The sequence below is a fragment of the Numida meleagris genome, chromosome 5, assembly GCF_002078875.1.
Source record: "Numida meleagris isolate 19003 breed g44 Domestic line chromosome 5, NumMel1.0, whole genome shotgun sequence".
Taxonomy (NCBI): Eukaryota; Metazoa; Chordata; class Aves; order Galliformes; family Numididae; genus Numida; species Numida meleagris.
In genome coordinates this window covers 881865-953953 of record NC_034413.1, presented here as the reverse complement: position 1 = coordinate 953953, position 72089 = coordinate 881865, and the positions used below count along the sequence as shown (strand labels likewise).

Sequence of the window (72089 nt, the reverse complement as noted above, 5' to 3'; positions counted from 1 at the left end):
CTTTAAAAGCGAATTCAAGCTGATAATTAGTGAAAGTACAAATCTGGCACGTGGCTGCTCCGTTTGGACCTAAAGCAAATAAAGGCATCTTGAGGATGCACATCGTTCAGGGCGAACAAACCCAGCTGGAATACAGCCTGTGGGATTTCAGCTTTCAGAAAATGTTAGGACGTCTGTAGTACCTCCTCCAGGCAGTGAAACTGTTTCTTCTTTTGTCCTGCAAAAATCACTTTGTGTCTGTATCACCAGGGCAGGGATCCAGAAAGGCCCCAGGGGCTGCGGGTGGGAGCCTGGGTGCCTGGGTCTGCCCTGCTGCCCAGCGTGGGGAGCAGAGCATGGAGCAAACCTCAGCCTTGGCATCATAGCTCCAAGGTGCACCAGAAAGCTCCTGCACAACCAGGGTGTTGCCTCAGATGATCACATTTTAACTAAAACGTGTTTGTTGTGAGAGAGGGTTGTTATTACAGTTACGTTCCTTCTTAGAAAGTGTAATTTTGGGGGGACTTTTTATACGTGATCATTTTTGGTTTTCAGGAGCGTGGTTGTTTCTATCTAATGAAGGAGAGCAAAACAGCAGAAACTGTCTGCTGAAAATAATGATATTTGTTCTGTCCCTCTCCACGTACCGAATGACTGCACAATTAAATGCAAAACAGGCAGAAAGCAGAACCAATTGAGTTATAAAATGACATGCTCTTCCCTTTAGAAAGCAGAAGCTGATCTGCCACGGGTAAAACATCTTGTTTTTCCATCGTAGGCATGAAAGCCCCGTGGAGACTTGAGCACGGACAGTGCTAAGAATCGAGGCAGGGGACAGGGTGCCAGTGCTGGTGGCAAACATGCACCAAACCAGCACTGCACTGACGTCTGTGTGATGCTGAAGAGCCAGAATGTTGCACTTCAGTGATTCTCCAGACCAAGCCTATATTGGGGAATAAATTCAGGTGAGCACGATCTCATTTACTGCTGAAATACTTTGCTGTATTGTAGAGCACCTAATGTCATTTTTGCAGGGATATAATAACTGGCTGGGAAATGTTATTATAAGAGATGGACTTTCTATACTCAGAAATCTGTACTCAGGAGCTTTGAAGGAGATCAGCAGGCATTGCTGGAAGTAGGGAAGGATGACCCGAGGCAGGAGAGCCTTGTGGCCCTGGGCAGGTGTGGAGCTGTGCAGCCTCCCCACGCAAGGACAGGGACACAGGGGCAAATTCCGACATAAAGCAGCATTAGAACTAGTCGGAGAATGGGGAAAGGGGGACGGAGTGCTGGTTTCTTTGTCATTTATTCCGTCTTGATCACCACCTCAGTGGTGGCCTGCGGTCTGTAAAGAAGGGAAGGAAGGATGCGTTATCTCCAAAGCGATGTAAAGAATTTTTGGTGGGGATGATGCATTGCATCAGGGGTTACTCTTGTATCATTGAACCGAGCAGAGGCAAGCAGGGGGTTCCACCTGAGCAGCGGGCACCCAGCACAGCAGTGGCTTAGCTGGAGGTGCCCGTGCTGCCAGCACCCACCTCGGAGCAGGAGGTGCAAGCCTTGACTTCCACCACACGCTTCAGAAAAAGGCGGTGGGAAAAAAAAAAAAAAACCCGGCGTCATTTATTCACTAAGAAACACAGAAATGAAGGGGCAGAGGATGTCGGGCTGCTGCTGTGAGCGCAGACAGCGGGGCCGGGCTGCGCTGCGGGACGGTCCCCGGAACAAAAGGAATGGAGTAAACAAGCAAGAGCCAGCTTCACGCTTCCCCTCCCTGCGCCTTCTGAAGTGCTTTTCATCTCTCCCAACTCATCTTCTAGCACTGTTCTTCTGGTGGAAGGAGGAACGAGCAACGGAGAGAAGAACTCTCCCGCTGACAGCAGGCGGCTGGCACGAAGAGCACGGAAAATCCAGCTCCCGTAAAAAGAATAGAGGGCGATGCGGCCACTGGAACGGCGCTCTGAAGTACTGCTGCACAGTGGAGATAAAACAACGGTGCTCCATTCCTATTATCTAAAGCAGGGGAGTTCTGAGGAGCAGCGCGTGGTTGGCTCTCGCTTTGCTTGTCCCCTGCACACCAGTGCTTCCCTGGGCTTGTGGCAAGCGGAGACGCTGAGATGCTGTGGTTTAAGGCGCAAACAAATAAAATATGGTCTCGCTGTATAGATAAAATCCTAGCAGTGAATTATTCATATTCCACGCTAAAATATTTTTTATGAATTCCAGAGATCTAAAACTATATAATATGTCTCTCTGAAGACATTTTAGAATATTTATGAAAACAATTCATAAAATTAAATCCCATTAGTTCTAGATTAGCACTTGACATTTGTCAGACTAATAACTTTTCTTAGCTAGAGGGGATACCCTGACTTTCAATAACGCTTAATGGATTCTCCTCCTGATATCTAGTTGGCAGTGCTGGGCTTACACTTACTTACATAAATGGCCCTGATCTGACAGGACCACGTTTTTATTTGGGATGCAGCTTTACTCTGTCCCTTTCTGCCATCTGCATATATGCATGCATTCCATTGGTGCAGCCAGCAGGACCTCCTTTCGTGTTTCTTGTGTTCTTTGCAATTAGCTTAAAGAAGACAATTCGCACATCAGGAAGAGTTAAATCATGTGGGTTTTTTTATGTCAGTGCTGACAGAGTTGTTTATGTGATTATCTGCATGTTTGCAAGGAAGATTGTCTTGTTTTGATTAATACATCATAAATGTTCATGAACTGTGTCTGCTCGCTTGTCACATTCTACACCAGGGACAATTTTTATAGAGATTTCTTAAGCTATGTCTCTTACTTCCCCGGGAAAACAAACGAACAAAACTCAGGAAGCAACAAAACCGGATCAAAGAGGCTTGTCTTCTGCCTGATTTGAATGCTGTAATGGAGCAAGTCTCACGCTTTGTACGTAGATGGGAACAACTTTGATGTCTGCGAATGTAAGATCAGTGCAATACATTGTTTCAAATTACACCAGGACAAAGTTGTCCCAGTTAGCTGGAAATGAGAATTTGAGAAAGGCCTACGTACCGCAGCCGTGCACGCAGTGCTTCCATGCTGCAGGTGGCCTGCACCTCCTGCACGGCCCCTGGGCATCGGTGAGCAACTGTCCATAGGAACGGGTATCTCAGGGGACGAGCAGCTGGGCACCAACGTCCATCATCACAAATGAGATGCTGTCTCTGTTCTGCAAACCTCTCCAGATTTTGTGTTGTCACCCTGGTGTGCTGGGCTGTGCCTGGTTTGGTGCATGTTTGCCACCCTGGTGTGCGTACATTCCCTGGTAGGAGCACTGTGTTCTCTGTTGCAGCCTCCCCTGGCAGCCAGAACCAGGGCGTTTTGCAGCCAGCAGGACGGCGCTTCCCCGGCCCTTTGCAAACCACCTCTGCTGCTTCTTTAATCTCTGGGCCACCAATGCTTGATTGCTTTGCTGTGCCACAACGCAGCTTCAAGCAAAGGGGCTGGAAGCATTTTGTGGTGCCAGCAGCTCAGTGGGTGCAGGACATTCCCAGGGACAAAGGGGTCTGCTCGAGCCAGTGGCTGCACTCCCTCCAGGTGGCTGGGAGCTGAGCTGGGATTTAATTGTCTGACCTACAAAACACACAAGTTAGGTTTAATTCAGGACCTAGCCGTGGTAGAGATGCACTAAATATGAATGAATTTGCAGCATTTAAATAAATAGGAAGCTCATGTGGCATGAATTACCTTCAAAACAAAGCAGTTCCCTCTGAACATCTCTTGAATCGTTCCTGCTGGTCTCGAAAAGCATTTGAACGTGAACCTTGAGCTATCTTCTGTCACCTTAATATTTTCATACAGGTGCCGCGAGGAGGAAAACACCAAAAATGTCACGAGAAGAATTTGTGTGAATCCTGGCAAACCCAGATGGGCTCTTTGGGTGTGACCAAGTGTCAGAGCTCCCTGCTGCCAGAGCTGCTGACGGTCACTGTGACCAACTGGCACAGCATCAGGCATCGCCGGTAGAAATGTTTATTTGTTACACAGAACATAAAAGTCTTTTTTTTGAAGAATCAAAAAAGAAATAGTGTCTCATCTCCTACTTCTGTAGCCTCTTTGGGGTCAAGGCTTAGCTCAAAAGCTCTTCTGCTGAGTTATTCCTGTGATTCTGGCAGCATTCTTCTCTTTTCTTTTCTGTCTCCAACTTCAAACCCAGCAGCTTGCACATGTGCTTTCTACTCATCCTTTGTTTTTTGCTGGGAAATTTATGTTTAGATGGGAAAATGTGATCAGCTCCACTACCTTGCTCCACAGAGGGACACAGTGAAGGAAACCAACCAGTCTGAAGGTAAGACAATGGTAGTTCCATGGAGCACAAAGTTCCTTAGTAGATTAGAAGCAAGCATGACAAAAGAACGAAAACGATGCACTGTAACAGAGAAATTAAAATGAAAAAGATCAGCTTTTATACAAAATAATCATTGTGCAGATCAAAAGTGTAAAATATATAGTGCATAGCACTACAAATCTGCTCCCAGCGATAAAAAAAATTTAAAGGCTGTTAAAACCCATAGCTGTGATAAATGCTCTTTTTAAATGCAGAAAAAATGCAGGAATCATTGATAGCGCTTATTACCATTTCTGAAATAATCCTTTAAAGTTTTCAGCAGCTATTTCTTCTACTTCGGGATACTCTTCTAGGAAACTGCCATTCCCTGGGGCAGGGAGGTACCTTGATGGGGGCCCTTCAGTGGGAGGAGGGCATGAGTGGGGCTGAGGGCTCTGCTTGCACCTTCCCCCTCCTGCTGCGGGGGTGTCCCTGTGTCCTTGTGCCCTGGTGTCCTATGTCCTGGTGCCTTGTGTCCCTGTGTCCCCGTGTCCTCGTGTCTTTGTGTCTGTGTATCCTGGTGCCCTGTGTCCTAGTGCCCCTGTGTCCTTGTGCCCCTGTGCCCCTGTGTCCTGGCAACGCTGTGTCCTGGCTCTGCAGAACACGAGGAGTGTCCGTAGAGGAGTGCGTAGGGGATGTCACAGCAACCCATTGCATTCCCTGGCTTCCCACTGGGCTGCACGCTGCTGGTTTGGAGCTCCTGTCCGAGTGCACCTGTGGCTGTGCAATGGGGAACAGCCTTGGCTTCAGGAGCAAGCATGGCTTAATGAGGAGATGGGGTGAGAAGCCATCCAGGAGCTCCCATTAAGAGCAAGGTTTGCTGCTGTCAGCACTGTCACAGTTATTGCCATCCCTGCCACAAGCATTTCACTCCAAACCCCAACATCCACAGGCAGCACTTGTCCAGGTGGGAGCTCTATGGCACCACCTCTATGGTCCCCATCTGTGGCACTAAGTTTGGGGTTGTGCAACGAAATTGGAGCAGGGTTAATGTCAATTCATGTCTGCAGACAATGATCTGAAGGGCCATGAGAACTAATGATCAGCCTCTATGTGTCTGAGGGATCCTGTGGTTGTTGAGAGGGATTGAGGAGGATGGAGGAGGGCATCCCCTGGAGGACACGCCTTTAACCAGAGCTTTTAAAGGAGCTTTAAGTGTGTTTATTGCTCAGCTACTCACTCCTGGGTGATTTAATGCTTTTGTGCATATTCCTCACACTGCACAGGCACACTGCTCTGCTAAACAGAATCAGCCACATCTCAGGAAGAACATCACCTAGGAGCCATTGCAGCTAGATTGATAAATATTGCATGGCTGCTGAATGTTCAGTAGCTGTAATTAAAGCTAATAGGATGCTTGCAATTAGTAATAGGGAGAGGGGAATTGTAAAAAGGATAGCTACTCACATTATTTATTGCAGGCATTTAGACCTTGATCATCCAGAGACTCTCATCTTTAGTAGGTGTGTACCAACTCGATGCTTGGGTTTTAGCTGTGGCCTGCAAAATGTATCCTTCATTTTTTCCTTCTTTTTTTTTTTTTTTTAATGAATAATCTATGGGCAAAAGAGGATTTTTACACTTCATTTGGGGCCTGTATATGAACTTCTGGGTGCAGGCAGTAACTCTTCGTACTCTATTTTACCAGAGCTGCTGCTTGGTAGGAAGATCAAATCCTTGCTAATTATTGCTACATCAAGCAAAATGCGTCTTTTCAGTTTTAATTCAATGGGGTTTTTTTGTTGTTGTTGTTGCTCTGCTCTCTTTTCTTTCATGCATTTAGCAAATGTTCTGCATTTCACTCATGGAAGAGACATCTTTGCACGGAGGAGGTGAGGTGTGTGGGAAAGCAGGTGGGAGCAGTGGGGCAGTGCTGGCCCAGCTGGGGGCTGCTGGCACGCAGGGAATGTGCTGCTTCACCAGCAGCCTGGCTGCTCTGGCAGGGGATAAATGGGACAACTGGGTCAGCTCAGCTCAGCGCCGGCAGATGCTCAAGAGTTGCCATGTGTGGAGGAAACCCATGTGGGGCACGCAGACAGGTGAGTGCTCGGTGAGGGATACAAGGGGCTTTGGGAGATGCCTACTATGTTGCTCCTGGCAGCTTGCAGCCCTAGCAGCTTCAGCAGCCCCTGCAAAGCTCTTGCAGCTGCTCCTCCCAGATGTGGGGCTGCTTTGCAGAGCTACCTGTGCTTCAGGCACTTTTATACTCAGGCCAGTACCACATCCACCTTCAAGCCAGACCCCAAGGCTTGAGCTAGACAGGAAAGCAAAAATAATATCCATTATTACCATTCTGAATTTTAATCTTCTCTAACAAGCATCACACTTCTGTGATATGAATTGAGCTTTATGTTGATATTTAATACACCCATCTGTCACAGTGGTCCAGAAGGAGAAACAATTATATGTGCAGGCGAGAGATCTTGTTATGCATTGGAAAGATGCCATAGCAAATAAAAGGATGTTTTCTTAGTCTTGAGATCTTGGCTTCTGTAACCTGGGAGGCTCTCATGCTTGTTAAGCAACACGAGTTTTCTATCAGTTCTTTTTTCTCACCCAGTGCACATGCCTCAGAATTGCTTGGCAGAAAAACAGCACGGGGTGCTGAGATTTAGTATGGGATTGGATGATTTACAAGAACGAAAGCAGAGGAAGGAAACGTAAATTCACACTGCTATATCCTACTTTTCTTTAGAACAAAAATGGAATTTTTAGATTAGATTGAGTTTAGCCATGGCACAAAGATTCATTCCTTTCCTTGAATTTCACTTTCACTCTGAGATTACCCAGGAGTCCCAGCTTTATTTCAGCAAAATTCGAATTAACACACCGTGACATAAGGGTGGTGTTGAAACTATCACAAAGACGTTTCCAAAGAACTGCTGTCCCCTGCTTTGGATGCATGTGTTCTTCTGGATTCCTTTCTCAAACTCTTCTCAGCAGCTCAGTTCCTCCTACTATCAATGAACACACATTCATACTGGTACAGGAACTGTACATTTGTTATTCTTGTCAGCCTCATGTTAGCGTGTGTTAGTTTGTTACCATAGTTCTGTTATTACTGTTACTTAACCTTGATCTTGATTAACACAGAAACCATTTTACCTACCAGAGCTCTGACAAGGACTTCATGTTTGCCCTTCTAAGAGCCGCCTAAGTTATAAATGATCAAATTGCATTAAGCCAAGTACTTAAGCCTATGTATTCCCTCCTTGCATTTTTGAAAAGCTAAAAAGTATCTTAATAGGGTTGCAAGGAACCTTTCCAACAAGAGATAATTGCACTATGTGGAAAATAACAATTGTTGAGGCAAAGCAAAAATGCCCTGGTGGGGAAGCCCTTGCTTGTTGCTGATTGGGTGACTCAGTCCCAAATTCTCTTTGGGAGACAGCTCCCTGCAGGACGTGGGACCACTGAGGAACCACTCCTGGCCTTCTTTCAACTGATAATTGTGAAAAGAGAAGAAGGAGCACACAATGCTGCCTGTGGCTGTGGGCTGAGGGAGGATCTCTGCTCTGCAGGTGGCTCTGGGCTGATGTGCAAACTTCATTCCTTTCCAAAGAAAAGTATTCTGTGTTGAAAAATCCCCTGTTCAGACCCAGTGTCTGGCAGCAATAATGTGCGCCTTGAATCACACATTGGTTTTGCTTCTCTCTCTTTTTTTTTTTTCTGTAGCAATTAAGTTTCCATTAAATGGAGGAGGAAAAAGCTATGTATAAAATTAAAATAGAACACAAAGTCAAGGGTAGCATCAATTTGCTTACCATCTTCCAGGAACTCTCAGAAATTGCCCGTGTTCTATGGATATCCAGATACTGTCTTATTTCTCTTAGTTTCTAGTAATTTGATGAGGAGAAAAAAATCACGCTGTGGTTTTACGAGAAGCTTTTACAGGGCCGATTTGTACTCCTCATTTGGCTGGGGGAGGGAAGCTTGCAAAACCAGGTAGACAATGTCTCTGAATATCTGATAGTGGAGGTTGCTTTGTGGAGCACGTTCCTGGATGTGGTAACTATTTCATGGCATGTAGGGTGGCTGTAGCTTCATGCTTTTGTCCCGAAGGAAGGGGTTGAGCTCTTCCTTAGGAGGACAGGGTCTCCACCCCTCCTGGCTCCCAGCAGATCCCACAGCCCCAGGGGAAGGGCAAGGGTGCCCCCAGCTTTGGGAATCTCCAAGGACAGAGCCCGCAGTGTCCCTGGGCACCTGCCCCATTGGATTGCCTCCCTGTAGATCTCACCTGCAACTTGCTGAAGCATGGATAGCTCAGGTGCACACGAGCTATTATATGCGCTCATGTGAGTGTGCACGAGTTCAAAAGATACAGAGGAGCAAAGTGTTTAAAATGTCTATAGGAAGGAAGGAAGGCTGGGCAAAGTCTTTGAAAGGGATCAAACTACTTAGAGACATGAGTTGACTTTCAATGAGGCATTGTAACTCATTTTTGAAAATCGAGTCTTGAGTTCCCGTGTCACCTACACGGCTTTGGAAGGGTCATCTGTGACTGCTATCACATTCTGTAGAATTTACAGCCTGGGTGGAAGAATTTACAAAGAAAATGAGATGCAGGCAAAATGAAAGCGAAGGAAATGAACTGTATAGAAATGTCAAGTGAATTGTTTCAGAAATTTCTTCCATTTCGCTGTGTCTTATCTAAAAATTTGTATCAAATGGAACCTTTAAGTATTCGTATTATCTCTACTTTCATCTGACATGAAGCAGATTAGCTAACGGTAGCAAATTTAGGATGCAGGAAAATGGATTTAAATAACAGAAGTACACAAAAACCATCACAGGAAACATGCTGAGCACCATTTTTACAAACTCTGCTCCGAGCCTGACCATCTGATGTGTTTAGAATCGGTCCCAGAGATCTCCCTGCTCACTGATGGTGTATCCTGAGGTGTGGGATACAGCTCCTCACCTGCACCACTGCAGGTTGCTCTCTGCCAGGAGCTGCTTTCACCCCCACCATTGCTGGTGGCCCTTGGGTCTTGTGGTGCCCACAGGGGCTCTGAGAGTCTTTGATGTCTAGAGGTGATAACGCAGACCTAGAAAGTAGGGATTTGTTAAATATTAACTTGGAGGTATGCAGGAATTGGGCCCAAACTCGCAGATGTGCTGAAGATGGGACCTCTCTTCCTCCCAAAGTACCAAAACTGTGTTTCAAAAATGCAACATGGCCATCACTAAGCAAATATGTGCCATAAGCAGGAGGCACAGCTTTCCTGGGCACATACTGTAACCTCATGCCCGCCCCAAGGCCCCACTCACGTTTGCTCTGTGCTGGATTTATTCCTTTTTTCCAGACCATGGCTGTCACTTCGTGCATTTTCCTTCTCTGCATGGCTTGCTTCTCGCAGCAGAACAAGCATGTTTGTGAACACGTGGAGGAGTGATTTGCATTAATTACTCCCGAAGTGGCTGGTTTTCCTGCTGTGAGATGTACACAGATGCATTCTGCATTCCCAGCGATGCTGTGGCACTCTTTGAAGATCTCCTGCTTCCTGTGTCACGTTGGAGGGGAACAGCCTTTCAGAAGCCGCCGTGTCAGAAAGGTAAACAACATATGCTAGAAATGCAAACGTGGCATTGGATTTATTACGAGAGCTGCTGATGAAAATTATATACAGAATCACAGAATCATAGAATGGCTTGGGTTGGAAGGGACCCCAAGGATCATCAAGCTCCAACCCCCCTGCCACAGGCAGGGCCACCAACCTCCAAATCTGGAATGAATCCCTATGTATTACGTGCATGGCAATGTTTATGCATGGGTGTTGAAAATGTGATATTGCCACTTTATTTATTGGTACAGAGATGATGGAAACTACTAAAAAAACAAAGTCTCATTGTTGTTCAGTAGAACTTAACTTGTCATTTTATTTGGATTTTGAAGGGAGAAGGAAAAGAAGATTAAATGTCATCTAAACAGAACAACAGAAAGCTTAAACAGCGAGACCACGATTGCACAGAAAGTATTGTGTGCATGTCCCTGTAGAGGTGCAGAGCTGAATTCTCTTGGAGGAATGAGCTGCGTTTGCATAGAAGCCATCTCATCCCGAGATGATGGTGGCTGCCAGCTGCTGGCCCTGTATCACCACAGCCATGGCTTACACACTGCCACTATTCACCCTGCTGCTTTATTTTGATGGTGATTTTGGACTTTACCTACCAAAGAGGTAGAAATTGCGAAAACAAAACAAAACCAGGCATTCAGTATCATCTTGAAATTTCAAAGAATTAGAAGAGGGAAAATGCTGGTTGTATTGCTGTGATCCTTGCATAGGGATGTGCTGAGCCTTAGGAGCTCGAGGCTGTAGAAGCAGGGAGGGCTATAAAGTAGATTTTCCGACAGGTTTCGCTGTTACCGTTAGCTGTGTTGTTCGATAAATCCATCTGCATAAGGATATCCCTCCTGGCTGTGTATGGCAAGTCAAAAAAACAAATTGAGTAGGAAAGTAATCACCCTCCCTACACCATATCTAGTTCTGCTCTGAACACTCAAGCCCTGAAGGATTAGAGCTGAAGCTCTTGTGCTGCGTTTCTGCACTCATTGGCCCAAAACTGCAGAGTGATGCGCTGAGGGGTCCTGCAAAAAGCCTCTCCTCTGGAAGCAATCTGCTTTGATGGGAGATAATGACCGGCAAAATAGAATTAAATCATTTAGCTTTTGTTTGAATGAAAGAAACCCTCCAGAACAGCCAAATGCCAACAACAAAAAACAACGAACGGGAATAAACAGATTTAAGACAGGATAAAAAGAAAACTCTGCACAAATCCTGACAAAAGCTTCGTGCTTCTGCCTGAAAGTGCATGCAAACAGGTGACAGAGTCCCGTGATATGAAACTCACCGTCAGTGCTCTGAAGCAAAGAGCTGCGTAGTCCTCAAGCTACTCCTTAACTGTTAGTCCTAAAATGTTAGTGCTAAAATCAGTTAGTTAGGCTTAATCTAACTCCAGTCAGTCCAAATATTAGTCATAATGTAGACCTGAGGTCTTATCTCGACCCACCATCACTGCAGTGCAACAGAAATAAATAACATGGACAAATGTTCCTCGCTCACATTTTTTCCCCTAAGTAATACATAACTTAAAACATTGATTTTTCTTTGAAGGGTAATAATTTCCGGGATATTACTGTGACACAAACAGGGTTGCTTTATTGCAGCTGAGAAAATCCGGAAGCTTATAGGATATGTTTGATAGATAGCATACACTGTACACGAAGGGTAGGTGTATAGGACACGGGCTTAGTGCAGGTTGCTCAGGGTAACACAGCTGACTGTTGCCACCTCTTACTGCATCCCATGCATGCAGGCTGAGCCTGGGGCAGCAGAGGATCCCAGCTTATCTGCAGCCCTGACACCTTCCCCAGCCTGGGTATCCCCTACCCTGCCCAGATGGGAAAGGTGAGAGGAGACCAAACTCCTGAGCTTGGTCCCTTCCTGTCCTCTAAGAGCGGTGTACCAAAAGAATCTCTTTTTGCAAGAATTCTCTTTTCCTTGTTGTTCTATCATAAAGGAGCTTTCAGTTGTGCTGGGTTCAGATGGATGTGTTCCTCGGCACAGGTAGGGCTTGGGCATTGCTGTGGTCTGGACATGCATTCCCCTCCATGCTGAGTTAACAGCTTTGTATGCTTTGAGGAGATGTCCAAATGTTATGGGCACAGCTACTGATACTCTGAGGAAAAGTTCTGCTCAGATCACAAAGCAAAATTACTTGGGAGAACTTCACTGCAAGTGAGTTCAGCAGTGCAGTGTGCTGCTATTGTATTATACCTGGTGAGGAGCTGGAAAAATGGCATTGCCGGCTGCCTACTAATAATTATGGAACATATTAACACTTTCCAATGGATGGTTTAATTGCCTTCTCCCTCAGGAAAACAAACTTAACAAACCTCAGCCTATTGTTTTTTATGATACATTTGAAGCTTTTTCAGTAATGTCAGCAGTGAATTATTGTACATGCATGCAACACATGAAAGTTGAACACGCTGCACCCTGGTGTTATGAAGCCCCGTTGAGTATTTGCCCTGTCGTGGCTGTTGCCACAGCTGGTTTTCCCACGGGAACATTAAGAGCTGAGACTGTCTATAGCACTCCTTGAATGACAGAAATGAAGATAATGGCCTTGAAAATGGGATCTCAGTGTAATGAGCTGCGGTAGGAGTGATACTTGAGTGCTTGCTGGTGGTCCAGGAGCACTGCTGAGCAGTGGCACTGTGTGCTGAGCCAGCAGTGCCTCTGTGGGAGGACAATTGGTGAAGAGCTGGGTCAGAATTTGGCTTAGGTGCTGTAGAAACGTGGAATGGTGTTGCTGCAAAGCTGGTGTCCTTGGCATTAACGCATCCACGGGAGGAGCAGGATGTGCGCATGGAGAGTGCAGCTGTGGGGCTGCACAGATCTGCCCTGTCCCAGGAAAACGATTCCTCACAGCCACGAGCAGGGGATGCTTCAGGTGCATGCAAAGGTGTGAGGAAGGGCATGTGCATATTCCCATGCTATGCCCACTCCTGAGGGCTGTCCCCTTCCCTCCTGGCTGCTGGTAGCGTTGCTCTCACTTAACTTCTCTGCCTGAGTGTGTGCAGGGCTGAATTCCACTTATGCAGCTCTCAGGGCAGAAGTGCTGCCTGCTTGGCTGCTACGTGCAGCCTGGCAAATCTGGCCTCCAGGGTAATTAACAGAGTTTTTGACAAGCTGTGCCAACAGGAAGGCTTTTTAGATTGTAGATGCAAGCTCCTTAAGGTCAAATTCACTTTTGTCCCTGCAACCTTAATGCTTCTCCATACATTTCCATCCTGTGCATTGAATGGAAAAGATATCATGTGAGCATGTAATTACAGACTGTATTATAGTGCAGTAATTCCTCTGCGAGACAGCTAAAGACCAACCGAGAGCTAATCAATCCAAAACCAATATAACGGCCCCAGCACAGAACTCTGGCCCGATGGCAGCCGGGAACAGCTTTTGTGACACTGATGAATGCGGCGTAGCTGCTGATGGATGGAGAGCAGACATCCCCTTTTATCCTTCCAGACCACTCCAGCGTTCAGCCCCGTGCCACCGTCCCGCCTGAAGGTAAGGACAACTTGTTCAAGAACACGCTAACACCTTCTGAGCTCCCCACGGCCTTCTCTTTTCCAGGCTGAACACCCCCAGCTCCCTCAGCCTGTCTCCATAGGAGAGGTGCTCCAGCCCTCAGAGCATCCTCATGGCCACCTGCGAGCCCACCCTAGCACCTGACTGCCACCCTCGGGGTGTGAGTGCCCCACCAACTCCATACCCACCACCCAGTCCAGCCTTCAAACCTGTATCTCTCCCACGTAGAGATAAGGATGTGGTGTGGAACCTCAGGCCTTGCACACGTCTGGGTGGATGACACCAGCTGTAGGAGCTTAAAGGAAAGTGCTTAATACGTGATTTTGTGTATTACTTAAAATCTCACGCCATCAAACCGAATTCAAAGCAACTGTGGGAATGTTACGGCACTTTTAATATGAGTGGATGTAGCAGATGTACTTCTGTCTACTGGATCAGCCACGGTGACAGCTGAACAGAAAATCCATTAGAAAATTTATATGGGTACCGTTGTCTGGAGTTGGAAGAAAGCATATTTTGATGTTCAGATACAAGAAGTATGATGTTTGGGGACGGGAATAATCCCCACAGGACGCGGTTCGTTCGCAGTACATCATCCAAGGACAGGCAGCTGCAGGCTCCGCTCTAATTTCCTGGTGAGCTTCCCCGTGATATTTATTGTGCAGACAAAAGAAACCGCATCTAGTGAATATTTATATCAGGAAGAGAAGGCTTTTTTAATAACTGATGGTCCATATATCCACGAATAGGAGCGACTGGAGCAAAAATGGAGAGGCCTAAGTATGTGGACAGTTTGACTGCAGTTTTTAATTGGAAGGAATAGAGAAGATGAGCATGATGGCTGTGATTCATTTTTATGTAGATGGAAGAGCAGGAGTTTCCAGCCAACACATGGCAGACTTTGCCCTAACCTAGTGGCTGCAAATCACATCCCCTGTGGCTGTCACCAGGGCAGGGCAGGGTGCAGTGCATGGGGACCATGCACGGACAGTGGCTGGGTGCTGTCACCTGGGGCATCTTCTTTTGTCTTGTAGGGAGATAGGTCCAGGACACACAACAGCTGTCTCCCTTAGCAAAATCGGGGTGCTTCGTACAATGCCATGGATCACGCCATCCCTGTACCTGATGCGTACGCATTGCTTCAGGACATAGTCAGTGGAAAAAGGCCTCTGGTAATGAACAAATGAAAGACAAAAAAAATCAGCACACTGCAAAGCACTTTGAATTCCATCTGAATATTCAAGGTGAGTCAAAAATACAAGAAATGACGGTAAGACTTTTTTAAGATTTACTACCTGAGCCAAAATTTGTTGCTATGTGTTGTGGAAAATGTCATCTCTGGATGCTGTGGGTGGGAGCAGAGCAGTGGGGCAGTGCCAGCAGCAGGGCTGCAGCACCACCAGGACCTCAGAGCACTAAGAGATACTGGAAGAAGAGGGGCAGAAATCACGTAAGGTCTTTAGCACGGATTGCCATGTGAACTGTGGGCTGGAGAACCATAGCTTGAGAATAAAAGCTGCTGCTGGAAACCCACAAAGCCACTGAGACAATTCCAGCTGGCAGCCCAGATCCATCAGCGTCTCATTAAACAAATGCCTCCCTTACAAAAGGAAGAGGGGGAAAAAACCAAGTTGTGTGTGTTTCTGAGCAGCCATCTCAGACCAGAGCACAGGAGTCAGGGAAAAATTGCAACTGAGAATTTGCAAATATTGGAGTTGCTGTTGGAGAGCTCTGGCAAAGGCACAGCACCTTGTGAGCAGCAGCTGTAGAGAAGAATGGAAATTTCCTCAGGTGGATAATGCCCTGAGCAGCAGAGGTAAATTACAGGTGTGTTTGTCAGAGGAGCTTGATCTGGCTTTCATTTCATTATGTCAAACTCGCTGTGCACATGTGCATCACTGCCAGGGACTGAAATTTCCCTGTCCCAGACAGTGAGAGGCTTTTTCAGCAGCTAGCATCACGCTGCAGCACTGCCAGCCCGGGGAGTGAGCTCAGCTGAATGATGCCATCCCTCGGTCCTGCTCGCAGAGCAGCTGAACTCTGCATGCTGGGGGCTGCAAACAGGCTCAGGCAGGAGCCCGCTGGGGGAGCAGATGCAGGATGGGAAGCTCTCACCTCCCTCAGCTGAGACTCGGCAGCCGGGGAACTCAGCGCTTGCAGCTTCTGCTCTGCAAAGTAAGCAGAGGAACCCCTTCCAGCAGCGGGCTGAGCTGATCCCAGCTGCTCTGATGGGGTGGTGGGGCGGGGTGCTGCGCCACGGCGATGGTGGGGACCCCAAGGAGGATGCTCAGGCACCGGCAGCTCAATGGGCATGGTGGGTAGGAGCAGCCCTCAAACCCTTACACCCCGCTCTAGGTTCTGAGGGCCTCAGGGTGCCAGCCAGGCAATCTCCAGCAAGAAGCAGCAGTGGAACGCTCCAGCAGTGCCACCTCCTCTCTTCTCAGCACCTGCAGCCTTTGCACTGGAAAAAAATGAATGGGTTGCAGGAGACAATAACGTTATTATAAATCAAGCTGTATTCCTATTATAATGACGAAGGGAGAACACACTTTCTATACGCTAAATATATTCATGCGGTTATATGATAGTAGCATTCCTTAAATTGATGATATTTATCAGCTGAGGAAAACAAATTTCTATATACAGAAGAAAATAATTAAAGGAAAGGGGAGAATAATAGCAGCTTCACAGCAGTCAAGTCTGGCAACGTCTTAACAGAAATATTGATGTTCTTTTGGATGCGTGTCAAGGAGAAATGGAAAGATAGCAGGGCAATTTCTTCTGCAGTTATAACTACAAAGTATCTTTAAGCATTTGCAGTCATATACACCCAGGATGAAATTTTGTTTCCAGCAGACCGACTTCTCTTTGCTTTCTCTGATGGGAAAAAGAAAAATTGGTTACAAGGGAATTTTTGTTTATTTGTCTTTCTGGAACCTGCTGAGTGTCATCTACGCTACGCTTAGCCTGACATATCACTGCAAAAAAAAGAGGTAAAAATACAACCTGCAAGCACAGGATCATTGTGGCGAGGCCCAGTGGTGCTGTTACACTTATTTAAGGAGGCTATTGGCTTTTCCATCATTTCCCCTCTTTTTTTTTTTTTTTTCCAGCTGCTGGTGATTTGGCTGAGGTGTTAGCCCAGGCTGGGAGCAGGTTGGCATCACCCGAGTGGGTGGAGCGTTCCTAACCCACGGGCTTGCTTTGCAGAGTAAGGAGCACACAGCTGGGAGGAGCTGGAGCACAGGCATGGCGGCAGCACCCAGGCCCTCTTGGACTCATGGCAGCACCCAAGGCACGGGGGGAAGGCACGCAGCACCTCGTTATCAGCCTGCCAGGGCCGAACAGGACGGCTGCAGAGCCACAGGTGTGTATGGCATCGCTTATATATTCACCTGATATATACACCTCAGAGGTGCTCGGTGGGCCTTTATTACAATGCTGGAATAGAGCGCCGTTGCTAAAGCTGTCAGGGCTTATATCGCTTGAAAAATAATTGTCCGGTCTCCGAGGACCTGGGTAGTGCTTAACACAACCGTTTTTCTAGGCCGTAATATAAAGCGTGACATTGATGTACTGCTACTGCGCCTCATAACTGGATTCTAGGGCCCGCGTTCCTCAGGTTTATTAGGGACGTTCGCATTGAAATTGCAAATCTCCGTGCAAAGCTCACTGCCATCGCTCCCAGGTGAGGCAGGCGACCCACAGAGCCCCGGTCCCACCAATGGCAGCGCTGCTCAGGGGGTGCTCGGGAGCCCAGCTGTGATGCACGGGGCCCTGCAAGGTGAGCAGGAGCCAGCGGGGACTGACAAAAAGCTGATGAAGTTTTCCTGAGCTACGCGTTCTTCTTTTTAATTCTAGCGTCCGTTATAGATGCTCTGATAAACAGCGAACAGCTTGTTAACAGGAGCAAAATGGAAATTTCCTCTGCACGGTGTAAATTTCAGTGATGTACACGAATATAAAACACGGTGTAAAGCCACACTCTTCTTTGCGAAAACAAATGTGCCTCTACTCTGTACAAGAAACACCAATACAGTACGGTCATTAAGAAATATATAACACTGACATTAACTGAAGTGAAACGAGGGTGTGCTTGAATGAGTAGAACCGCAGGAAAACAGGTGAATTGTGTTTGTATCCAGGGGAGTGATTCTGCAATAGGATGGCTGTTGTGTACGGAGTGACTGCCAGGTCATTACTGCTACCCAGGCACCATGCCTGGAGGCAGCCATGGACTCACCACCACGTAGCACTGGCAGCAAGTTAGTGCTGTGCATCCCTGACCGGCCTCTGTTGTTCACTTGTGCAACTCCCACCTCTCTTTCATGCGTTATCCTTTTGGTGACATCACGTTTTTCATTGTGTTTTACTGCCCAGTACCATATAGTACATAGTTCTACTCACCAAACGAGGTGGTCGTCGCCGGCATCCAAATGCAGGGCAGTGTAATGGCTTGGTGAAGACGTACTTATGAACTCTAATGCAACTTTTGTGCTACATTTTATGTAATTGAAAAATTATCAACCCGACATTAAAACAAGTCTTGGTTTAAGGGAGTGTAATTTTTGCTAATGGATTGCTACATTTCATTTCCATATCCTTTTCCAGCAATTTTATGTTTAAATATCATTGCCCCTTTGAATTATGTAAGGCTTTTTTCACTGTGATGTTCCAGCAATTTGCCAGCCTCATGTGTGTAATTAGTTTAATTAGCACTACAGCTTTAATGGGAGCATTGGTGTTTACTGCATGCGTTCTGTTCTTCACTGGACAAAGTCAAAAGTTGTGTTTCTCAACCAGCTGCAGTGAGTCCTTACCAGGCTCCATGTCCTCACGTTTTGCCCTTTCAGGGAGCACCATGTTCTTAATTTTGGCTGCAGTCCGTGCCTGTATCCAATCTCTGCTTGGGACACAGGAGTGCACACTGGGCATGCTCACTGAACTGGTTTGCACAGCTGTCTAAGTACATTCCCTTGGCCTTTCCAATAATCACTAATAATTAATAGCACACAGAATAAATAGTATTCTTACTGTCTTGGGCCATGCCCGCATAATGGATGGGGAGAAACAGAAGCAATGCATCTTCTTAACACAGAACATTTCACCAAGCCCAGCAAAAGCTTGACACTGAAAACAACTCCCGGGGAACTGTCAAGATGACAATAGGAAAAGCATTAACGATTCATCCATGTGCCATTAGCCCTGCATGTTAGACCTGACGCTGTGCAAAGTCAATAGATCATTTTTATGTCCTACAATAGAAAAACATCGAGTGGAAATGGAAGTGTATGACCTCTAGGCTACATTAAACCACTATTAAGAAAAAGATCATCATCTGAAAAGTGCAAAGCCATATTAATTTGATCCACTTGTCTGTCAGACTCTGAGCATTTCCAGTCTGTTTCCTCTGATGTCACCTGGCAATCGATGCATTAATGCTCAGCAGAAGCTCGGCAACTCAAATGCAGCAGTAAGAGAACACGTTCACCCATATGATCATCATCATTTGTTAAGAAAACGGTGCTTGTTTGATATCTCAAACGCCCCTTTCAAAGGTGGTGGTGGCCAACCATCAGTTCAGGTCTCTCTTTATAAAAAGAAACAATATATTACTTGATATCCTCTGCGTGTTCCAAGGGAAGCGACTTAAGTCAATTAAAGCACATGAGAATCAATGATTTTCTCCTTAAAAGCACAATACTTTACAAAGGAAACTTTCGGGAAGAGAGCTCAGCTCGGAGGAGCCGTTTTGCTCATCATGCAATGCCATGAGCACGTCCATCTCCACGCTGGGATGGCACACACCAGCCTGCGCCCGGCCTGAGGCCAGTGGCTCCCAAAGCAAAGGTCCAAGATGGGCTCTTCTATTCTCAGGGAGAAACCATCACCACCAAAGCACCGCGGTGAGTCGTCTTCATTTTATACCTAAAGGCCAAATCGTTTGGGAAGATTACATTTTACCTGCAGGTGTTTGTAATGAGGAGCATCTGAGTACTTCTCTTGTTTATGTGTTGACCGCAATGAAACTCAGTGTGCTTAATGTTGTATTCCTGCTTGCTGGAGGGATGGTACTGTCAATCTGGGAGCCTACTGAAGGAGAGATTTCATTTCTAGGCTCACTGCTGCCTCTCACAAGGGCTGTGCTGGCAGCACTGTGGTTCTGTGATGCAGATTGGAGAGGACTTTGCTGGAGGAGGGACCTGCTCCCCATCCCATCCAGTTTTTAATGCTCATGCTTGGCAGCAATCTCAATTAGTCTTATTTTAATTTCAGTTGACTATATTACTCCATTCTACATTGATTTCTAAACAACCATTTTTATTGATTTAAGACACTAAAGCTGCCATAATAACACAGTAATAATACAATAAAACAACGATAGATTTTTATTTTGCTTTTTTTTTTATTAGGCTGCAAAGCGACCTAATGTGGGAACGCGCAGCAAGTCCATGACCAACATGCTGCTGTGGTGCTGCAGCTCAGCACATCTGGACAGCTGCCTCATGCCTGGAGGTTTGCAAGAATGGGAGAAATTCTACTTACGTGGGTGCCAGTGGCGAGCATTCCCCCAAACCCAGCAGGAGGGGCTGGAAGGGCAGACTGAAGGTCAGTGCACACGCAGGTAACATGATATCTAGGATTGTTCTCTGATGCATTACTTGGAAACTTGGAGAACTTCATGGATACTGTGGAATCAAGCTGGTGTAAAGGCAGTGGTGAGAAGGAACCCATGGAAAGCTGTGATTTTGCAAAACTAGCTTGGAAACTCACAGTAGCTGCTCCTTCCTTGCTTTCCTTTGGGTTCCATCGTTATGCATTCCAAACCTAATTTTATTTTTTTTAATCCTGATTCTAAAGCTAGCTGTTTGATCCCAGAGGAAGCAGTTTTTTTGGGCACTGTGCGGAGCACCAGCACTTTGATGCAAGCTCCCCCCAGCAGTGCTGATGGGGCGATGAGGAGCAGTGCCAGCAGCGCCTGTCACCTGGCTCCTGCCCATCCAATTGCTGCTTGCACCACTGCAGTTACAGGGAGCTGGCCACAAATCTATCATATGCTGTGGAAAAGCAGAAGTGGGGGAGGGGGGGTCACCTAAATTGGCTTAACAAAAGAAATCCCCACCTGGGAATGGATGGAGGAAGGTCATACCCAGACCAATGACGTTTATAACAACTTTTAATTGGCATGCTGCAAACAAAATCCAGAGGCCTGGGAATTTACCCCACAACTCACATGTTTTTACTGGCTGATGCTGTCTGTGAACGAGTCCTGCCACGTCTCACTGAAATGGGCAGAGTAGGCACAGCGACCATTTTCCCCTACCCCTTCAAGAAGCATATTTAGGAGGTGTCTTCATCACTTTACTTAGTGATGCATAATACAGGTCAGGAAGGCAGTCCTATTTATTATCTAGATGCAATAATTAGGTGATAACTTAGTACTAGATACGGGCAAACAGAATTAACCACCTTATTTAATGGAAAACGAGAAACTTAACGTAGCAGGGTAAATATAGTTCAGCGCGTATTTGAAAGTTAAATGAGATACGCATTAGAACATGTTTAAGTTTTAAAATAGTTTCATACTTAAAGTCATTTATACAGTCACTGTGGTTAAATGTATTCAGCAGGATGGGGAAAATGTACCAAGCTTCGGGGCTTGGTGGCGGTGCTGTTGGCGTGATGCCTGTCAGTGGGATCACAGCCTGAATCTGCCTGCAGGAGCAGGGCAGGGGCAGGAGGATGCTCAGGTTTTCGGGGGCTGCTACCACTCTTTGTCTCTGCAAGGGTAAATGTGCCACAATGCTGGGGGTGGAGGGGCTGTCTGGGACCTCACAAGCAGATGCATTAATCTGATTTCTTACCTACAAGTCCCTGCTCGTTTCTCGAAAATAAGCGTTTAATTATTATGCGAGAAATCAGTCGTTCGTGAGCATCCTTATGGAGTAAAACAAAAGGATTCTGTTTTTCCCCCTCTTTACAGGATTAGTTTATTTGTTGGACCAGAATTATCTTAATCCGGTAGATGTCCTTCAACAAGTTATAAACAAGAGCAATGTCTTTCCGCCAATGGATTTCATTTAACTGGCTCTGATAATTGACGAGATGTTTGCAGTCCTGAGTCCCTTACAGTAATACCTTGTCCAAATAAATTAACATGAAAAAATCCCTTGTTAACTCCCAAATAATCAAATTCTTCTGTCAACAGCATCCCCAAATAACTTGCATTGACTTTAGTCAAAGTTTGTTAGAATTAGAGACTTACTGTGAAGCACGAATACTCTACACTGAGCCCAGGACTGCCAATTTCCAAGTGAAGTAACTGCTCTCATTTGCAAAGATCTGTCACCAAATTCTTTTTCAGCAAAAATAGGCCAGAAGGAAGGAAGACAAAGCACAGGAGATGCATCTATTTCAGGCTGGGTGTCAGAGCAATGTCTTTTCCAGAGAGCAGCCAGGCGCTGGCACAACTGCCCAAGGGTGAGGAGTCCCCGTCCCTGGAGGTGTTCAGACCCACGGGGATGTGGCACTGAGGGGTGTGGGCAGGGGGCACAGTGGGTGGGGGTGGGGCTGGGGGTCTCAGAGGGCTTTTCCAGCCTTAATGCCTCTGTGATTCTATGACCCTATGACGCTGGGTGCGTCCCACTGAGCCCCTCAGCCTCCTGGCTTCAGGGAGCAACATCCTAAACTTGCCAGCTGCAAAACGTATGGAAATATTTAATGGCTATAGGTGCTGGAAATCCTGTGAAGCCCAGAGGCGCTGTGTAAGCTTGCTCCTTAGCCCAGGGTTGCAGCAGCAAGGAGCTGTGCAGGACCTGTTGCCAGGCAGATGCTTCCAGGTGCTTTTTCACCCTTTCTTCCTCCAGAGGTAATGTGGCAGCTCAGTCTACCCACAAATACCAGGTACTTTATGCACAGGAAAACAGAACAAACCAATTTCAGTAAACTATGTGAAACTCCTGGAGGATCTTTTTGTTAGGAGTTGAGCAGGCTGTAAATAACAGAGGCATTAACAGTAATTCACACCCCTGGGACAAGCCATAGAGGATTACAGCCGCATGGAACCATTTGCCTTGAGAAAAATGACAAAATTTCCAAGGACTAGATGGCTTCTTGAGAGAAGATTTGAAGCTCAGGCTGCACTTGTCTTGAGCCTATCCGCTATCAATTCCAGTTCGTACAAAGACATTTACTCCTATTATTATTATATCCCTGCCCTTTCTCGCCCTTGAAGTATTGGCATTGTGGCTCTGAAGACAGATTCAATTAACAAACCGGATAGATGCTGACCTTTCCGGGGTTGTTATTCTATCCTTGATTTGCTTTAGGGGAGAAATATTTCTTTCTTGTATAAATATGAAATAACAAATAAATAACCAACAATTGATTTGTAGTTTCAAAAAAAAAAAAAGAAGAGAGAGAGAGAGAGAGAGAGGAAAGAAATGAACTAGTCAAGCACGGACACTGGCATTAGCTGAAGGGCTTCAGCACCTTGTGCAGGGATTACTCACGGAGTACGCCGCCATCCATCACGATTACAGAGCTGCTGGGGGATTTCTAGGGCAGTTTTTTCCAGAGAATCAGGTAACTGAGGCAGCATAGTGCTTTTCACCTTTTTTGTTACCACCATGTTTGATTTTTTTTTTTTTTTTTGCTGCTTTTTCACACATTACAGATCGCTGTCCCACAGCATCACATGGGATTGCTGGGATGGGGTTGCAGGAATAGGGTAGGGAGAGGGAGAGGACCAGGATGTGGTGTTTTTGGGGCATCCCATCTGATCTCCCCTGGACAAAGCTCCACTCTTTCCAGGGAGAAGTGAGCTTGGTTGCAGGGTGCTCACTGAGCATGGATGGTGATGTTGGTAATCCTCTTTTCTGTAGCAACTGCCTTGCATCCATGCATGGCCAGGCTCAACGTCCTGTTGAAAGGGCTTTGGGCTCACTTGTTTCATAGAATCATAGGATTAACTAGGTTGGAAAAGACCTACAAGATCATCCAGTCCAACCATCCACCTACCACCAACAACCCCACTAAACTATGTCTCCCAATGCTATATCTAAACGCTTCTTGAACACCTCCAGGGACAGTGACTCAACCACCTCCCTGGGCAGCCCATTCCAGCACCTGACTACTCTTTCACAAAAGTAGTACTTCCTAATGTCCAGCCTAAGTCTTGTTTGCCTTGGACAAGACCAATAAACCCACAGTTAGCTTGAAAATAATTGAGTGGTGTTTGGCATCGACTCAGTTTTTCCTGGTGAAGACTGAAATGGAGGTGGGCGATGGGAGCACAGCCTTCGTGGTGGGAGAAGGAAGCACACACTTTCCTGGAGTACACTTCCAGCTGTAGCCACGAGTAAATAAAAATTTGTATCATGCATAAAAATTGCTTCCTGCTCAACGAAGACATCAAGGCACAAACTTGCTTCATTTGTATTCACATTTCAAAAAATGATAGTTTTATACTTCAAAACAGCTTTATTCCCCTCTCCCCTTCTCTCCCCACATGCACACACTTGGGACAAGATCAAACAGTGCTTTATTTTTCTCTAACAATAATGTAATTATTATATAGTGTTAATTGTAGAGAAATCTGGGGACAACTCAGCATGTAAAAATTCTAATTAATATTTTTACAATACTAATTATAATTATAATTATGTATAATTATCATCCTTGTTTTAATAATTTCCATGCTATCATCCTACAGGTATTACACTTACCCTTTTCAATACTAGTCCTGACTGTTGCTTTTTCTCAGACTAATCTGCTATTCCATGGATTGCACCCCTTACAGCAGTGGAACATCCTTGTTGCTGATTTGTACTATTGCTGCTAAAGTCACCTGCATTCTTGAGTCTGGGTTCATTTCCATTTCTGTCAGTCACTTGGTTTGTGTTGGCCATTGGGATGTTGCCCGCCCTGCCTCTCCCATGGAGGGTCAGCTGACACCTGCAGGCAGGTTATCGTGATGGAAGCTAAGGACAAAAGGGCACAGCAAACCAAGGCAAGGAATTTGCATGGGCAGCCCATGATGTATTTTTCTGTGGAGGATTTGTACTTATATATCCAATGGTGTTTGTTCATTTAAGATCATCTACATTCAGCAGGATGCTGGACTAGAAGTGGTGGCATCCTTTGCCATCCCTTAATGTTCTTACAGTATGGTGCAGAGTGAACAAGACTTTCATTCATTGCACTTCTTTACCTTGAATTCTTTTCTTTCCATTTCTGTCTGCCCTTCCCTATTTGTTTTTCTATCTGTCTGATTTAGCAAGTAAAGAAATATCATGCCCATTTACACAGAGCCTGGCAGTTCCCCTGCTCAGAGCCATAAGCACCCCCTGCTCTGCTCTGGTCCTGCCCAGCCCTCCTGGTGCCTACATCATTGCTTGGAATGAACAGGCAACATTCTTCTGACAGCTGAACACAGAAAAAATGTTTTCAATTATAAATGCTCATAATTCTACAAAACAAAAAGAGAGATCAAACATTTTTCTTAGGTCTTTGACATCTTTCAGTACATGTTAGACAAAGGAAAAGATCAGTGCTTTCAGTAATTCATAAAAACCTTTCCTTTCTGGTGGCAGAATTTGTAAAATTTGAGTATCTCCTCTAACCTTAACTTCAGGTGATGCACTAAAATCAGAGAATCTGGAACAGCAGAAGGCATTTGGTGTTTCAGGTGCTGGTTTTGCGTACCACCATGCTATTCGCTTGCACAAAGGCACTCCTCTCCAAAGTGAGATAAATTGTTTTGTCACTTCTATGTGAAGCACATGAACTGCTCTTCCATCTTCTGATTCTTTTTGCCATTGGAAAGGCAAAGGTGTGGTCTGAACAGCCCTGTCCTGCGGGCCTGGGCTGGAGCAGGGGCTGGGGCCGACTGCAGCCCACGGAATGCAACTGAGGTGATGGATCTGCCCATGGAAGCGTTCTGGATGCCCACCACTGCAAAAAGCCATGTGACAGAGGTACAGTTACACCACCCCTATTGGCTGTAAGAGCTAGGTGATATCTGTTTGGCACGCTGCTGAAAGCCGATTGACCACCTAGTTTTTAACTTGATGCAAGCAGCCGTACAGTTTTGATGTATTTTGTGTTCTTGGCAGATCCGCAGACTTTTTTGTATAACTTATGAACGTGCAGATTAAGCGTGACGTGTTGATTAGCTACTGACCTTGATGATTTCTTTCTATGCTCTTTGCCTCCAGCAATGAGCAGTCCATGGGACATGAAGTTCGTATCAGTCTGCCTTCTTGTTTTACAGTCTCGAGCCTCATTCTAATATCATGCATGCTGTATTCAACCAGCATAAAGGCAGACAGGAAGACTGAATTTATGCCAGCAAGTCGCAATAAGCTGTGCATTGGCAAAATATTTAATCGTGCTGAAGTTGGAGGCCGGATCCTCCCACGTGGCTTTATTTTGGCATTGCAAACTGCACATCTTCTAAAGGTCACAGCTTCTGATTTCCATATTCTTCTGTTTCTTTTCTTCTTTCCCTTGATAATTCAGTTCATTTTCATAGTCTTATCTAATGTTTCACTACCACGACTTCTGACCTTTTCTGCATTTCTTTGCCTCGGTAAACGAGCTGTCTTTATGGAGCGTTAGTTCCTCAGCACAGCCCATAGTGCAGCCACCTGACTGCAGGGGGGGTGGCTGGGGCTGCCGGTCGAGGCAGGGCATGAAGGGCCCAGCTCAGCTCCTGACCTGAGGAGCTCACACTGAGATATGACTTAGCACCTTGATCTTATGTCAGTTACAAGTCAGTCTGTGTAAGGAGCAATGTTAGGGCTCTGCAATGCCATCAGATAGCCACGAGCCACCAAGGCAGCAAAAAAAATCTGAGTTAAAAGCAGCTGCGTTGTTATTTATTGAGTATTGAAGTTGCGGGCACATTAGGAATATAAATGGGTACACAAATGATCTAATTTGCGATCATTGTACACGGCCATCTGTAAGGGTTCTCTTTGGAGAAAGGCAGATAGCATCATTATTGTTGTTGTTTATCTCTTTGCGTGTCATCTTTTAGTCAGTGCTCATATGCTCAGTGAGTATGGTACTAAGCAAAGATCGTTGTCAGTGCTTTGCTTCTGGGCTGGAGCCTGGCTTGTCTTTCCTGTCACCAGAGTCCTCCTGCGCTGCCCATCCTCGCCCAGCCCCACTCACCACTTTCCTTCTGTTCCCATCTTCCCTCCACGCAGGGAGCTGTTCACATCTGTCTTCCCCAGGTTTGCCACAGGTCTCTAAAGCAGTGAAAGGGGCGTTAGCAGAAATTATTGCCAGAAACCAGGATTATTTATAAATCATACAAACTAGCATTTGGAAAGCAGAAAATAAATTGCACGTAGGCAGTGCTCCATTTCTCCGATGAAGAAGGAAGGTTATACCCCGCTGGTTCTGTGCTGACCCTTTGCAGACAGAAGTGACTGACACTGCAGCCCTTCCACAAATGTGGTGTGCTTCCTGATGAATGAATATGAGTAGAAAAGAAAATTAGGGAAGTGATAACCCAGCACCAGCAGCGTTAATTTGCTACAGCTTTATCTTGCGGGAAACTTAATATATCTTTATCGCTCCTTCTCCGATCAAAGCTCTATAGCCTCTAATATTCTCCTCAGTGAACTGAAATATCTCTCAATATAAAAGCATCTTCTTCTAACAGCACTGGGAACCATTACGGTATATTGTTATGTACACTGGTATTACCTAAGGAAATATTCAAAGGCTGGAAAAACAGACATTTTTAGAGAGAGTGGAAAACACAACTTCTAAATTAAACTTACAGTTTTTCTGGATTTAATTCAATATGGCATTTCATCTTCTAATGGAACCCCTATACGTGGATGGAAGAAAAGTGCCTTCAATGAGAAACAAGGGAAAGAAAGCATGGTGGGCTGTGGGAGTCCCCCACATCACTCCTGTTCCTGGTGCTCGGCACTGAAGGCATGGCCATCCCCATGGCCAGAACCAGCTGGGAGCTGCGCGGCCATCGGGGTCAAGGTGATATTCATTGGGGTGGAAACAGTGTTTGCAATTTGGATTCTGCTGCCTGTGATAACATTGCAAGCGCTCCTTTCATCCTCGTTTTATTCCGGTTGACGCATTTCCCAGTTTTTTGGGTCATTGAGTTGGTTCGTGAGTTGAACAACCGCCAGTGCTGTGTGTGCTGTAAACACGAGAGCTCTGCAGAGCAGATAGCTGTGGTGTGTGGTTGCTGGTACAGGGCACATATGCCTATTGCTGCTGGAGCCTCAGCCCGGGAAAGCCCAGAAATTACTGTTTTGAGAAATGCTTCTTTCCCCCCATCTTATTTACAGTGCACGGTTCACCGGTTGAAACTCTTAGAGCTGAAATTGCTAAGGGAACTCAACCTCAAAGAGGTTCCAAGTCATTCCCTGAATGAAGAGGAGAACCCTCGCAATAACCATGAGAAGTTCATCGCAAGGCAGCTTCCGGAAAACACGTCGTTATCTGGCACTACTGCAAGCGTGTGCAGAAAATGCCTTCATCCACGCTCCCAGCTGATTTAATATCAGCATTTTCTGTTTTCTGCCCTGTTCCCATGAAGGACTGTAAATATGTGTGTCTGTCTGCCCAGCCTGGCTGTCAGCACGGCCATGGGGGAATCCCTGCTCGTGGGTGCTACCGTGGGGCCGCAGCCATTTCCCAGTGGTCAAACTGAGCGCTGCGCCCCTTTCTCTTCGTTAGGCAGAGCAATAATTGCACCCCTAGGTCACAGCAGCGTGGGGATGAGCTGAGAACCACCCGGGACATCTGGGAAGCATTCTGGTTGGGAAGCTCTGCAAATACTCATTGGATTATAGAGCTACAATTATTATAAATCGATGGTCTTTTAAAGAGAAAATTTAATTTAATATTTAATGTTCTGCAGGTTAATATTATTATACATGGCGCTGTAGCAATATATATATGATTGCTTGCAGCAACGCATTAACGGAGCATTAAAGCAGAAGAGGCATTTAAGCGGACATTTAAATGGAGGTGACTCTAAATGCTCGGGTGGGTGACCTGAACTTTTCGGTTTTAACGTTCTTAAACCACTGAAGTACACTTGAAATGAGCAATTTAACACCTTTGCTCTTTCCAGCTTCTCCAGGAGCGCTGGCAAAACCTTACACAGAGGACTACTTCTAATTTGTGGAAGATATGGAAGAGAAGGTAAGCATGTCCAGTTGTTGTTTTTTTTTTTTTTAACCAGGATCACCATAAAATCATGGAATCATAGAACCATGGTCGCACCTAAGTCAGCCTGCTTCTCTGATACGAGTGGTCTCTTCTATACAAGAAGCTACTGGAGTCACCAGTGCACAGGAAGAAGCAGCAGCAGCCCTCCAAGAACTTGCTGCTGAGGTTTGCTTTTGTGTTTTGGACAATGCTGCCAGCTGCACTCTTTGTCATTGGAAATAAAGGTAAATAATCCAAGAAGCAAGACGTTACACTCCCTCAGTCCCACCTGCACATGTGCACCCATATAAAGAACTCAAGAATGAGCAGATGGAGGACAGGCGTAGCCAGACCCATTCTCCAGATCTTTGCTCAGGCAGCAGTGCTGCTATGTGCCCCTGTGGGACCATCTAGGTGCAGGGCATCGTGCCCACCCTGCCCCTGCACTGGGATGTAAATGCTCCACCTGCTGCAGGCACAGCACGTGCAGTGGGGACAGAAGGCACCGCCAGGTCCTGCCCCGCTGCCAGGGGCACACAGCCCTGTGCCGTGCTGAGCTGCAAGGACCTGGACCCGCTTCCAGTGGTACTTCTGAGTCTCTATTGAATGCACATTATGGAATTTAATCAGTGAAATGAATTTGCTAATGAACTTGTTAATGAGCTTGCCATATCTAATACTGTTCATTTCTTCTGTTCTTTTTCTTTTTTAGTGGGAAGAAAGAAAGCTGCTGCTGCTGCTGTTTGGCAGCTTGGTTTTTTTTTTTTTTTCTTTGCTTTAGGCAAATGACAGGAATAAGTTCACTTATAATTGCTTTCATGTAAAGAAAAGTTAATAGAAATTTTAATAACAGTAGGAGCTTAACAGAGTTTGAGGCCGTGACACGTGCATCGCAATGGAGGTAACTCCTGCAGCAGGATGCAGCTGCCCATTGCTGCATGCGGGATGCTCTGCTAGTGGCAGGGAGGAGAGCTTTGGGAGGATTCAGAAGGGTTCGTACTGCTTTGGCTTTGTGCAGCCCTGTGTGTCCACTGCATACGCAGAGCACCGTGCAGCAGCAATGTGACCATTAGTCACAATATCAAAGTACGTAAAAAGGAACAGGCTCAGTAATAACATATGATAAGCTGTTAGTGGTTGTTGTATGCGCCCTTCTGAGCTGCTTCCCTCTGGGATCCACAGCCTCAGCGCTTCCCTCCCTTTCTCCAGGGCAGAGGCAGCGTTCCTGCCCCCAGGTACCTCAGGCAGCATGGCTGTTTGCTTCTCCTACCAGGCAGCAAGCCAGCACCAAGGTCAGGCCATTCCCAGTGTGGGTGCAAGACCCTGGTGTCAGCATTGCTCACAGCAGCGTCTGCAGCGTTGCATACTTCAGCCCAATGCCTGCAGCCTCCTGTGCCTTCTGAGCCCCTCATGGTGCCAAGGCTCACCGAGCATGCACACTGGGCACTCCTGCTCCCAGCCCTCGCTCAGCTCTGCAGCTCTTGTTTGCTCCTGCTGGCTCCAAGTCATCGCACAGCAATAGAAATGCCACGGGGTGGGTCATCCCCAGGGCACAGAGAAGCGATGCAATGAGCTCCCCACCTGCAGGCAGTGTCGTGGGGACGTGGCATCGTGGCTTGCCCTTGGCAGCCCACCCATTGTCTCTCAAAGCACTGCAGAACGAGAAGCTGGCTGCGAAAGTCCTTGTGCAATTAGTGCTGCTTCCCCTGCAAGGAGCAGAAAGAGGTGAGGCTGTCAGACAGCTCTGTGTGCTTCAAGCTTGCTACAGGGTGCTGCACAGCACTGCTTGCTTTCTCTCCTCCTCTGAGTATTATTTACCTCTCTTGTTGGCAGACACAGAAATGCACTCCTCAAAAAGAGAGCTGCCACAGATGTATTCAGTGGAGTTTCATATTAACTTAATGTTGCAATGAGTATACACAAAGGTTTTGTTAGTATTTAAACAATGAGAAAGGAGTTTGGGACACCGCGAGCAAACAGGAAAGGAGCCAGGCATTGCTCACAAACCAGGAGAAAGCATCCAGAAAGCTCCGTGGATCAACCCTGCCCTGCTCTCCCTGTACATCAGTGGGCATTAGTGCTTGCTGGCAGCACGGGAAGGGCAGGAGCACATCACTGAGGTATGCACGTGGTGTGGTGCATCTCTGCTACTCTCCCTTTGTGAAAGCAGCAGAGATGCAACTGTCTGAATAGGGAATCCCACAGGTGTTCTCACAGGCAAGGATTAGACTATCTTAGATCAGATTAGATTAGATTACCCCATTACAGATGAAACGTTCTCCATTTCAGGCTCCTCAGACACAAGTGCTCATGGCACCAAGCCTCTTGGAGTTTAAGAAGCATTTGGACAAGGCTGTCAGAAATACGGTTTGAATTTTGAGTAGTTCAGCGTGGAGATAGGAGTTGGCCTTGATGATCTTGTGGATCCCTCCCAACACAGGATATCCTCTGATTCATCGCACCCAGTAAGCAATGTGCTCTACCCTTAGCTCTTCCTCTGCTCCATGAAGTGAAGTTGGTCACGGAGAGCTCAAGAGGATCATAGAATCACAGAACCATTCAGGCTGGAAAAATCCTCTCAGATCCCCCATCCCAACCCCACCCCCCCACCGTGCCCACTGCCCACGTCCCTCAGTGCCACATCCCCACGGGTCTGAACACCTCCAGGGATGGGGACCCCCCACCCCTGGGCAGCTGTGCCAGCACTTGGCTGCTCTCTTGGAGAAGAAACTTCTCCTGATATCCAACCTGACCCTCCCCTGGTGCAACGTGAGGCCATCACCTCCCATGAGGATGAAACGGAGGAAAATGGGGTGCACCACCAAGCACGCCCCATTGGCAGAACCAGCTGGGGGTCTTCATTGACCAACATGCTGTGAAGGATTCAGTTATTGTGCATTGTCCTTGTACCACTCACCCCAACAGTGACCTCACGCAACTGGACATTTTCCTGGCACACCGAAAATCCCAGTGAGCAGCTTTAGTTCCGTGGTGGCTACATTTGGAGCGTGGCTTCTTCAGCCATCGCCGTGGCCAGCAGCAGTGGATGTCTGCCATGCAGGGGGGCATGGGTGCCAACACCAAATTCCTGGGCATGGAAAGCTGGTTTTTCTTACTGTAAGTGAACACCTTCAGTTTGCAAGCGCAGGAAACCTGGAGACGTTTATGAAAGAAGAAAAAGGATGGGGTACCGGGAGACAAAAGACTCATTGCCTTGCAGGAAAGAGATGAAAACTGAAGGAGAAGAGGAGATGGACTGGAGCTCGTTTTGAAGGTTAGGATGCTTTTCCCTTTTCTTTTGTTTCTCCCCTATTCATTTCAAAGAGAACTGCACGGAATAATAATCTACTTGTTTTGTCTGTGCGATAATTGCATTGATAATTTACTGCGATTTAAATAATCAAATTCAGAGTTTTGCATGTCATAGTCTGAAAAAGGGCTTTCTTTAATCTCCAAAGATGCATATTCATGATGCCACTATATATATAGCGAGAGAAATTACGGTGCCATTGTCTACTTCAAACAAGTCGTTCATTCCCTGCTGTTTGAAAAAAGATGAAGAAGTCGGAACACATGATGATTGATTTGTACTTTCAAGGCTCACCTCCTCTCCCTTTGGTAATGGATTTCTTTATCTATCAACAGCTATCGTTGTCATTTAGCGTCTGCCCCGTGTAGCTACGCTCAGGTTTAAGTGCTGTGTCAAGCACATCCATGCCTTGGCATTTTGCTGCCAGCCCAACTCGTGTTTTGCTCTTGCAGCAAACAGGTTGCTCATTTTCCAGCATCAGATACCCCGTGCCTTTATTTTCTACATCATGATGTGCCTTGCCAGGGCATGGTGTGGATGAAGGGGCTCATGAGGTCCCCCCCCTGCTGTGCACACGGGAGTGGAACCACGAGGAACACCTCAGATTTCTATTTTTGTACTGCATTTGAATGTTTATTGCGTTCAGATTTAACCGATTCATTGTGCCAGGTAATGAAAATCCCAGCAGAAGCCTCTCTATGGAACACGATTTGCCTTTGAAAGCCAAAAAAAAATCCATTCTAGAAATATAAACGATGCGTAGCACAGGTCAAACACCTGCACTTTTGTTGACTTTAAAATTTAATCTGTTCTCTATGACTGTGCATTAATACCAAAATACATTTGTTAGGAGCAACAGCCAGAGGATAGCAATGGGGATCTATGCGAGGGACAGAGAATTGCTGTCCTGGGCTGCGTGGCACTGCTGGGGCAGGACCGTCCTGAAACCCACAGCGGGGAGAGTTTCAATGCACGTGGAGAAATGCAGATGTAACACTGAAATCTGTTGAACCAGCTACAGCCTGAGGTGTCACGTTTAAGGAGAGATTAAATAATCCAGCTGAGAAAATTAGGCGGTAGAGATGGGCGAATCGTTTAACGTCAGTTCCGCAGCTGGTTACTTTTGCGTTCCTCTGTTCACGAAATATCTTGCAAGAATGCACAGTTTTCCTCCTTTCTGTGTGCCACTTCTGGTTGTCCATGCCAAGCAGCTCTCGTGGCGCGTGGTGGCTGTCATTTTTCTCTCCAGTCATTGGAAGGGCGTGAAATTTAGGATTCCTGCGGGAGCAGTTTTGCATACGCTTTCAAAATGTAGTCACCGTGATTGTTATTTAATGTTTTCATATACCAATGCTAGATGAGAATCGAATTAAAATTCAAATAAAATAAACATTATTAAAAGATCTTTCCACCAGAATTGATGTATGGATAGAAACCTTTGCAGTACAACTGAAATAACAGCAGGAGGGGAGTGGATAAATAATTTATTCTCCGCGCACGTATCAATATTTTCTAAATACATATTATTGAGCTGAGCGTGGAAAAGCTTTGCTAGGTTCTTTCTTTTGTACATAGTTTCTCTTGAATCCAGAACCAAAGCTTTTCCACTCCGGTGAGTCGGGAGCAGCAGGCACTGCTTCAGCTCAGGCAGCCTCACTTGTGCCTTTCCTTCTCCCTTAGCCCTAGTAGAAGAGGAGGACATGAGATTTATTGCACAGAGCAAAGCCTCTTTTGTACCTCTGGCCAAGGAGCCTGTTGTCGTCGTGCTGGATTTATAGTTAAGCTGATGTTTAATCCCTGAAGAATTCAGCCTGTTTGCTGTGAAGTCTGAGCTAATAGAGAGCAAGTCCTGTGTGTAATTCATTTTTTAAGCTTACTTTTTTATTCTTTTTGGAGAAATATTTCTGAAAAATGGTGGTGGTGGAAAAGTAAAGAATTCGATTTCTTTTCTCCCCCTTAATCAGAGGCAATTAGCTTCTTAATTACCGAACATGGCTTTTAACAGTGGCTGTGATGAGGTACAAGTTTCCATTTTCTCAGGCTCAGCCATCAAAGACTTTCAGAAGATGCTTTTTCTTGGCAAAAGATTCCTCCGGTGGGCAAATGCTTTGCAGTCTGCAGATTCAAGGATCGTGTACATCTAAAAGTATTGAGGGCACGTGGAAAAACTTAGTGTTTAAAAGGCACAGGGAGGCAAACTCTGGCATCCACTCGCGTCTAGAGCTGTACAGAGAAGCTCTCCCCAGTTCATTAACAGCCCCTTCAAGAGCTGTTGAACCCGGTTCGGAGGTTGGTCCAATTTACCCACCAGCTCAGTGAACCCTCCCTTCCCTGCAGGACCCCTAATGAGGTAAAATGCCTGAACACCACCAGGCAACTGAGGGAACAGCAATAATGCACAAGCAGTCTGTATCTCACGCTTGGACTATTTACCCTCGGAAAGAAGCTGTGGTTATTTCTCATTTATTCACTCTCTCCCTACAGGCAGGAGCAGCCATCCTCAGGTCAGCTTCCTGTACTTCCAATAACATTTACAGAAATGAACCGAGGCACGTGCTGCCCAGGTGCCTCGCTCACGAGCACCAATCCACTTGCCCCAGGGAGGAAGGGGAAGCACTGAGGGGGCTTGGCACTGAACCAAGGGAAGATTTGTCCAACGGGGCGGGCAAGGCCCTAGCAGAGGGATGGGTACTTTTGAGAAAAGGAAGCATCAGCTTTAGATTCACCTATGTATTTTACATTCAGCACTCCTCATTTACAGTTGTGCAAGAAGTAGTGCTTGCTTTGAAAGGATAAATATTGAGTATAAGTTCTGAGCACTCGTACTGCATTTTTTTTTAAGTTATGGCAATGACTAGAATCATAGAATCACAGCATGGTTGGGTTGGAAGAGTCCTTAAAGTTAGACAGAAGGGTCCTTGGTTTCAGCCAAGAGCTGATTGCCAGCCTTTCCCCCACGTCCCGGGCACAAGCTTCTGAACTGGGAGGGACTGGTGGGACCTGGGCAGCGCCGTGCAGGGTCAGGCACACGCTGCCTGCAGGGCAGTGTCCCAGAAGCAGAGGAGATCAGACCATAGGCCACACAGTGCAGCCTGGCCTCCTAAAGGGATTCACTCCAAACCCCTGCGCAAGGTGGGTTAGTGCTCAAGTGTTAGAGCATTTTTCAAAGAGAAGTTTTTGCCTATTTTAAAGACCAGAAGAAGTAGATAAAGTCAAGAGAATGTTGAACTGGCGTTTCCATAGAAATGTTACTCTTTTCCAGGCTAACACCAAACCGTTGCGTGAAGCATGGCGTTCAGGGGACATTCCCAGCATGACATCGTGCAGTACAGACGGCGGCACGAGCTGGAGGCTGTATTCAGAAAAACGTGAATTCTGAAGTTATCCTCCACGGAGCAAGCCTGACCATCTGCTTGGAGCCCAGTGTGGGAAGGACCAACCGTGCTGTGCTGACAGCGTTCTGAGGCAGCTGGCAGTTTGGGGGGAGTGTCCGTGGGCGCCCGAGCTGTGAGATTTCCCAGAGCCACCAGTTCCTCTGCAGAGTGATGAGAGAAGAGCTGGAGGGACATTGGTCACCTGGGGAACAGCACAGTCCCATGTCTTATCACAGCCACTAAGACTTATGCTCTCAGCACCTCCAGCGAAGTTCAACCAAACTCAGCTCCATCTGCGGCTGGAAAACTCTCTGATAGAGCAGCAGACCGTAAGGCGAAGTGCTTTCGTTTTCCCTGTTGTCGGGATGTCAACGTTAATATTAATTGCGTTTAATCAATTAATTACAAATTCAGGACAGCGATGTTTCCCAAATCACTGGAAACGCCTCCGTACAGGAGAATGACATCAAGTTCTGATGTACTGTTGGCATGCCAATGCTCGACAAAGCTCTGGAGGCACTCGGGGCATTTCTCAGCAGTGCATCTGCAGCTCCAGCCACACAACCTGCACTCTCTGCTGACGGATGGCGGCTGCAGACAGCACAAGTGGCTGCAGCTGGAACCGCCCATTGGGCATTAGCTGCGCTAAGTGGGGACTTCGGTTCCTTAAGTAAGTACCAAAATTAATGATTCCTTTGTTTAGCTGATGAGAGTTCCAGGCCTAATTAATTTCCTGTCACACTGGGCTGGCTGCACTTGTAGAAGAGGAAATAGCGGGGAAAAGTAGATGAAGCTCAGGTAAAAGAGGCGTTAATTAAAAGCTCGATTTGCAGTGGCCGCGTTTCTCTCCTCTCTTCAGATTTCCTGTTTACCTCATTTATAAGAAGCAAAGCCTTAGTCTGCTGGTGCATCAGCTTGGAATAGAAAACTCCATAAAATCAGATGGCTTTGGCAACACACCTGTTCTTGAGGTAGCCGTGGGACAGTGCACACCATTATCCCATCAGTACTGCTAGCTGAGTGGCTGAGGAAAGCGTTCTCAGGCCAGGTTGGATGGGGCCCTGGGCAACGTGACCTGCTGGGGGGCAGCCAGCCCACAGCTGGGTGGCTGGAAATGGGTGATGTCTGAGATCACTTTCAACCCCAGCCATTCTATGACTCTATCATTCTAAGCAACCAATAACACAAAGCGAGTTAATGCCTTAAGCAACTGAAAATGGGTTCTATCATTCCGTGATTTGAAGAGAAAAGTAGTGGCGATGCTTGGCTGAGATTCAGCATTGCACATGGAGGTCAGCTGCCCGTGCATTTGTACAACGTGAACAACTCCAGTGCTGGCCAAATTTCTCATTTTGAAATGTGTGCTGTTCCCTAGAAGAGCACCTTGCCCCAAATAGCCTGGAAGGTTCAAAACCTGATACATCTTCTTAATGTATTGCAGGAGGAAGTCTCTCCCTGGGAATATTAGGGACTTTACACGTGGAGAAAACAAATTCTGCTCTCCCTATGTAACGCTGCTTGTAGTAGGAGTCTAATTTTAGATTCCTTCTGCTGCCTCTAAATCTTGGCTTTTTGTCTTTCCCAGCTTGATGGAAGGGCATATTTAATTATCAGGAGTTGCAGTTGCATGGACAGACCTTTCATCAACAAAGCATATGTCTTTTAGTTCTGTAATTGTAAGAATCCCATTATTTCTAATCTCTGAGCAACCAAACACATAAACTATACCTGCAGGATGCACTTGAAGCTGCTGATCTAAAGCAGCACAGGAAACTAGCTGCCATGCAAAGAGGTGTGTGTACAGCCAGCCATTCCGTCTGACTTTTGTTGTCAGCTCCTAAAACATGAGGTAAAGCTTTGTCCCGGGCAGGCTGCTGAGCTTTGGTTCTGTCTCATCTCCCCTTAGGAAACGCTTTCTTGAAACTCCCCTTCCCCCCAGAAAGTGCAGCTGTCTGATGCCCTGAGCCCCACCAGCATCCAGATGTGGGCACCATCGGTTGGGAAGCAGCCCCCTCAGCCCAGCGATGCCCAGGACCACCGCAGGGCTGCAGCAATGCACACCCGGTGCATGGCTCAGTGCAGCTCCCGTTGGGTTCTGCTCCTTGTAACGTCTGACTCAGTGTGTGCAGGACAAATGAGATGTGGGGGGGAATTTGAACCTTGCCAGCTTTTTTCTGTAATCAGACTTCGGATGGGAACAGCTCCCTTTCTTTCCATTTGTGATCCATAAGAGAGGAAGCGCCGAGGAAATCCGTGTGTTCTGTTCCAGCACTGAAGTGAGACACTCATGAACACCAACTTTGCAGGAGGCTGGTGAGGAACTGAATAGCTCTGCGCAGCAGGTGAGGTGCTTTGTCTGCATGTACAAGGCTGACACAGAGCAAGCAGCAGCCTGGCAGCTCAGCAGAGGCTGCTAGGGTGGGACTCTGGCTCCCTGGTGCTTAATGAATTCTCCATGCTTAATGAATCACAGCATGCCCACGGTGTGCTACTCGACTGGTTGGAGTGAGGGGAAGGCTGAGGGAAACTTCCCATAGGGGTGGGAGGAAAGGCAGCAGCAACAGCAGATGGAGTGCTCTGCTGACATGCAAAGCAGTGCGCATTAAAAGGAGTAATGTGAAGTGTAACTCACTGGTGAGCTCTAAATTAGCTTTAGTCATGACAAAGACATGGGCATCACTGTGGAGAGTTAATAAAAGTATCTGCTGAGTAGGCAGCGGCTTGCAAAGAAAGACAAGCAAAATGTTTAGGTGTTTAAGGGCTTGGAACAGAAATTGTAACTGAAATATGATGGTGCTGCCGTGTACACGAGTGATATTGCCTTGCTGCAAACACCATGGGTGTTTGTGCTCCTGCTCTTGTACACAAAGCACTGGGGAGGGGGAGGGTTAATGAGAGCAGCTGAAGCTGCACCAAGAAATCTGCCTGGCCCCTTGGAGTTAAAGCTGGGCTCAGTCCTGCTGGGACCAAACCACCCGGCCATCAGCTGAGTAATGCTTACACTGCAGGCTTTTACACCTCGGTTCTTATTATATGCTGCTGAAGTGTAAGTTTGCTTTGAGAATTCTTTAAATGATGCTATGAAAGTTAACGAAGAGAGCTGTGAGGTCACCAGGAGCTGGCTGGCAGCTGGGACCAATGTCCTGCTGGCCAATGCAGGGTCAGGGTGAGGCTCTGCCTATCCTGCCCATTTTGTAGGACAATCATTTCCATCTCAGGCTCATTATTGTTCTCTGAAGAGCTGATTCGCAATCCATAACTTTATTTGACTCGATGCATAAAAAGCCACAGAGCAATTTATGGCCTTTACAACGCTCCCCTTACTGCCTCAGACACCAGAACCGCCCTTGCTCCCATCCCATCACGTTACCTGTTGGATCTGCTGAGGGTCCTGGGCAGCACATCACCATATGACGTTCCTACCACCTGCTCAGGGCCAGCACGGTGCCCGTGTCGGGGTGGGCTCCTGCAGCGTTCTGGCTCCCTGCTAACGATGGCTGCCTCGTTAGGAGCTGCCATCTCTGTGCAGTGTGGCACAGCTCAGCATCTCACGCTGTGCGTCAAACTGACGTCTTGTTCAACACCTGACGAAGCACTGCATGCTTCTGGAGGAGCAGATGGCAAACAAGGGGCTGGATGCAGAACTCCCGATTGCAGCCCCCTCCTGATCTCTGCCCTGGGTGGCCGTCCCATCCTGCTTTCCCCCTCCCTGATCTCATCTCTTCCGTGAGCATCCTCCCCCCAGCACGCTGCCTAATTTCACCCCCTGCCCATTGCAGGGCTTCGCCCTCAGGTCATTAAGATTTCATTCTGTTTCTGCTCTTTTGGCCCTTCACAGCCTCTCTGTGCACAGATTCTGAGGAAGCTCAGGCGGGGTCACCACCCCTGAGCTCCGTATGGTAATGCTGATGACCTGCTCAGCACTAGTGCGGAGGTCCGGGCAGTGCTCAGTGCTTCCCATCACACCTGAGGTCCTCTTCTGCATATCTTTGCTTCATTCCATCGTCGCACTAAATAAGGTTTAAAGTGATAAGCAAGAAGAACTGAGAAACAGATTTTTGGAGACCATTTACCAATCGAAGATGAAGAAGAATTTCAAAACCGCTCAGCAAGTGGCAAATCTTCAGCATTTCCACGGGTCCCGCATCTGCCTGGGCGCTGCCCTGGGGTCCTGACTTGACCTCTGGGTTCTGGACTCATGGGAGGGAAGCCTGTGAGCCTGAACAGTCCTGATCAGAGGGCACAGTTCTGCTAAGGAGCACTTCTGACTTCACAGATTTCACAGAACTTCCACTTTTGACCATCAGCCCGAACGTGTCCTCCCAACTGGAAGGGCTTGTTTGCACCCACTGCATCACATCCCATAAGAAACCTCAGTGCGGAGCTGAAGCGACTCCCCTTCATCCTGGTGGAAGTAAAACGAGGTGCCGTGCTATTTGGACGTCAATTTCTTATCACTGTTGCCTTGAGAACTGGTGAAAAATGGGCAAAACCAGCACACCTCACACTAGAATTTTTTGCCTATGGTGTTTATCATTTCTCTAGCTGCTCATTGCATCTACCTAGTTCCTCTTTATTGCCATCAGCAAAGCGAAGCTAATATTGAGATTCTTAGCAGCGAATACGAGAGACAAAATAGAAACACTTTTTTTGTGACTCATAAATTGGCCTTTTCATAGTTGGTGCAACAAAGACATTGGGCACTCTTATCGGGAGCGTGCACACTGTACGCTGCCAGCAGCGCTGCCAACCATCAGTAATGACACCACAGCGCACAGACTTGAGAAATATGCTGAAAGAATCCCACCAATATTTTGCTGTAAATTGCTTACAACCCACGGTTCATGCTGCAGGGCACAGCAGTGCTCCTCGCAGTTACATCCCATCCCAGGGAATAACACTGGGCTTTGGGAGGTGCTTCAGCACTTGGCTCTCTGTGATTCTGGCTTCAGCCCAAGCTTCTTCAAGTCCAAGCCTGCTTTTCTATTTATTATTATCAAACTTTATTATCTGTGAAAAGACATGGAATACCATCAGTTTCTGGTGGTTTTCAGAGGGCTGTTTCTTCTTCGGAGCGCATTTTGTGTGTTTCACTGTAAATTGTACCATTGTGCAGGGAACGCTTTGTGGCACGTCGCCTTGGTTCCCGTGTTTTACCCTGATCCTTCAACAAATTTCACTCCAGGAGCCCAAATGGCTGCCGGGTCACCTGGCTGGATGGCTTTCTGCAAACACGGATGCACCAGAGCAAGGCTGAGAGCACAGAGCCAGCTCCTGCGCCCAGAGCTCCCAGGGAGCACAGTGGGCCTATGGGCTCTCTCCTGGCATTAAGAAGGTTTGCAACCTGCAGGTGGCAAAATCCCATCCAGAGCTGTGAGAGCTGCAGCACACCGAGCTGTGGCAAGGGTGCAAGAAGAAATGTCCTCACGGGTCCTACTCTGCTCATCCAGAGCCTGCAAAGGGTCAGAGCAGTGCTGCCCCATACCACTTCCAACTTCATTTCTCCCATTGCACAAGACTAAAGAAATAAGTAAAGACAGCGCAACGCATTGCTCCTCTGCTGCTCCGACTAATCATGGCGTGTCAACCGAGGAAGGTATTTTCTTTTTTAAGGATGGAGGTTGTTATCTGACTTCAGCGACCCTGCATTACTGGGAGCAGTGATTCCTGTGCTCAGCACGTGCTCCTGCCCCCTGGAAACCAATGGGTCATGCTCCTGCCTGGGACAGCAGCCTGCCCATGTCGCTGCCTGCTGAGTGCCATGCTCAGACAGCAGTACGTCTTCTTGCTCGCTGCGAGCAATGCTTTCCCCCTGGTGAGATGTCTAAAAGGAAAATGTCTATTTGCACTGTATATAAAATCCCTAAAATAGGCGATTTATTCATTTCCCCTTCGCTTTTCTTTTATTACACCTCAAAGAAAAGGAGACATCTGTTGCACAGTTTCTATATTTTAATCATCTGTGAAAAATTCAACTAGTATACAGTTAATGTCTTGTCACTTTTGCTAATATTAGGCTATGGGATTGAAGGGATGTAAAGCCTGCACAGCTCACAGAGATAGTTTGTAGATTTATAACGTATACACTTGAACTTTGTTCTTGAAAATACGCTCACAGTTTTAAAGTGAATTATATTATTTTCTTGATAATAGACAGAAAGTCACCATCATTGTCAGCACTTAAATCAGTCGCCTCAACGACAGGAAATCCTGAAAATAGGAATTCAGAGCACGCAGGTGACACACACAAGCTACCAAACGCGCTCAGTTGCCTAAAGTTCAGGAGCAAAGCATTTATTGCTGGAAATCTTGTGACTGTGCAGCTGGAAGGTGAGGCACACCGGGTACCACAGAGCAATTCTGCACTTATGACGCAGTGCATTCATAGAGTTTGTCATCATGAAGACAGCACCACTTTGTCACTGCCCATAGAGACACCGGGGCGCTCCTTCTCTGCAGTGCGTGCCTGCAGAGCTGGCGTGCTGCTGCTGCTCTCTGTGAGCAAGAGAAGCTGGCTGCTGCTCAGCTTTCGTGCCGTGCATGGTGTTCTCTGATAACGGACCTGACCTGTTCCTTTCTGCTTTCTCCACTGCCATTTTCTCCTCAGCCAAAGGGAGGAGCACGGCCGTGTGCTCCCAGCTGGCATGCACACACCGCTCCGGGGCAGCAGGGTCCTGCAGTAGGAGCATGCCATTCCTGGTGCTGTACCTGCTGCTACAGAAGAGCACGAGCAAAAACACGGTGGATCGTCACTCTCCTACCTCTTGCCATATTCTTTTCATAAACTATTTTAAACTCCATTTAAAGCCTATGTCGTTGATGGATTTTGATGGCATGAAAGCGTTTCAGATGCACCAAGTAGGTTAATCTGTCCAATTAAACCGTTCTTCGCGCTTTAGATCAAATACCTCAGTTGCACAGCGCTCGCGTTAAGAAAGGGCTTCTGGAGTTCCGAGGAAACGCACGATTCTGCCTGTATGTCTCCATAACTGCAGAAGTTGTAGCGTGTTCATTACACCTCGCTTCCGTGCGGGTCAAATAGGCCATTCCTTTCTTCCCAGAATGATTTAAAACTTACCCTGGGTCTAAAGGAGGGAGCAGCAGCTCCTCCCAGCCAAGGGCCGCTCTCCATCAGACAGCAGCCTGCAGGAGTGATGTCTGTGCCTGGCTGCCGACGCCTGCAGGACCGATGCCCGGCTCAGGAGCAGTCTCCTGCACGCTCCACGAGGAGCTGTAAGTAAACGTTAAGAGATAACTGTCAGGTAAACCTGGCAAATCACTTCGCCCTTGTGTATTTTAATCGCCTCCTTCCTAAAACGTGAATGACGGGCGTATCATCACCACGCATCCGTGGAGCGAAGTGGGTTTATGAGAGCTAAACGTGAGGACGCTCGCTCTCTATTTAGAAGGAGCGCTCTGATTCGAGGTAGGTTAAGTTTTTATTAGTATTGAATTCTTATGTTTCAGAACGCTCAGCTCGGAGAGTTTTTTTTTATTAAACTCATCTGTCAGAAGAGAAATAATTCCTGGAGAATGCTGGATTGCAAGGGACGTGTTTGATGAATGTGCACATATTATGTCCATAAATGTTTGTTAGAAAAATTATTCCCAACAGATCTGACAGAGATATGAAAAATTAGATCACAAATCTCATTAACGACAGAGACACTGGAAGAGGGATGAAGCCAATTACTGTTGATATTACTTGTCAGAAGAATGTCATGGCTCTCGTCTCGATGCCGGTCACATATCTCTCCGTTGAAATAACTCCACAAATGACTCCTTCTCTCCCAGCCGCGGTGAACGAAAGAAGTTTCTGCTTTTCTTATGCATATCCTGTTACCTCGGTTTTCTGAGAGTTGTGCTGTTAACGCTGTGGAAGATCGAGCGGCCGCGGGCCCAGACTCGTTGACCCCTTGTGCCCCTCCGCTCCCACCTCCTGCCGGCACTTCCCTGCAATGAGGCGGCAGGCTGCTCTGTCACCATGACAACTTTGCTTTTCATGACAAAAGTAGTCTGTGGGTAGGGATTTGAGTGCCCTGTAAATGTGGCTATTGAGCATCACTCACTTTGTCACTGGGAAAAGCAAAAATCCTAACCAAGTACTTTATAACTGGGAAGTAAAAGGAATTTTCTATATGGGGACCTGTAGCAGAAATGCAAAGTCAGGTCCTGAAGCAGTGATGGAGCACCTGGGGGAAGGCAGGGCCAACCAGGGGAGCTCAGGTGTGTGCAATGCACTGAGTGACCAGAAGGGAATGAGCCAGGATCCACCCCTTCCCAGACCCCATTTAAGGGTTGGCAGTGGAGGTGAGGGGATCTTGCTGGAGATCCCTGCTTACTGGAGGCCTTCCAAAGGTAAGCAGCTTTTCTTCCTTTGTTCCGTGGTTGCTGCGTGAGGGCTTGTTCTCATTTGCTGAGGTCTAGGACTATGCCGCTCTGCTATTATTGCTGTACTTCCCATCACATTATAGCATTACACTTGGCAAGCCAACCAGGTTCTTATTTACAATGGATAACCTTTAATATATATATATATATATATATATGCACTAGATGGTCACTGAGACCCTGAATACACTGAAAGAGGAACTCCCTGGGGAAACCCCAGAGTTCCTGGGTTCCCTGTGGCTGAGAGCTGCTCAGATTATTGAAGAATGGCAACCTTTAAGGGACAATGGTCTCATCATTAAATCCCCTTCAAAAATGGCTGACTTTTTCAAATAAATCAGGACAAAATTTGTTGACAATCAAGGAAAGAGTAGTAGCAGCATTTGCTGTGGCATGGCCACTGCTACTACCTATTAACACATTATTACTATGAGGAAGATTTAAAAGATGAAAATGAGCTTTTAAAAGCCTCTATTAGACAACTGGAAAATGAAGCTACATTTTTGACAGGGCAAACTACCTCCCCTTCGAATTGAACTTTCCCTTTGAAATTAAAACCAATATCATTAGAAGGGGAAAAGGACTTGGATCAGCAGGATCCTTGGATCCTAGTTGAATCCAAGAACAAAAAAGAAGGCCAAGAAGGCCCTCAGACAGAGTCTGTATGTGACCATATTACATAGTGATGAGAACCATTCTCTAATTCAGTGGATAATGGTGGTGTGTAGAATCACATGGCTGAACAAAAGTGAGGTACAGATAAATACTGGTTTATGGACGTCAGTGGAAGATCTCCAGAATTATTTCAGAGAACTAGGAATGAAGGAGGCCTTTTATAATGATGCATTTGGGAGTCCTGACTTGGTTAAATCTTTAGCAGGAATGAGGGACCTCATACTATAACAAGTCTCTCCCCACCAGTACGGTGCACTGGTGTCCATACTGAACCCTTTAGTGGCCTTGGAGGCCACCATCCATCAAGCAGCCCAGTTGGTGGCTGATCTGGGGGACACAGAACACCTTTGGACCAGGCGCAATATCCAAACATTGGAAGGGGCTGAGGTCTTCCCTGTAACTAAAACCAGCAGACATGCCCCACGGACTCCTCAGTGGGGACCCATGCAGGTATCCTGACAGCAGATGTTTAGTGACTTAATCCAGGCTGGGGTTCGATTTTGTTAAAATTGATCTCCACCCCAATCATGTCCTCCTCCAGCTATGGAGACAGTTGGAGGACAAGCAAGAGTTTCAAAATATCCCCCAAAAAGTGGGGGAGAGAAATTGTTGGGAAAAACATGTATATATAAATGTATATATATTTACCATCAGGAACATGGAACCTGGAGTATTTCCTAGTTCCCAATAAAAGGAAGAAGCCTCCTCAAGTGACCTGTGCCACTATGCCCAAGCCACCTGAGGAAAAAGAATTGGCAATTGCTCAGCTACTTGCACGACAGGGTATGCCAGCCCCTCTGCACATAGGGCCCCCTGACAGGACCAGAGGCCCTATGTTGAAATGACTATTTTTTTTGGTCCCAAAAAAATATACAGCAAGTTATGGCACTAGTGGACATGGGCACAGAAGCATCAATTATTTACGGTCCTCTGACCAAATTCCAGGGAGACAGGGTGATGACTGGTGGGTTTGGGGGACAGACCACCCTCTAACCCACACATGGTTGAGGTTTGGGGTTGGGCATCTCCCACCCCGGGAATATAAGGTGCCTATTGCCACAATTCCAGAGTATATACTGGGTATAGACATACTATGGGGTCTGACTCTCCAGATGACTGCAGGAGAGTTCAGACTGAGAAAGAGGTGTATTTGTGTCCGGATGGTGCAGGCAATATTAAGAGGCCGTGCAGAACATGAGCCTATTCGCTTGCCAAGTCTTCACTGGATTACTAATACTAAGCAGTAGAGCCTCCCGGGGGGGGGGAGCAAGAGGAAATCTCTAGAATGGTGCAGGAGCTAGAAAAAGTAGGGGTCTTAAGACCTGCACATAGCCCATATAATTCCCCCCTTCTGGCCAGTACGGAAGTCAGATAGCAGGTGGAGAATGACAGTGGATTACAGGGAATTAAGTAAGGTCATTCTGCCCATTCATGCAGCCCTACCAAATATTGCCTCCCTGATGGGCACATTGAGTAGGGAGACAGAAACCGGCCATTGTGTACTACACTTGGCAAATGCATTATTCAGTATTCCTATCCATGAAGAATCACAAGACGAGTTTGCATTTTCGTGGGGAGGCAGGCAGTGGGCTTTTCAGGTCCTGGCACAAGGGTGTGTGCATTCACCCTCCTATTGCCGTAACTTAGTGGTGTGTGACCTAGCAGATTGGAATAATTCTAACAGGATTAAACTGTACCGCTCTACTGACGATCTCATGTTGACATCTGACTCGCTGGAGGCATTAGGAAAGGCAATAGACTCATTAACTACTCATTTACAAGAGAAAGGCTGGGCTATAAGCACACAAAAGGTGCAAGGACCAGGCTTGTCGGTGAAATTCCTAAGTGTATTTTGGTGGGGAAGGACTGAAGTACTACCCAGTGCAATAATAGACAAGGTTCAGGTGTTGCCAGTCCCTACCATGCCTACGCAACTGCAAGAGTTTTTGTGTATATTGGGATACTGGCGTTCCTTCATACCCAACCTAGAGCAGCGCTGAGGCCTTTGTATTGACTCACAAAGGCCAAAAAATGGGACTGGGGGAGAAGGGAACAAGAGGCATTCCAGCAAGCAATGCTAGCTGTTAAACAGGCCCAGGAGCTGAGTATATTCAATTTTACCCTTCCAGCTGAACGAGATGTCCATGTAACTCAGGATGGATTCAGCTGGGGCCTACGGCAGTGCCAAAATTCTGTTTGAACCCAAGTTGGGTTCTGGCCTCAGGTTTGGCACGGAGCAGAAGAGAGGTACAGTATGATGGAAGAACAGTTGTTGGCTGCCTACTCTGCGTTACAGGCAGTAGAGCCAATAACCAAAACATCTGAAGTCATAGTTAAGACCACCTTGCCAATTCAGGAGTGGGTGAAAGACCTGACCCACCTTCCTAAGACAGGGGAGGCCCAAGCACAGACAGTGCCATGATGGGTCTCCTATCTCAGCCAGAGGAGTGGCTTGTCTTTGTCACCATTGAAAGAACAACTCCAGAAGATCTTAGGCTCAGTGACATATCACAGCGATGTGCAGACAGAAACAACAGTTGCTCCACTGGAGAAGAGTCCCGTTCAGGAAGGGGAATATCCCATTGCTGAAGATGCCTGGTATACAGATGAATCCAGCAAGGGTAACCCGAGCAAGTGGAGAGCAGTGGTGTACCATCTCTCCACTGAAACAATCAGGTTTGATGAGGGGGATGGTCAGAGTAGCCAATGGGCAGAGCTGCAAGCCGTGTGGGTGGTTATCACCAAGGAACCTGGTGACAGTATACTGAATATCTGCACAGATAGTTGGGCTGTGTACTGGGGGCTCACTCTTTGGATTACACAGTGGGCCACTTGGGAATGGGCTAGTCACACCTGACCAATCTGGGGCAGAGATCGGTGGTTAGACACATGGAATGTGGTTAAACACAGGACTGTGCATGTCTACCATGCTTCTGGCCACCAGCTTTTACAGTCACTGGGAAATGATGAAGCAGACGTGCTGGCTCAAGTCCTACGGACTGAGGATTCACTGTCTGAGAACATCACCTGCTGGCTACATCAGAAGCTGTGGTATGCCAGGCAAAAACCAGATATAGTTATGCAGCCTCAGACGTTGGGCCAAAGAGTATGGTACAGATGGCCGGGACATGTCCCAGTGCAAGCTGAAGTGTTGACCCAAGTCAGGAACATGGCGTGTATCTTGCCATGGAGGGCAGACCTACCCCTTCTGAAACATGTGCTACTCCTCATGAATGTCTTTGAGTCCACAGGATCACTGGGTGGAGCAACATGGCGGCAAGATGCTCCAGTGTCACTATAAGATCAGCATGACAACCAGTGGTGGACTATATGGGACTGATGGAATGCAAGCCAAACCTTCCCTGCTCCAAGCAACTATGTGCCCCTGGAAGACCTATCAACTACTAACCCACAAAGGAAGATAAATCTCAACCAAGAACCAATCATCAATCGTCTTATATTTTGTCAATCCATACTGAGACAGGCAAATTGTACAAAGTGTCATGGTATACAGGATCACTGTAATAATGGAAAGGGCTTACCTTGAGCCTGCTCTATCACTGATTCATGCTGAGAAGGGGCAGAGAGTAGCAGAAATGCTAAGTCATGGCTTGAACCAGTGACTGAGCACCTGGTGGGAAGGCAAGGCCAACCCAGGGGAGCTCAGGTGTGTGTAATGGACTGTAATGGAGTGACTGGAAGGGGTGGAGCCAGGATCCACCCCTTCCCAGACCTCATTTAAAGGGTGGTAGTGGAGGTGAGGGGATCTTGCTGGAGATCCCTGCTTACTGGAGGCCTTCTACAGGTAAGCAGCTTTTTTTTTTCCTTCGTTTTTGCATCCATGGCTGCTGTATGTGGGCTTGTTCTCATTTGCTGCAGCCTAGGATTGTGCCACTCCACTCTTACTGCTGTACTTCATATCACGTTACAGCATTACAGGAACAAAAGAGAAAGCTGGTGGAAACAGTTCAAATAATCAGACTTCAAATTGTATTTACAATAGCATTTATAGATGAGACTATGTACATCAAGATACACATACACACAAGCAACAGCTACAGTATTACTGAAACACAGAGTCACAGGAGCACGTGGGTAGGAAGGGACTTCAAGAGAAAGGAGTCCAAACCCCCTGCTCAAGCAGGTGCCCTGTAATAGGTCGCACTATATCTCTATATAAAGAGACTCCCCCACCTCTCTGGGCAGCCAGTTCCAGAGCTTCATCACCTTCCCCTTAAAGATACAGAGGTAGCTATGTAGGATTAACTTCTAAATGATGAGCACATCTGCCTAGCAGGTGAATTTAAGCCCATTTCCAGGGGCTGAGAGCAAACCCTGCATGGGGCAGCTTATTCTTCACCTTGGTTTTAGCAATCCTTGGCCCTGCAAGGCACCTAAGAAACTTCTTCCCTTTACACATAAGCCAAGCTTACCAAGCTGGACTTATGTCTACCCACAGGGCTTTGGTGGCTCTGGGCACTAAGGGTTTTACATGTCAGTAATTGTCTCTGGTTTACCCACTGCGTAGAGCACAGCAGAAGATATTCACAAGGATGCAGGAAGTACTCTTCTCGTCTAAATAGAGAAACATTGGCAGTGGACATCACTGGAGCTGCAGGTCACTGGAGACTTCTGGAAAAGAGGTTGTGAGCACCACTGTCATGGCTGAGCAGCAGCTGCTCCGAGGGGTTAGTATAAATAGAATAAAACAGGCAGGGAGAACATTGACTGCATGTGTTCTTCTAACTAGCACTGCATCATCAGGGCATCAACATCAATTATTAAACAGGACATCTACATTGTACAGTGGAGTAAACGTAGCTCATGTTCTTATTCTGACTCCTAATCCCAAGGTGATTCTTGGGATCCAGAGGCCTGTGGATGCTAAAGCTTCATTTGTTTATCACTTCACTGTTGGATCTGGCTTTTAGCTGCAATAAGAGTGCAGCCACGCTCAGTGTTTTATTCCCACAATTCCAGAAGCTATCTATCTGCAAGCAGATCTTTATTTTCTGAAGCATATTTATTATTCAATTTAACTTTGCTGAGCAGCTCATACTGAAAAAGAGAACTGCACAATTTTTCTTCATTTTTTTTTTGGTACCAAAAGTCACCAAGGCTGCTCCTACTGCTTGCAGCCCTGAGACTCAACACATACTGAAATGGTTAAATTCAGCACTTCATTTTTGCCAATGCTCTCTTAAATTATTTGGCTTTCGTCAAATTTTCTTCTCACTAGCTCCATTTGCTGGAATCTCTAAAAACACTTACACAAGCATAAATGAAATCCAACACATCGATGGATATTAACCTGTTGGATGTTACCTAATGAGCCCATATGTTGTACTGTCATTCATTTACTGTGACAGAAGGATGACACGGAAATGCTGACATATATCTGTTATTTAATGCAGACACAGCGTAACTCATTATTTTATACAGCTAACTCAAGTCCTTAATGCCTGCAAAGCTGGAAGGATGGTATAGAAACTGCTTTTCAGGAACAGAACAAAATCTACCTTTTCTCTGTGCCTGTGAAGATAGAGGTGATTCCACAAGCAGCTCAAATTGTCACTCAGCCCTGGCCAGAACTTCTCAAGGTAAGGTTTTAATTCTCTGTGGATGCATTACACAATTCACTTGCATGCATACGTTTCAGTCATAAGCTTACAGAGTTTTAATGATGCACCATAGAATCACAGAGTCATCTTGGCTGGAGAAGACCACTGAGATCCTCCAGCCCAGCCCCACCACCCCCATCCCCGTGGCCCTGAACCCCCCCCACCCAGGGACAGGGATCCCCCACCGCTGGGCAGCTATGCCAGCACCTGGCCGCTCTCTTAGAGTAACTGTTTCCTAAACCTGAACCTCCTCTGCTGCAACTTAAGGCCATTACCTCCCATCCTCCCTCATCCTATCTCATCCTATTATTTTGCTGGTCATATATTTTTAATTTCTGTCTCTTTATCACCATAGGAGCTCATACCCAATCAGTCACAACCCGCTGGCACACAGGTAGCACCTTTCCTGCCCACGTCCCCCAGCTCAGAGCCCGTGTTCACCAGAAAAAAAAGGACAGCCCACCACCCCTGAGTGACCTGAAACAGAACCGCACGTTTCTCCAGCTGTGATGTCAAAAATAGGTATTAATGCAGGTGTTACATTTCAAACACCTCTATAACAGTTTTCAGATTGTTCTCCCCATTCATTTACAACAGTCTGGATGGAAATAGAGAATAAAATAAAATGAGTGCTAACCTCATAGAGCAGTTGCGGATGGGTGGGTACCAGCCCAGGGGCAGCATTTGCTTCAGGTCCTCCACATGGAATTAGGGTCATTATTGTGATTTACTAAGAAACATATGTGCAAGTATACATTGAAACTGCAGAAAATATAATTTCAGAAGCTTATTCAGCAGTAGATTTCAGCATACAGATGTTGGATATAATATACTTGCACTAAATTGGATTCTGGGTGAATAAAGGAGCTGATCTTAAATTCAGCTTGGAGCCCCGCTCAGTGCTCAGTTTGAAATACACAGCCTTTTTGTTTCGCTTTTGCAACTTATTCAATAAATATTTTGGCATGCCTGTCTGTTACGCTGCCTTAATCTTCTCTTCAACTGAGCAGAAATTAGCATTTGTAATTTATTCGCCAAGGGAAACAAAAAAAAAAAAAAAGAAGCTCTGCACCAGTGTGAAATTTAATGCCCACCAGATAACCGGAATGCTGAGTCAGCGCAAAGTGTGCTTGACAAATACACTCGTTGCCTGCACCTAATTTAATGGAAGATATGGCAAAGAGCGGGGGGGAAAGCTTTTATCTGTGCATCATTGGAATTAGGGGGTGCTGCAGTGGCTCCATGGGACAACCTGCAGTGATGCTCACTGTGCCATCACCCCCTCTCTGTGTCCCCCATCCCTTAACTTCTGCAAATCTGCCTCTCCCTAAATAGCCGTGGAGTTTCTGTCCTCTGCCCCCTTTTCCTCTTCCTTTTAGAAATACCTAATTTATTTATTTATTTTCAAAAAAGTAAACGTGCCTCTAGGAGAACACATCTGGTACGGAGCAGCTCGCTGCCAATGCTTGCAGGCACATCCCTGCCTAGCTGCCTCGGAGGGGAAGATCCTGCCCTGACACAGCCATGCCATTAAAGCCAAGTCCCTTCTTTCATTGCAAGAAAACACAAGATGCCCATTTTCTATCCTTAATAACTGACAAACTGGTTTATCTGCTCTCTTACTGCGAGGCAGGTAGTCTCTAATTAGCTTGATTTTTTCCTTAACCCAACCCCATGCAGGTTTAAATAAAGTTACCCTAAAAAACAACCTAAATACCCACTCAACAGATTGTGATGACTAAACACAGGTTCACTCTTGGGATGACTTGTACATTAGAATCACAGAACCATTCAGTCTGGAAAAGTCCCCTGAGACCCCCAATCCCACCGTGCTCACTGCCCACACCCCTCAGTGCCACATCCCCCCAGGTCTGAGCATCTCCAGGAATGGGGACTCCCCAGCCCTGGGCAGCTGTGCCAGTGCCTGGCCGCTCTCTGGAGAAGACATTGCTCTGACACCCAACCTGATGCTCCCCTGGCACAACATCAGGCCATCCCCTCTCAACCTGTCACTGTTACCCGTGGCAGAGGCAGACCCCCACCTCACCACATGCTCCTTTCAGGGAGCTGGAGAGGTCACATCCTTCAGTCAATAGGGAGCTGTTTCAGCCATGCCCTTAGCCCCTCTCCTTATCTAAAAGATGAAGTTTTGGCAATGGGCTGCTTTTTTGGTGGGGGCCTTTTGCACCCATTTCTTCTTTTGGTCTCCATGAATTATTTCAGGCATTGTTATGAGGCAGCCTCTAAGACAGACACAGTATGACAATTAGAGCTGTTCTGAGAAGCAGTCACAATGAGCGTGGTTTATGAGTGGTAATGCCATTGATTTTTGCTCTTTCAATGAGATGGCCAGCACTCTGCATAGAGAATTTATAAGCAGAATCATCCCTCCGTATTGGCACATGAGCAGGGCTTGACTTTTATTGCGGCAGCATTTGATCGATTTTGCGATACGCCGTGTGGGTCGGTGAGCAACGGCTCTAATTCTGCCCTACCTGGAACCAGAAGCACTCCCACCACAAATGCAGGATTTGGTATCAAAGTACTTAAATGCCTACTAACCTGCTTGCTGGAGAAGGGAGGCAGGGGGCTCAGAGCTGGGAGACACGAAGCTGTTCCCCCTCGTGTTCCACCTGCACACACTGGTGTCTGCAGCACAGTCACATAGCAGCCAACACTTGCTTAGAAACAACGAAGAAGGGCTCCAAAACGTGCAGCTATCACTCTGCATAAGAAAATTAAGGGAAGAAAAACTACCATAGATTGACAGGGTGCTGGGGGGGGCAGATGAGTACTTACTCTTTCCAGGGTGAATGGCTTCATTTTCTCTTCCTTTTCAGTTCGTTATAGCCGTGGCTTTATTTAAATGTAGCTTTTCTTTCCAAGTGTGACTGCGGCAATTTCTTCGAGAATATATTTTAATGGCCTGACTATACGCTCAGGATTTCTGTTTGTTTCTGTAATTGCTTCTTAATTATTTTCCAATTGCTGAAACAACAGTTTTCACAGTTTATTAAAAAGCATTTTTGAAAGCTTTACCCTAAGGCATTGTCAACATTTTATTACTATCACTAACAGCCAGCCCGAATGAATAATCACCAGCACTGGTAGCTGGTGTCAAGCAGATGAGAACTGTCAGAGGCTCATGTAGGAATTAGGGTGAGTTTAACGTGTTTCCAGGCAGGAGTGGAGCAGCCCAGGAGCAGTCCCGTTTCCACCGAGGAATAGTTCTAGGATCAACTTTAAACCCCATGGCATCTCTCTTCCAGGTGTAACGTCACTAATGGAGATAACGTCGCCGCATTTGGAAAGGGAAATATTCTCAGAACTTTCTAAAAAATATTACAGCAACTTCTTGAGCCATTTTTTCCCTCGCCCTTAATTGTTTTTGGGAAAATCTGGCCTGATCCACGTGGCTATAACAACCTAGAATACTGACTCCTGTATCAATAAAAACCCTGAATATATACAAGGTACCAATTTAATTGGTATTTCCATGCCTCATCCTGGTGATATTCTCTGATGGAGCAGTCAGGTGCTGGAATGGGCTGCCCAGGGAGTGGTGGAGTCCCCGTCCCTGGAGGTGCTCAGGAAACATTTAGATGTGGTACTATGGGATGTGGTTTAGTGGGGAATATGGGTGGTAGGTGGGCAGTTGGACTGGATGACCTTGCAGGTCTTTTCCAGCCTTGGTGATTCTAATACATCCTTTCAACATGGTGGTATAGAGACATTAGTAGAGCTAGGACCTTATTCTCACCTACAAAAAGTTCTAAATCAAGCAGTGTACAATTAATACTCCCCAGTCAGTGCTGTAGCAGCAGCCTGCTCCCTGAGCCACGTGCAGGTGCCTTTCCAGCAGATGAACTTTGCCAAGCATGGAACCAAGATTTCCTGCCAGAGCAGTGAGCTGCTGCCCACCACAGTGCAGCCCCCATCGCTGCCCCCCACACCACCACCTCTGGCCCCACACCACTTCTACCTACCAGTAATTCATGCCATCTCCTCGAAGGACAGAAATCTAGGCAGCACCTCAGTTCTCACTTCTTCTCAAGCCTAAATATTTAAAATACCTAGAAATTAGTTGGAAATGTCACGGCTAAGGATTCAGGGCGGAAATTTGCAGGATAAAGGACAATTTTACCAAATCTCCCAACGTTAAAAAAAAAAATAGGTGGAAAATTTCAAAAATTGTGTCTACCACAAAACGTATTTTTTAAACAAGGATAAAGACAACAAGGATCAAAGCTGAAATCGGTTAGGTTGAAGTTGGATTTTATGATCATAGAATGGCCTGGGTTGAAAAGGACCTCAAAGATCATTGTGTTTCAACCCTCCTGCTGAGTGCAGGATTGCCGACCACCAGACCAGGCTGCCCAGAGCCACGTCCAGCCTGGCCTTGAATGCCTCCAGGGATGGGGCATCCACAGCCTCCTTGGGCAACCTGCTCCAGTGTCACCACCCTCTGAGTGAAAAGCTTCCTCCTAACATCTAACCTAAATCTCCCCGTCTCAGTTTAAAACCATTCCCCCTTGTCCTATCAATGGTCTTGAAGGTCTTCTCCAACCTGAGCAATTCTATTTTTTTTTTTAATGAAAAGGATGCAAATTATCAACTTGTTGGCATTTTCAAGCTCCTGATATCTCCTCTGCTGCTAAATATGAAGTTTTGCTTTCAAACCACCTACCTGTAGCATCACTGGCCACTGCACAGCTGCCTCTCACTTCAGACCATCCTTCCCCTTTCAGCCAGCACCCACAATTTCTGCCCTTTGATTCAAGGGCTGGAAAAGGAAAAGCCCACCTGAACAACTGGGGGCTGGAGCAGCATGAAGGTAAAGCCTCGGGTCTCTCTCCCTCTTCTCTCATAACAGTGCCTTTTTTTTTTTTTTAAGTAAGATTTATTAGAAACAGCAGCTATGTATTTATACAGGTGGGAAATAAATGCTTTGCTTATATTCTCTTCCTATACTCTTCTCATAACCTAAATCATATAAATGATTCCTCATTTGCCTTTATCAACCATGAGAAGAGTATTGCCTGGATATAAAGCTCTCATTTTAATACTTCAATTGGGAAATACTATGAGAGGAATCGGTGCCTTGAAGGCATCACGAGCTTTGGTGAAGCAGAAGTTCTCCTATTCGTGCAGCAGCAAAGAGCTGCCCCCATCCCTGAGCTGAGCACAGGGCTTTGCTGCTTGTAGCAATCATCAACCCGAGTGGGATGTGCTGGAGCACACGAGCAAGGGAAGCCAATCTGTTGCTTAAACACAGCCGTGCACGGAGCAAGTTGTGCAAACTTCCACGTGAGCAATAAGCATTCACAAGTACAGTCTGTGGTTCCAATGGCAGTTCAACATCAATGCAAGTGCATGGAGGTTGAATGCATGGAATACGTTACCGTGATTTTAGGGCGACGTGATGAGGTTTGCACATCATTTACTAAAGAATACGTATGTCAGCTAACCTGGAGATACAAGAACAATGCACAAGTGGTTCATCACAGCTGTGCCTGGAGGTGTTGCTTTGCTGCTCACCTGTATCCCACGTGCTGAGAAAGGAAACGCGTTTGAATGCTTCCTCATCCAGACCGCGTGTCATTGTGGGTCTCGTCACGATGCAGAGATGTTTCTGTTGGTTTCTCCCGTGCAACTTGAATCAGCATATCACTATTCAAAGAAACCAGACAGAAAGCATGCCAGGCTGCCCAGCACTGAGCAGGTGGTGAAGACAGGCCCTGGTGGGGATGGGCTCAGTCCTAGGCTGCCAGGAGGGGATGGAGCCTCCTACCACCTCACTAATGCAGGGACAATGATCGACGAGACAAAGTTTTAACCAGTTAAAGCAGCTTCCAAATAAACTGTTCTCATACAAATCTGCTTTGTTTTATAGATCGATTTTTGCAGATTGTACAGATGTAGATACGCATTTATATCACAGAATCATTGAGAGCACAAGATTTACTATCTGAATGCTTGGCACACGTCTGCGATTTTAACTTTAACACAGCTTGCTCCACAGAGCACATCATCTCCTATTTATGTGAAGCACTCCTAAACTCTCCGCATTCTTTGTCTAGGTCACTTTACAACACTTGGCACCTGCCTGATCTTTTCCTTTGATGAACTTATTAGGATGCACGCAAGCTATATGATTATATTCAACACAACTGCAGAGCGATAACATTTTACACACATCTATGTATTTATATATTGTGCATATAGGTAATTTCAGATTCGGGCACATTTTCTAGTTTCCCCACAAAGTGCACAGAATTCCGAGTTCAGAATTTCAGCCTAAGACACTTCTTGTCCTGACCCTCTCTCTGCACAGCCGTACTTACCCACCACCCAGGCATGCCTCGACAGCGTTATTTATGGGGACAGTCCCAGCAAGCCGCCCTGCAGAACTGCAATTCATTACTGATTTAAGTGAAGCATGTGTATAATTAAAGCATTCTTTTCCAAGGTCAGTTGAAAGCACAAGGACTACTCGCGGAGGTTGGGATTCTCAGAGCAGCCCAGTATTTCTGAAAGTAAAAACAAAACGAAAACTGAGAGGTGATGTATGGGCTGCCTGACCCACAGCAGCCCCAGGCACAACTCCAGGCACCTCCATCCCATGCCCAGCCAGGGACACACAGATCTCTGGCATCACACCACACAGGAAATACTGAGCTGTGAATTGTCACATGGAGATACATCCACCCTCCAGTGCCTTGTGCTGATATTTTCACGGAGACATTGTCTGAGCTTACACCATCACCCTTCACGTGCTGAAAGGATTGCTACTGAGATAGCAGAGAGTACCTGTGGCTGCTCTGAGCACCACTAACAGCAGGGGTCCTACAGACACACCTGCCCGAAGCAGACGTGTTTTGGCTTCAGCTGATCATGTAGAAGCTGTTGGAAACAGGTGAATGATACCTCCCAGATAAACCCGAGCTATTTACTGGAACTAAGCAGAAGCTTTATTACTGAGGATCGATCCCCCTGTGATGAACCACACGTTACAAGGTCGCTCAAAGCATGAGCAATGATTCCAAAGTTAAGACATCCTTAGGGATCCAGGCTGCCTTCCCACCCTCTGGACAAGTAGCAAACAATCCCATAGAGAGATGTTCAGGAGCAGAGATGGGGGTCTAAGGAGAGGGGGAGCATCAGAAGAGGAGATCCCCAGTGACAGAGCACTCCTGTCAGGTAGTTAAGGTGAGCTTATAAACAGGAGAGAGAGTGACTCCTCACGTGGTCTGATAGTGACAGGACAAGGGGGAACAGTTTTAAACAGAGCTGTGTGTGCCCCAGGCCATGGCCAGGCCCTGGGCAGCTGGAGGGCACCCAGCCCATGGCAGGGGTGGGGCTGGGGGCTGTGAGGGCCCTTCCAACCCAACCACACTGGGATTCTGTGATTCTCTCCTTGCAGTGCAGCCAGAGATTTGTTGGGGAAAGGGCACGTACACAAAGCTTTGAAAAAGACAGACAAACCAGCAAAGGGAAAGGACTACAGGAATGGCACCACAGACACCATCTGTTCTCATGGCCAGCACCACACCGCTGCTGTAGGCAGCACAGTATCAGCACCTGGCTGCTAATTAAGCACCTCCTCATTACCGAGTGAAAGCAGGACACGAGCACATTCACAGCTACGCAGAGTGCACTTTGTGTGTGCAATGCCTCCCTGGTCCCTTGCTCAGAACTTTGCATGCAGTGGCTGCACTTCTTTGCCTTTTTCCTTTCTCTTTGTAATAGCATAATCACAGCCTTTCTTCCCACCGCCCTGGGGTGCAGCTTCCTGCACGGCTGAGATCTTGGCTTGTTTGTGCACCAGCAGTATCTGCAAGCAGCTGATACACGATATCAGAACTGAAGGCATCCTCAGTGCACCGTGGTCTGTACTGAAGAAACAACTGCCTTCCTTACCCAGGCAGCTCACTATGGAAGGGCAGGGAGTGCACGTCACAACTCAGTTTTGACACTGGCGTGAGTTAGAAGTTATCTCATGAGGCATTGCACTGTCTGCTAAGGCTGCGGGACTGCAGCAAGATAACAGAGAATTCTGAATAATAATTGAAAACTCCATGCTGAAATCAATGCTATTAGACGATATCGATGTAGATATTTCTTTTATCTAGAAGGCACAATTAAAAATTGACCTTTACACAGATCTCAGGCATCGGTCTCATTGTGAAGTTCACAGCTGTCAATGCCTGAACTGAAAATCGCAATCATGCAAGAAAAGTACCCCCTGCTAAAGTGCTCAGGAACTCATTTGCAAAGTCTGTTTTCTATTAGGTGAAACAACACACAGCCTTCAAAAAGGCTCTCATCAAAGAAATGCTCGGGGTGGGCACACAGAGCCCAGCGATGCCAGCTTCCCAGCAGCCACCCCCCAGAACATGTTGGCCCTTACCAACTTCCCCTCCTCCCCAGTGTCATGAACCTCAGCCGCTGCCGCTGTGCTCTGCAGAAGCAGAGCTGAGCAGATGGATATTTGGGGCAGGAAGCAGGCTGGTGAAGCAGCAAACTTGTGCTGGTATCTATTCTGGCTCGCAGCATGGATGCTTCAGTGTGACCTGATGCCCAAAGTGGCAGAGAAGGGCTCTTTGTTTGAGTTATCCACCCATTATATGTGCATAAACGACCCTGAGAGTACTTGGGAATGGAATTTCATAGCACACTTTTGCTACCAAATAATAACACGGAGCTTACGTTAGTCTCAAAGCAATATTTGCCCATGAAAATGAAGCCGCAAATACGACACTGACTACTTTTAAGGAGCTTTCTTGTTCCATCCCAAAATCTGGTGACTCAAAATGACAGCGTGCCCCATCCATCATTGTGCGGGCCTGTGTGTTCTCCAGGAAAAATGTGCTTGAAGAGCACGATGGAGAGCAGTTGTAGAGATATGTTAACCCTCAGCCCGTTCCCAAGCTCAGGGCACCATTTAAGCCCCAGTACCTTGCTCAGCTGCCAGTTGTGTTCACCCATCACTGATAATTACAGAACCATAGGGGTTGGAAGGCACCTCTGGGGACCTCCAAGGCCGATCCCCAAATTAAAACTTTCATATATGACGGAAGCTGCTTCACAAGAAGTAATTGAGATAATGAAGCATTACCTGGTTATTTAAAATAAGTGAGGTCGCAGTCTTCCTTGTTGCCTCAGCCAGAGCAGTGTGGCAGAGCCGGTGTCAAAAGCACCATGAAGAAGGGGTGGGCACGGCCAGAAGGGGCTCTTCCAACACAAGGCAGGACAGAAGAGGCATCTGCTCTTGGAATGGAGGGACAGAAGAAAATGGTAAAAAATAAAGGAATATTTCCCCCAAATTTTGGCACTGACCTGAGTGCGCCCATGGGATCACTGCAGTGCGTGCCATTAAGATAAGAGCAATGCCCCCTCCCAATTAGCAGATCCAGAGGTGGAGGACCTCCCCACCCCATCAAACTGCTGGAAGCATCAGTGTTAATTAAATAATGAGGAGCAAAGGGAAGAGGTTCCTTGCCAGAAGCTCAGCACCAGGAGGGCAGCTGCAGTGCTGACAGATTTAGAGAGCTCCCTCACCCATTGCAGGGCTCCGAGCACTCTCCTGGAGCTTAATTCTCAGGCTCTGAACTGGAGATAATAAATTGACTTCAGGCCCAGGTGCAAAACGCAGCCCACAGAAACACGATTTCTGCTCAAATTCAGACCTAGCGGAGACCAGAAACCAGTCACATAAATGAATACCTGTTACTTTAAAAGAGTATTACTTGATTTGCCTAAAGGTGACAGAAAAGGAGGGTGATGAGGTATGGCAATGTGCCATGAGATGTATGATAGATTATAAGCCTACGCTGTGTTTATTTGAACAAATGTGGTGACTACCCCCAGAAATTTGATTAGATCTGTATTTCTCGCGTGTTCTACACCACAGTATCATTTCATGTCATCTTGGAGGACATAGACAATCATTTATCAGAATTAAGTGCACGTACTAATAAAAATCATTTTCTATTACTCCGTGTTGTGAAAACATTTGTTTTAATTTGATGAAGTGACTACCGCTGGTATCCTCAGAAAGCAGAAGGGCTGGTGCCTTCTGCTCTGGGCTTTCCCATTTTTCTGTGCTTAGTTGTATAAGTATATACATATATATTTAAAACTGAATATTCCTATCTTGTGGATGTTGGCATACTGTGCTGAGGCATACCAGCTAATTCGCCCTTGTAGCGGTTCTGTATAAGGATGTAGCCTACTACAGAACTACTGCTTTGAATGGTTTTCCTTCCCCTACAAGAGCGACTTAAGCCAGAAAACATCCACACAGCCCCACATGTGGATATGCAGCCCTACATATGGCCAAAGTAAGTTTAAGCAAAGAAATCTCCCAAGCAAAACTGCAAAGGGTTGCAGAAGTGAAAGGTCAGCTGCATTTTAAGACTAATTACACTGTTAAAGAAAGATGTCTCACAGAAAAAAAGTGGAAGCGTACTAAAAAACATCCCCCTCCTCTCTAGTATACCCATTTTGGGGCAATGGACACATCCAGAGTTTGTTTTTTATTTGATGCCTTCTTTGGAGAAGCACCACAAGCACCCAGCATCAGGGACATAGCAATTCACATCATCAGCTGATGAGCCACAGCCACTGCTATCCACCAGGTCCTCCCTGTTCCTCAGCCTCCCTGCTGGGGACCAGAAATACATCCCACCACAACTCAGCCTTCCCAGGCAGCTCTGGGTGACTTCCCCAGGCCTTAGGGAGGATGTAAGGAAGGCTGGTAGGGTTGTTCCATGCAACAGGAGGGTGAGGAAGGATTGCACCCAATGGCTGCTGCAGGATTTCACAGTGGATAGGTGATAGCCAGCATCATCTCCAGCAACCAACCGCATTATGGGCTGGGTCATTAAAAAGCATGATTAAAAGACAGCCACCTACACTGTTAATTACCATCAGTAATGAAGCCTAGGTACTGAATGCAATGCACCTCAAAGAAAACTGAGCTAAGAACAGGTCTCACCTGGGTAATGTTTCCTGCTTTGACTCGTCAGATACCAGTGTGTTCTCCCCAGGACTTTTGGAAGTCTCCTCCCTCCTCTAGAACATCTCCATCCCCTTGTGCAGGAAAACTGCTGAGAGCATCCCATGCCTGGACTCAGCGCCCGCAGTCCCAGGGCCACCTACCCACCCCTCAGACCCCAGCCCAGCCCATGGCAATGAGGGAAACCAGGCAGCTGCAAAGAAACCTTTGTACAGATGGCAACAAGACAGAATATTGCAGAACTGTGAGTTGAAATACGTCAGTCAGACAGCTTAAAAGTGTTTGAATGTATGGGTGTTCTCCTCTGTGCATGAGGAGAACAGCAGTGTTCTTATTGCTTATGAAACAAAACAATTCTAATACTTCCAGTATTAGTTTTAATATTATCTGCTGCCTATAATAGTTTGCAAAATACAGAGACCTCAGCTGGGCTTAAATGAACCGGCTTATGAATGTGCACGTAGAGTGCAGCTTATGAGAAGTTAAAGTTACATTTCTACAATTTTCTGATTAAAAAAGAAAACTAGAATTCAATCACTATCAGCAGCTGACCAGTGTTCCCGGATGACTTCTCATCTTTAAACAGTTTTGGATTGTATTTTCTCAAGTCATTTCACGACCCACGAGGTTCCCTTGAGAAAGGCAGAGCAATGGTACCTTGTAGGCAGCTCTAGGTCAGGAGGAAGAGCTGCAGCACACATCCCAACTCCTAAAGCAGAGCCCAGCTCTTCCTGTAACGATTCTCCCACCCACACCTCTGGGACAGACCCCATCCACCTACGGAAGTAAAATATTGAATTAACAAAGAATGCTTGCAGTAGTTTGCCAAATCTAACTATTTCCATTAAAAAAATTACTAGCCCACACTCACTTGGACACATCAAAATGAGGCAAAAGAGGTGAAATGCAGGCATGTCTCCTGACCAAGGCCACATGTTCAGTCTCCCCTCCAGGTACCACTCGGCACAAGGCAGCTGCTCACCATCCATCTAGCACTGGTACTAAATGTGTCTGCACAGCTGGTGATGCAAAGGCAGCAAACTGCTTTTCAGCACTTGCAGAAGACTTGTGGTCACCTAGGACACAGAAAAAAAGAAAAAAAAGCCTTTATATTATTGCTCTGGAATTTATAGTACTTCTGGCACTGTATGTTGGCATCTACTAATGGCTCTAGACAGCACAAGGAAATAGTTTGGATTTTTTCTAGGACTCCTAATGTACACAAAAATTTGTACCTATTTGCTACCATCGAGTCCAAATGGTTCCAGTTTTCAGGTCATTACTCCTCGCTAAATAAATCCAGTGGAACGTGTCACGTCATAGCAACCTACCTGAACAAGAAGAGCGCTCATGCTCCAAGCTGTGCAGGGAGTGCAGCCAAGAGACCTGCTGCAGAGAGCCAGACACCAGCCTTCTAGAACCATCACGAGGTCACTGAAAGACAGCACATCCCCCCCCCCCCCCCCCCCTTCTCTTCCTCTGGTTATTTTGCTGTTACATTTGCTCAGCCATCTTCCAAATAGTTATATGTATTTATATTGAAAAATTCTATGGGGCAAGGTCTCTTGCTTGTTTGCTACTTGCTTGCCATGATAAGGGGACGTGAGGGATCTCATTTCTGAGTGCTGCTAAGCGAGGGCTTCTCTCTCCTTAACATCCACAGTGGGTTTGCATGAGTCAATCAGGCTCAGAGGCAAACTCTTTAAGTTTTAAAAAATTTATTTCAGTGAGGCTTTTTTTTTTTAATACTTAAGTGGGCTTTAGATTTAGCTCCTCAAAAAAACTTCGTCATATGGGAATATAGCAGAATAAGTGGAAATTGAGAGAAAAAAAAACATTGAAACTAACCCATAACAGGATTTGTGCAAGAGTGCTGTACAAAGGGTCTCCCAGGACTACAAGTAGGAGCCCCCATCCTTGGTGGCCCCAGCAGCATGCTCTCAGAGCTCCTAGGATCCATCTGGAAATGCTCCACTTGGTTTGTCCCTTGGGATTGTGATACTGGAACAACTGCAAACAAAAGTCACATTCTGCTGTTCAAACCTTTGCCCCACAACAGCATCCCTGGGCTGGAGGAACAGCAGGAGGCTGCATCACAGGAGGTTCAGCTGCTGATGATTGTAGGGAAAGGCGATGGCAGAAAACCAGGGCTAAATTACCCAATAAAGAAGGATGGTCAAAATCTGGCTAAAGAAAGAAAGATTTGCTTACCCATGCCAAGGATCAGGGCTCACCAAACTCTCCAAAAGGAAGGACCTCCACGTAGAGACACTTCCCTGGTGGCTGCCAGCCCTTAAATAGGGTTAGGGAGCCAGGGCCCACCCCTTCCAGTCTCACAGGTGAATTGCTTCCACCTATGCTGCCAGGGCTGGCTGCATCCCTTCACCAGGTGCTCAATCACTGCTTCAGGCTGTGGCTTAGCAATTCCCATACGATGGTCTTTAATCTCGGAGAGCATGGCCAGCACTTGTTCTGCTCTGTTCTTTGGTCTGCTACACAGGTGCTGGGAGCAGAAGGCTGCAAATGCTACGTCTCCCAAGAATAAAAAAAATTCTACTACTAGAAATCCTTAATTTCCCAGTAGAAAATAAAGGATGTAAATGGGATTTTATTTGAAGGAATCTTAATAAGTTTATTATGAATTATTATTTTATGTGCATGTTCTGTTACCATGTGACGTTCCCCAAACTACTCTCACAGTCACACTCATCAGAACAGACCCCCTTGTTCATGCAGAAGTCCTCTGAGACCCCAGAAGGCCAACTGCATGGATCTTGCTTTGGAGCACGCCTTTAAATTAAGAATTTCCGTTCAGTGGCAGAGCTTTGATTTTTTCCTTAGCTTTGTATATGTTTTTAGTTCGAATTCCAAGTTAATGAAAACAAACATTTTTCACTGTAAAACAAAAAATACAAAAAAAAAAAATTAAAAAAGAGGAGAGAAGAGTAAAAAGTTGCAGCAAGGTGGATTTCCAATACGCACAAGGAAAAATCACTCCTGGCAATGACAGCAGTTAATTCCTGGAGGTGGTCACCCGTAAATGGGGGGGCAAACTCAGCATTTCGGGGGATTTTCAAAGGCTGGTTGGATGGGGTCCTGAAAAGCCTGCTCCTAAAAAGTCAGCCCTCTTCTGGGCAGAGGATTTCAGCGGATGATTGCAGTGCCAGAGGCTTGGCAGCCAAAAATTGGGCTGGGATGGCTGGAGGAGAGCGGTGGATTGCCTGGGTTGTTGGGGGGGGAACCCGGCCAAATTGGAAGAGCTGCCCCAAAACACGTTGGTTTTGTCACGCTGTCAGGATGCGATAAAAAGCTGCTGCTTCAGAAAACTTGGTTTTGCTCATCGGTTAGAGTTAGGTTTTATTAGCACGGCGGCTGGATGGGCTTCCATGTTATTTAGGGACTTGGATATGGGAGCTAAAAAAATTATGTCACTTGTTTAGAGATTGCACAAGACAGACTTATAGGAAGAGGTGATATATTGCTGTGCTGCTGAGAAGTCCCACAAAGGCAGCGACTGCAGATACTGGAGCCCCAAATCCCTCATCTCCTCCATTGCTTTGGAAACGAGCCTTAGCCCGGCACGCTGCCCGCACCATCAGCCTGCTGAAGATTGAGCTTTTAATATATCAAAAACTGACATGAAAAGACCAGTTATTTAGATTCTCACTGTGTTATATCTGGACTTAACGCAGTGGTTATCTATGTGTTGGTGTCAGCAGACGTTATTTGACAAGTTGAGGTTGTTCTGTTTCTTGGGGTTTTTACAGAAATGCTTCTCCCCAGCAGAGCTGGAAGAGCATCTCTAGCTCTGGCACTTCCTTCTGGGTCCTCCAGGAAGCTGCTTGCTTCTTAACTCTAGAGATTAATTTTTTACTTAGACATTGAAATAGAGAACATTTCCTCTCAGCGTCTTGCCATTATCATTAATATGCAATAACACAATGGCACTTAAATAAATATACATTGGTTCAGATAAGTAACATTTACACTTTTCTCCCATAAATCTTCCTTCTGTATTTCACTGTCTACCTTCTAATCCCTCTATAAACTGCCTTTTTAAAAAATTTTTCTTGATAAAGGCAACTCCAAGAGATTTCAGAGTCAAGGAAGAAACCTACAAAAAGCAAAATCCAAAACAGCATCCTTACAAAACAAGTGTCTTCAGCACGCCACTAGCTTATCTCTCGAGACAATGTACGCAGCAAATCTAAATATTTGTGCTGGAGGTTTCACAGCTGGGGCTCTGTGGCATCACTGTACTTCTCAAAGGAGAACAAGAAGAATAATGATGCATCCCCCGAACGCATCGCCGCGAGCCCTGAGAGATGTGCAATGAGACTGCGGCGCTAGTAGTCTGGATAAAACCAAAATGTGGTCCTTGAAGAGGGTGGGATATAAACCATTGGAAACAGAACTGAAAGCAGGAGGAGCTGCAGTGGTGCTGGGGAGCTGGCTCCCATAACCCACCCACTGTGGGAAGGTGAAACAGGGGAGAAAAGGGGTGCTCCCTGCAGGAGCATCGCACCCGGGGAGCCCACCCAAAGGCAGAGCCAGGGTGCAAAAACAAACCACAAAAGCACCAGCACGCTTTTCTTCTGCTCGTGTTGCTCCTGGGGGGAGAGCTGCACCGGTGTTTAGTTGTGGAGGAAAATCTCCAGGCAACAAACGTTTACCTGCAAAATTAATTGTGCTGTCCGAGTAACACACTGAGGTTATAGAAGCTATCATCTGGCTTTTCAGCATGTGTTTTCACTGAGAAAATATATATCAATACATGAATATTCACGTATAGAAATGCATAAATGTATCCATGAGGAATCTTGCCCTGCTTCCCCCTGGCTCTGGTGAGTGATGGCAATGTTATTCCATCAATCCTTCACAGGATTAACAGCCAAGGAGTTGCTCACGTGCGCACGCCATTGCCAGGCCAAGTAAATTATCATCGTTACTACATTTATGATATTATTGTCTTCGGGGAATTGCCTCATCTGCCCAAAAAACGCTTTAAGCTTATGACACCAATAGAGAGCGAGCTTTGGTTTCCTTCAAGCTGCATTATTGATAATTGCAGGGTTTATATTCCAGCTTCGACCTTTCTGACCGAGGATGAATTTGTTATGAAGGAAGCAATAGCAGTAACTTCCACTGCACTGTGCTGGCAGAACAGTGCCCAAAATGCCATCTCTTGGGTGGAATGTGTTTGGAATTACAACACCACGAGTGAGGCACAGAACCCGGCGTAAGGAGCAGCTGCAGTTAAATGAATTATCCTGCAGACTGACAGAAGAGAGCACCAGCTAGGATGAGGCTGCAGTTATAATAAGAGAAAATGAAAATAATGTAATTTACTGAGAGGAGAATCAAACGGGCAATAGGCAAACCGTAGCGCAGCCTCCTGCACCCAGTCTGGGGGCATATCGGTTACACCACCCGCAATTTAATTTCCTCTACTCTCTTTATGGACAGAGAAGCAACGTCAAAACCACTTTAAGAAATCAGAATGCTGAAATCCTGGAAGCTCTGTGTACCTTCAGGCTGGCCTGCTCTCTCCCCACCAGAGCACATCAGCCTGGCCATGGACGTGCCCCCAGCACATCTGAGCCCTAAACACCACTGCTACAAATATTAATATTCTCAAGGAAAAAAGCCACTCACACAAATCTTCCCAAGCAGAGGTCGGTTGCAGGTTCTGAAGATTCTCATTCATTGCTGGCAAAAAAACATAGCTAATGGTGGTGACTGTGCTGAAAAACAGTGCTTTGTAGCTGAGAATTTGCTCTATCAGTGTTAGTGTGCTCTTTGTATCTGTTGTCGTTTCCATAGAAACAAGTAGGAGGCACTAATTCCGGAGTGACCTTTGTCTATTGAGGTGCATCTCCATCACATTTTATTGCGTCCCTAAATATTAAACTTGCTTTGTTCCTATAGAGTCACCAGAAGGTACAGCAACCAGATAGAGGATTGTGTGTCCATGATAAACGTGGCATGTATCAGGGATGACCTGCAAGGGAGCACCCCTGCCCACAGCCGTACACTGACATCCAGGAGCTCCAGCCTGGGCAATGCCAGACCTGAGAGGCTGCATGGCCCCCGTGCACTGGGGACAGCAGCACACACTTGGAACAAATTCGGTGTTATCTTTGTTTATTACATTACACTGGTTGTGTAATGTAAGTTTTGGAACTGTACGGTGATTTATTTTGTTTTTAAATAGCGCAGGGTTTGACTGTATCTGCCTCAAGAAGCAGGTGCTGGAACTTCAGCACAGCTGCTCAGGTTCTGCAGTGCATCGCTTCAGTGATGTTAAAAATTACTGTGACTTCTCCATCTCTGCCTCAGGTCTTAGGTCCTCCCATCGTGGAGGGCTCGAGGAAATACTCACCAACTGGACAAGAGTTTGTCTTGAGCCATAGAGGCTCTCAGACATTGGCACACAGATCAGAAACAGCATTTTGCTGGTCTCCTGGTGGAGCAAGTAAACCTCTCAAGGTGCATTTCTAGAGAGAAGAACCAGTGCCTCCTGGAATAACAGCACCCACACACCGCTCACCACGTCTGCTCCCAGCACGTTGCCCAGCTTTGCACACCCAGCCTGGAAGGAGAACCACAGAATCACAGAACCATTGAGACCCCTGACACCCCCAACCCAGCCACCCCCACCGTGCCCACTGCCCACCTCCCTCAGTGCCACATCCCCATGGGTCTGGAGAACATCTAGGGACGGGGACTCCCCCCCTCCTTGGGAAACCCCCCAGGGTGCATGCAGGCACCATGGGATCGCCACCAGCTGCCCAAACAGCACAGCCAGCCCTCCGAGCTGTCAGAGCGCTTAGAAATCAATAACTAACAGAGATGAATCTACTCAAGGAGCAGGGTGCTTTTCCCTGACTAATACACTCTGCCTCCAAAGCAAACAGTTTTTATTGCACCTCTAACTATAAACAAATTTTCAGCCCATAAACAAATTTGCTGTGCTGAGCACAGTCAACAGAGACAAACAGAAGCACAAATAAACAGTTCATATTTGCCTTTTTCTTAAACAGAGCTCTTCCCTCTGCCCACCAGTTGCACTGACAGCAAGCTTTCTGCCCATCACCATGCAGCCCTCCACATAACACTCCCCAAATACAGCCACCCTCTGAGCACAAAAAAGATAACCCCAACCTTCCCTTCTTTTCCTACTCTATTTATATAAACGAGGTTAATTAAAACCTGTTGCTCAGCATTAGCCCTGGTAGCACTCAGTTGTGACAAGGCTGAAGGTTCAGCTGGTGGGGAGATGCTGGTACCACCAGCAGTGCTAATTGGATGACAGGTGAAGGCAGAACACAGAACATTGCTCTGCTCCCTCCTGACCACGCACCCAGCACAGAGTCATGGCAGAAGGGCCCTGGGGGGGCAGGAACCAGAGCCACAGGGCTGATGTCAGATGGGTCAGTGGAGATCCAGCATCTATCAGGAATAAATGGCATTCATTAGGCTAAATGGCATAATTCATGCCAAGAAATTTAAATTGCAGAGGTAATCAAGGTAATTGCCTAAACAACCAGGTAATTTATGTTCCACAGCGAACTCACTAAGCCCCCCACCCTATGGATTTACTACTGTTATCCTTTGTTAAATGATAGAGAACATTCTCATAAAAAATGCTGCAAAACTCTTCCTGCGCTTTATGAGTTTTATGAATCTTCACATGAAAAACTTAGCTCTTGAGCAGAAATTGTAAGCAGCGCGCTGGTATTCTACTGCACTGTGTTATTTTTGGAGATGGGATTTATGGGACTGGCCGTCGCAGAAGCTGGCTTCTGGGATACAAGTGCATTCGCTGGGAGACAAATCCTCCTTCTCTGCAATGCACTCAGCTTCCTGATGATGTCCCTTCCCCTAAGGCTGGCTGCTCAGAAGAGTGGAGCTTGGTTGAGGGTGCAACGCCAGGCTCCTGTGCTGGCCAGCAGTAGGCACCTCTCCCCATCCCTGCAACCCCTTCTTCTGGGTGGCTCCGGCCCAATGCACTGGGTGAGATGACCGATGTTCTCCTCCAGGTGCTCCTGGTGGTGTGGTGATAGGAGAACTTTGGGGTCTTACAGCTGAGAAATCACCCCCTAAAAGCTGCTGGCATTAGAGTGCTACAAAACTTAGATAGAGCCCATCGACAGCAAAGATGCTGCGTTTCCTAGAATGGTGCTTGCATGCAGACTTCCTGAAATGAAAGTCCTGCATTTATCATGCTATCTCCATCTCGTAGCTCTGTGAACAGCCACTGGGATTGCAGACACCATCCCTCAGGTGTGAGATTCGCCCCGTGTCAGTGGCAGAGCTGCAGCGCTGTGCTCACCCGGTGCCTGGCCAGCACCGCTCACTGCGCTGCTCAGAGATGTTACTGCTGGAGGAAGAGTGCAGAGCCACTGCTGGGTGGTGTAACCATGGGACCACAGAATGACTTGGCTTGGAAGGAACCTCCAAGATCCCCCTGTTCCAGCCCCCTCTTGTGGGCATGGTTGCCAACCCTGGCTGTGCCGGGCCCCATCCATCCTGGCTTTGGTGTGGTACAATATGAAAACACTGTTACTTGGCTGACAACACCACACAGATCATAGCAGGTATTTTTGGCAGCCCAGCCCTGTGCAGAAGCCCAAGAACAGCAAGGAGAGCGTGCACGGAGCCCTCTGCCAGCAGCAAGCACAGTCTGTGGATGCATCCAGCAATGAGCACCGATGCACTGTTTGTTGGCACTTGCAGCCTTGCTGAAGGAGATCTGTCACAACTATTTTCCCATTAACGCTTCTGATTTCTGCAGCAGCTGAAGTGTTTGGGTGCCTCTCAAACCACCCCCGCCTGACAAAACGAAAGCCAAAAAAAACCTCCCCGGCCCTGCTCAACAGGTTCAAAAAGATCCCCGAAACAGATGGGTAGGAGATAAAGCCAGCATGTAAATAGATTCTGCTCGCTCTGAACCCGGCCCTTCCCAGCCTCTGAGTGAGGGGCACATTGTGCAATCTGCTGTTCCAGCCCCTAACAAGGAGCAGTGTCAGTGCACAAAGACGTCGGTGTCCGTCCAGCCCCACGGCTGTGCTGAGAAGGTATGGCTGCAACCAAATCTACAAGTTCTATACCCAAAGAATGAAGTAAAAAAGAAATCTGTAAGTTCTGACACATCGCCAGCTTGTGCTTGTGATGGATGCTGAAGAATTGAGCCGTATGCCTGACAGCTTCCAAATTAAACTTCAGGCTGCTTAGGAGGCTGTCAGTCAATAAATCCAAGTGTTTAAAAGGTCTGGGGCTGTCTCTTCTGCCTGTGAGACAGGATATATGGTTTGGATGCTGGGAATCTGGAAGCGACAACCCGTCCCTTTCACCACCTCCTGGATCACATTTGTACGGTGATTAAGGGAGATTTTGTCCCTTAGAAAGAACACAAAAATCAGTATTCCGTTGGGCTGAAGCAATTTGATTTTCTCCCCGCGTCCATTGCCCAGAAGGAGAGCTCCCTGGTTGCATAAATGTGAGAAGCACTACAAAGACTTTGAAAGGGAGCAACCTCAGAAGTGCCTGAATGCCCCGTGCAGCAGGACTCACTTAATATTTTTTAGGAGAAAACACTCCAGCAATTTTGAAGATAAATGCCCTATTTTTAACCTAACAATCTATTGAAAAATCCCTTTTTTCTCTCAGAGAACTGCATTTTATTCTGAAACGCCCCAGAATCCCTCTGGGATTCAGTGGTTGAACAGTGTGGCAGAGCTCTGTGGTCCCAGCCCCCAAGCACAGGGCTCCCACCAGGACCCTGCCTCCCAGCAGCGTGTTCCTGAGCATCGGTGCCACAGGGACGCCCCGGGATGGGGAGATGGTCTCACCACAGACCTCCCTCCTTCTTAGGAAGATCTTCAATCTCCATAAATAACACTCCCCCAAAAGAACCATGGAATTACACAGCAAGGTCGGAAGGGTTCTATGGACCCCCAAGCCCCACCCCCACAGAGGGCTGTGTGTCCCCCCAAGCTCAAGCTCCCAGGGCCCAGCCCTGTCCACGGGCACCTCCAGGGATGGGGCAGTGCAGCTCTGGGCAGTGCCAGGGCCACACCGCCTCTGGGTGAAGTATTCCCTCCTGACCCCCAACCTACCTCTCCCCTCAGTTAATTTAAAGCCATTCCCCCTTGTCCTATCACCATCTGCCCGTGGAAAAAGGAAGAAAGAAAGCATTTTGTACAGCAACCTTCCAGGACAGCCCCACTTGGCAGCTCAGGCAGCAGCACCCAGCTCAGTGGATGCACGAGGAACTCCTCGGTGGGGGACACTGGCACAGCTCACATCCACATGCCGAGGCAGTATCCTGAAACCAGAACTGCCTCCACAGACACAGAACTCCTGCAGTCAGTAGGTAGGAAACACTCTCAGATAAACCCAAGCATCCCAAAAGGTGTTTGAAAACGACGTACGCTCCGAAATCACCACTGGCACAGTGCAAAGTGGATGGAGACACTGATTTAGACAAAATCTAAGCAGGGATCGGGTTGTGTTTGGTTCTGCTGCCTGGGACAGGCGTAACTCCAGCACACAGCGCTGAGCTCACCGTGCGCTGAGCGGCAGCACTCAATGCAGTGCTGGATCGGCCCCGCGGCGCTGGGTCCTCCTGCTATTTGGAAATGTGTGAAAAATCCTGTAAAGCCAAGAGGAACGTCTTCCTGCATGCGTGTGGAACAGCAGCTGGTCTGCCTCGTGCACGGCTGAAAATCACAGTCCTCTATCCTATTAGCAACACACGTGCTTGAGTGGATTTATCCCGTCTGAAGCTACGCTTGTTATCCAGAAAGGGAGATTCCAGTCCCAGCAACGCTCGTTCATGACACATGAGCAATCCTCACTGCACAGGATTAGTAAGTTCAGCATACAAAAAAGTCTTGGGACAGACAGCTGATAAGAAAGTCACAATCAACATATTTAGGGATTATATGCACCAATCTCATTGCTGTTTCCAAAAAAAAAAAAAAAAAAAAGCTTTTTATCACTTCCATCTAGTCACTAAGGATCCTTGCCACACAAGTTAACACACTCTTAATTGGAAATGA

General features: G+C 46.8%; 3 long non-coding RNA genes across 5 annotated transcripts in view; 2 read left to right on the top strand and 1 right to left on the bottom strand.

The window, feature by feature from the left end:
* LOC110400167 overlaps positions 1-1978 on the top strand; it is a 2091-nt gene extending 113 nt beyond the window's left edge. Inside the window, exons 1-3 of one of the 2 annotated variants that reach the window (XR_002439680.1) lie at positions 1-235; positions 758-944; positions 1803-1978. The exon at positions 1-235 is cut by the window's left edge and continues 97 nt beyond it. This is a non-coding gene — a long non-coding RNA (uncharacterized LOC110400167). The remainder of the gene's footprint in view (positions 236-757; positions 945-1802) is intronic. The other variant, XR_002439681.1, reaches the window with a different exon arrangement.
* On the top strand, positions 16558-33786 carry LOC110400332. The gene is made up of 6 exons (XR_002439756.1): positions 16558-16801; positions 19848-20043; positions 28667-31097; positions 31853-31906; positions 32091-32250; positions 32793-33786. It is a non-coding gene; the product is annotated as an uncharacterized LOC110400332 (long non-coding RNA).
* Positions 53688-63284, bottom strand: LOC110400271. Of its 2 annotated transcripts, none has more exons than XR_002439729.1 (6): positions 63235-63284; positions 61895-62099; positions 59122-59268; positions 56348-56533; positions 55542-55673; positions 53688-54059 (listed from the first exon to the last, which is right to left on the bottom strand). It is a non-coding gene; the product is annotated as an uncharacterized LOC110400271 (long non-coding RNA). The 2 variants fall into 2 exon arrangements; XR_002439730.1 differs by lacking the exon at positions 63235-63284 and adding an exon at positions 62355-62440.